This window comes from Erythrolamprus reginae, chromosome Z (genome assembly GCF_031021105.1).
Source record: "Erythrolamprus reginae isolate rEryReg1 chromosome Z, rEryReg1.hap1, whole genome shotgun sequence".
In the NCBI taxonomy this organism is placed as follows: domain Eukaryota; kingdom Metazoa; phylum Chordata; class Lepidosauria; order Squamata; family Dipsadidae; genus Erythrolamprus; species Erythrolamprus reginae.
Window position 1 is genome coordinate 127800978 of NC_091963.1, and position 72089 is coordinate 127873066.

General features: G+C 41.8%; 1 protein-coding gene across 2 annotated transcripts; it reads left to right on the forward strand.

Annotated features, from left to right (window-relative positions):
* The first annotated feature begins 11414 nt into the window (after positions 1-11414).
* On the forward strand, positions 11415-33654 carry LOC139175655 (phosphatidylinositol transfer protein beta isoform-like). 2 transcript variants are annotated; one of them, XM_070766838.1, is made up of 12 exons: positions 11441-11549; positions 15500-15530; positions 16183-16328; positions 16405-16496; positions 19773-19780; positions 20717-20791; positions 24104-24187; positions 24926-25003; positions 27147-27257; positions 28017-28139; positions 29294-29375; positions 32631-33648. In XM_070766838.1, the coding sequence occupies exons 1-11, from the start codon at positions 11530-11532 to the stop codon at positions 29339-29341; spliced, it is 816 nt and encodes a 271-aa protein (XP_070622939.1). In that variant the 5' UTR covers positions 11441-11529; the 3' UTR covers positions 29342-29375; positions 32631-33648. The 2 variants fall into 2 exon arrangements, with proteins under 2 accessions (XP_070622938.1, XP_070622939.1); XM_070766837.1 differs by lacking the exon at positions 19773-19780 and having other exon boundaries at positions 11415-11549; positions 32631-33654.
* The last annotated feature ends 38435 nt before the right edge of the window (positions 33655-72089 follow it).

Here is a 72089-nt window from a genome sequence, read left to right on the forward strand (position 1 = left end):
AATGATGTACAACACTATCCCTTGCTGTTACGTGATCTCATCTAGGTTGTATCAACAGGATGTTCTTAAGGATTGGTGAGGATAATTCACCAGTAAAAAAAAGCTGTTACTTTCTTCTACCTTTTGCTGCTTGGAAAACTGTATATAAAGCAATAAACACTGTGAAAACAGTCAGACATCTTAGCAACTTTATTATTTATTTGTTTGTTTGTTTGTTTGTTTATTTATTGTCCAATGTTTTTGTCGAATGATTTGTCTTCATCAGTCAATAAAACATAGATACAGTGGTACCTCGGTTTTCGAACGCTTCCCTTCTCGTACATTTCGGATATCGAACAAAATTTTCTGCAAAAATTTGCTTCAGTATCCGAACAAAAATTCGGATACCGAACAGCCAGAGAAAATTTTGTTCATTATCTGAAATGTAATCCCGGCAGCTTCAGGGCGCTGAGGAGCTCTCTAAGAGCTCCAAGCTGCAGGAAAGGTGGGGGCTGCTGCAATCCCGGCAGCTTTGGGGGGCTCCTTTCCTCATTGCTTTGTTTTATTACCTGTAAGGAGCTTCAAAAACTTTTTTCCTGTGGCTGCAACAGCGGCGATTTCCCTTCCAGTAGCAAGAGCCCCGGGAAGTCACGTAATGAAGAGAAGCTGCTGGAGCGGCAGCAATTGCTGAGATGGCTCCGCCGGCTTCCCTTCATCACGTGACGTTCCCGGCGCTCTTGCTACTGGAAGGGAAATCGCCGCTGTTGCAGCCACAGGAAAAAAGTTTTTGAAGCTCCTTACAGGTAATAAAACAAAGCAATGAGGAAAGGAGCCCCCCAAAGCTGCCGGGATTGCAGCAGCCCTCACCTTTCCTGCAGCTTGGAGTAGCGAATTTATTTATCCCATTGGAAATAAAGAAAATAGATTTAATTGGTTCCCAGCGAGTTAACAGGGGCTGGGAACCAATTAAATCCATTTCCATTATTTCCTATGGGATAAATAAATTCGGTACTCGACCAAATCGGTTCTCGACCACACTTCTGGAACGAATTGTGGTCGAGTACCGAGGTGCCACTGTATATAAAATTAAAAAATAAGAAAGTTTTAGAACAAAACACTTTAGTGGGGCTCTGTCATCTAAACATTTGTCAAATTAGATTCTGCGGAAGTTTAAGGCTCTACAAAGGCTTGAAGAGCTACAGTATAATGGGCTGCAAAATAGCCTCAAAGAACAGGATGAATAGTTGCAACCAAGACAACAATCAGACAAAAGATATTCATTCTCTAGTCCCAGAATGAAATGTACTTTGAGAAAATGTTTCAGATAAGACTCTCTGTATTACCATATTTTTCAGAGTATAAGACACATCTTAGTTTTTGTGCAGGAAAATAGGGAAAAGAATCTGCTTACCAGGTATTCATCTGGTCAACTTCAGCACATTATTTTATCCCTTGGTTAGAGTAGGGCTTTAAAAAAAACTTTATTTGGAGAGAATAACAACGAAAGAGCTTGCAAGCCATTAAGAGCTGGGAACATTGTTAGCACCTGGTTAGGGCTGGAAAGAAACATTCGGAGAAATTAGAGAATGAAAAAAACCCTATAAACACAGGGTTTGAAAAACATTTTTTGCAGACAGTAACAATGAAAGAGCAGGCAAGCCAGTAAGAGTTGGGAACATCATTAGCACCTGGTTAGGGCTGGAAAAAAACTTATTCAGAGCAAGAATCCCAGCGAATCCCAGCGACCGATTAGGTCCCACAGAGTGGGCCTCCTCCGGGTCCCGTCAACTAAACAATGTCGGTTGGCGGGCCCCAGGGGGAGAGCCTTCTCTGTGGCGGCACCGACTCTCTGGAACCAACTCCCCCCGGAGATCAGAACTGCCCCTACTCTTCCTGCCTTCCGTAAACTTCTCAAAACCCACCTTTGCCGTCAGGCATGGGGGAACTAAACATCTCCCCCTGGGCACATTTAATTTATACATGGTATGCCTGTGTGTGTGTCTGTTAGTATATGGGGTTTTTTAAATCTTTAAATATTTTAATTAATTGAATTATTTATGATTTGTTTTACACTTGTTGTGAGCCGCCCCGAGTCTTCGGAGAGGGGCGGCATACAAATCCAAATAATAAATAAATAAATAAATAAGTTAGAGCAATGAAAAATCCTGCAAAGACTTAGGGCTTGGAAAACATTCTTCAGAGAGAGAAATAATTTAAAAGCCTGCAAGGTAAGAGCTGAAAAGATCGTTAGCAGCTAGTTTGGGCTGGGGGATGGGGAAGCTACATTCAGAGTATAAGATGTACCCAAATTATCAGTCTCTTTTAGGGAGGAAAGAGGTGCATCTTATACACCAAAAAATACGGTACTATCAAAGGGAGGGAGGGGAGAAATAAATTCAGACTTGCAAGATTCCATTGCTGTAATTTTATAATAAAAACAGTAATAACATTCACAACTTGGCTGTCCTAGTTCAGTCCACTTTGAAAAGCTGAATTAGATTCTGTGACAAGGGGGGGAAGGGGGAGGATTCTAAGTAAAAAACAAAACTGTTTTCCCGCCTATTGCAGTGATAGCAAACCTATGGCACAGGTGCCACAAATGGCACGCGGAGCCATATCTGCTGGCACATGAGCCGTTGCCCTAGCTCAGCTCCAACATGCATGTATGTGCCGGCCAGCTGATTTTTGGCTCTCACAGAGGCTCTGGAAGGGCATTTGCAGCTTCCAGAGATCCTCCAGGAGGATGGGGAAGGGTGTTTTTACCTTCCCCCGGCTCCAGAGAAGCCTTTGGAGCCTGGAGAGTGTTCTGTCTGGGTTCCCCCAGACCTCAACACCAACTGGAAAAAACAGCCAGACACTCTGGTAAAAGCCAAAAGTATTTTATAACTGGAAAAAATAAGCACAGAGGAAAACCTGTTCTTCCCAACAGACAGGATATAATACGGTACAGCAGGGTCCTGATGTCCAGACAATACAGCAAGCTTCTTGCTGGCACCCCCCCCCCCCAAGGTTTCAATAGTCAAAGGCACAAACCAGGATTCCAAGACGCCAAAGTTCACAGTCAGGTCCCACGACTCTCAAAGATAAAACTCCACAAGCCAGGAAGGGTGGGTCTGCCTTTTAGCCTTTCCCAAGAGCACCACACCCAAACCCAGCTGTTGCCACTTTAATGCTGAAAGTATTTAGCCAATTGATTCCGTCTCTGAGTAGCTCTTCGTTGTCGCAGATCAATTATGGCTTGTGCACTTTCCTCTAAGGAATCCAGGCTGCTTGCTGGGGAGAGCTCCCCCTGGTGGGACTCTGGCTGTCCTCCCTCTTCTTCAGCCTGGGATTCCTCCTCCTCGTCTGTCTGCACCTCCTGTTCCTCAGCCTCTCCCTCTGAGCTGGAAACCGACAGAAGGTCAGCCGTTCCCGGAGGGGCCTCAGACGGAACCACAACAGAGAGGGTGAAACATGAGCCTATTGGGCCCACCAGAAGTTGGGAAACAGGCCATTTCCAGCCCCCAGAGGGCCTCCACAGGGGTGGGGGAAGCTGTTTTTGCCCTCCCCAGGCATTGAATTATGGTTATGGGCACTCATGTATGCATGATAGCGTGCATCTTCATTCTTTCGGCACCTGAGGATAAAAAGGTTCGCCATCACTGTCCTATAGTCATTGATGTACATCTGAAAGTTTATCAGCTGACACTCATAAGTCTTGTATCAGGTCGAAACCTTCATTTTCAGTTAGAGACTTTGGCCTGCCACAAGTAGAATAGACTGTGGTAATTGGGAGGGGTGGTTGCATGAAGAGGAAAGATAGTAGCCACAACAAATTCCTTCCAGAAGATTCAAGGTCGTCCGTGGTTCTGCAGCAGCAGAGGTCAAGGGGAGGACCGTGACCGTTCAGAGAACTGAAGTGGTGTATGCGATGAACTTGTAGGTATGGGCATGAGGGATGAACCTTAACGTGGGTGAAGAACTGCTTGGGAATTTAGTTTTGGTTTGACCACAGGTCGTATTCCCACATCGCTGGGGACATTAATAAATTGGAACTTGGAAGAAGGCCAAAGTTTGGATGTTATGGGACGCTGACATCTTGCTCCTCAATCGAGGATCCTTGGATATTTTTTAAAATAGAAGAATAGAATAGAATAGAATTTTATTGGCCAAGTGTGATTGGACACACAAGGAATTTGTCTTGGTGCATATGCTCTCAGCGTACATAAAAGAAAAAGATACATTTGTCAAGAATCATGTGGTACGACACTTAATGATTGTCATAGGGGTCAAATAAGCAATGAAGAAACAATATTAATAAAAATCTTAGGATACAAGCAACAAGTTACAGTCATACAGTCCTAAGTGGGAGGAAAAGGATGATAGGAATGAGAAAAACTAGTAGAATAAAAGTGCAGATTTAGTAAAAAGTCTGACAGTGTTGAAGGAATTATTTGTTTAGTAGAGTGATGGCTTTCGGGGAAAAACTGTTCTTGTGTCTAGTTGTCTTGGTCTAGTTGTCTATGGAAAACATTCCATAGCTAGGAAAAGTTTGACATTCATGAGCTAAAAGCGGGAACCAATATTAGATTCCAAATCCCATGGATGGGAAATATTGTCCAAGACCACATTTGGGTCCCCCAGGCTTAAGTATGGTATTCAAAGCTTGCTTGTTCAAACCTCTTGCCTCCTTGAGAATGTCATAAAAAGCACCAAGAGCTTTTTAGAGCAGATACAGTGGAACCCCGACATAAGAGCTGCTCGACTTAAGAGCTACTCGAGATAAGAGCTGGGAGAGGAGAGACATTTTTTTATTTTATTTTATTTATTACTTGGATTTGTATGCTGCCCCTCTCCGCGATACGAGCCGAGAAGAGCCGGGCTGGCTTACTTTCCTTCCTTCCCGCGCTGATGCAGAGCCACTCGAACAAAGCATCGCGCCCCTCTGATGCTTTCGGCGGCTTCCGAAGCGACGCTGGGCTCTTTTGCCGCCAAAAGCGTCAGGGGGGTGTGACGCTTTGTTCGAGTGGCTCTGCATCAGCGCGGGAAGGAAGGAAAGTAAGCCAGCCCGGCTCTTCTCGGCTCGTATCCCGGCACTTGGTGAGTGGAGAGGCGGTCGCCTCCCCTGCCGCCCCACTCTGGGGGTCCTTGGCTTCTGCTGGGGGTGGGGGGATCCGAACGCTGTTTTGAATTTCACATTCCGAGTGGCCCAAACGCCAAAGGCGAACTTCCGCACCTCAGGAGTTAGCTCGCAAACGGCGCGGCTGTTTTAAAACATCGCTGCCGGCCTGGGGGGGGAGAGGGAAAGGGGGGAGAGGGGGGAGAGAAAGAGAGAGGGAGGGAGAGAAAGAGAGAGGGAAAGGGGAGGAGAGGGGGGAGAGAAAGAGAGAGGGATAGAAAGAGAGAGAGAGAGAGTGAGAGATGCTCAGTGAGCCTTTCTTTGAAGTTGCCTTTCTTTCTCTCTCTCTCTCTTTCTTTTTCTCTCTTGCTCTCTTGCTCTTTCATTCTTTTTTCTTTCTCTTTCTTTCTTTCTTTCTCTTTCTTTCTTTCTTTCTCTTGCTTTCTTTCTTTCTCTTGCTTTCTCTCCTTCCTTCCCTCCTTCCATTTCTTTCATTCTCCCTCTCTATTTTTATTTCTCTTTCATTTTCTTTCTTTCTCTCTTGCTTGCTTTCTTTCTTGCTCTTTTTCTTTCTCTCTTTTACCTTCCCTTCCTCTATTTCTTGCTTTCCTTTTCCTTCCTCCCTTCTTTCCTCCCTCTACAGGATTGGGTGGCAGTGAAGTTACTCTCCCCTTTCATAAGTTTCCTTGCTTCCTTCCTCTGTTCCTGTCCCTTCACCCTTTCTTTCTTTCTTCCTTTCTTTCTTTCCTTCCTTCCTTCCTTTCCTCCCTCCATTTCTTGCTTTCCTTTTCCTTCCTCCCTTCTTTCCTCCCTCTACAGGATTGGGTGGCAGTGAAGTTGAATAAATAACTACAGTTTAATGAATAAAAATAAAAGTTTGCCATGTTGATTGTTTTGGGTAAAAAGAGGAAGGGAAGGAAAGCTCTCAGCTTATCATCTTATTAATAAGTAAAGTTACATTTATTCTTGCAATGTCTTTTTGCATAATTTAGACTAACTTTGTGAGTTTTTTGAGGGCTGGAACCAATTAAAATTATTTACATTAATTCCTATGGGGAAAAGTCGTTCAAGATAAGAGCTGCTCGACTTAAGAGCACAGGTCCAGAACGAATTAAACTCGTATCTCGAGGTACCACTGTATTGGCAAGGTAAGAGCCTTTTCAAGCTAGGTTTTCACTCCCAGTGCATACGGCTTGGAAGAAAGTCATAGTTACCCCTGAACTGAGTGGATTATAACCAGGAAAGGTTCAAATATCAACAGTTATTGATTGACCTCACCCAACACTCTTAATCTGATTAATCAACCAGTTTTTCACGCCCCTATAGTAGGCTGAAGAATTTATTCACCTGAAGGTAGGTTCACCCAAAGTACTAATCTAAGGGAACATTGCACAATCAGATGAAAAATGTATTCAGTGATACATTAAGCAATAATGAACACAGCTGCTATTTTTTGCATTACCTTTGCCTGGTTATGGGGCTCAAATGGGAGGAGGACCAAGCCATCAGGGGATTATGAATATCCTGAGGCTACAATGATCTAATTCAAAACAAAGACAACAGAACAAAACAACAGAATTGGAAGTGATCTTGGAGGTCTTCTAGTCCAGTCCCCTACTCAGGTAGGAAATCCTACATCAATTCAGACACTTGATCATCCCATATCTTCTTTAAAACTTCCAGAGTTGGATTTTTCATAAATTCTGGAGGCAAGTTGTTCCACTGATTAGAATAGAATGGCATAGAATAGATTTTTTATTGGTCAAGTGTTTGACCCTGGACTTAATGAAGCATAGTAGACCAACACCAGCAGATAACATGGTTCCCCAAACCAATACAGACTGCTCAGAGAGGAATATCATGTCGGGTGTGTGCCCCCCCTCGTGAGTTGGACCCTGTACTACATGGGTCAGGTCCATGGCTGTCATGGTGGCCATGAACTCCCATGCCAATCCTGAGGTTTCGCCAAGCGACGGCAGGTTAAAGTCCCCCAAGACAATAAATCTGGAGTACCCCACCGCCAACCCGGCTACCTCCTCGTGTAGCACAGGCAGGGCTTTTGACATGCAGCTGGGAGGCAGGTATGTGAGAAACAAGCCCACCTGAACCCCTAAGTCCAACTTCACCAAGAGGGACTCGCAACCCGCAATCTCTGGAGCAATGAATCTACGTAGGCAAAGGCTCTCCCTGTCTATAATAGCCACTCCACCCCCCCTTCCCCGGGGCCGAGGTTGATGCCATATCTGAAACTCGGCTGGCAAATTTCACAGAGAGGAACTTTTCCTTCCGAACCCAGCCAGGTTTCAATTACACATGCCAGGTCGGCCTCCTCATCCAGGATCAAATCCCGGATGAGGAGAGTTTTATTTACCACCCACCTGGCATTGAGTAGCAACAACCTGAACCCAGGGCCAGAATTTATTTATTTATTTATTTATTATTTAGATTTGTATGCCGCCCCTCTCCGAAGACTCGGGGCGGCTCACAACAAGATAGAACAAATCATAAATAATCCAAATAACATTAAAATATTTAAAGATTTAAAAGAACCCCATATACTAACAGACACACACACAAGCATACCATGTATAAATTGAACATGCCTGTGGGAGGTGTTTCAATTCCCACCAGTGCCCAGGGTTGAGCTCACGGAGCCAGAAAAGCAGCAATCCCTCGTTCCCCTGGAACAGCTAGCTCCATGGCTCCCGCCATATCTGCCTCTCCCCAGCAACACCGGGATATTCCGACCCTCTTCTACCCCAGAGATAGATGGTTTTAGGATGTTTAGTCTGCAAAGGAGAAGTCTGAGAAGAGACTTGATAGGTGTCTACAAATATCTGAAGGGCTGTCACAGAGCAGAGGGATCAGCATTGTTCTCATTAGCACATGGAAGGACTAGAAAAAATGGAATGGAACTGCAAGGGGGTAGATTTAGATTAGATATCAGAAAAAGCTTTCTAACAGTAAGAGTGATAAACCAGTGGAACACTTTGCCACAAGAGGTGGTAGGATCGCCTACACTGGAGGTCTTCAAACAGAGACTGGACAGTCATCTTTCTGGGATGGTTTAATGAATCCTGCATTGAATAGAGGGTTGGACCCAATGACCCTGGAGGTCCCTTCCAACTCTATGATTCTGATTCAGCTGAACTTTATGGCGATGCTGACTTCAATTTTCCAGCAGGACTTGGCATCTGCCCATACTGCCAAAAACACCAAAACCTGGTTCAATGACCATAGGATTACTGCGGTTGATTGGCCAGCAAACACACCTGACCTTAACACCATAGAGAATCTATGGGGCATTGCCAAAAGAAAGATGTGAGACCAAACAATGCAGAAGAACTGAAGGCCGCTATTGAAGCAACCTGGTCTTCCATAAAACTTTACACTGCATTGAGGCAGTAATTGCTATAGAAGGGGCCCAAATCAAGTATTGAGTACATATGTTTGGCATGGGCCCGACCCGGAATGGCGGGGAACATGGTTCCGGTGGCGGCAAAGGAGCGTGTAGCCTAGTTCTGTTGCCGCCACCGGGCATGCACACACTGTGTATATGCAACCAGTGCTTCCCCCGACCACCGTCTGCCCTGCTCTGCCGTGAGTGCTGCCTTCCCCCGACCTCCGCCTGCCCTGCTGTGAGCACTTCCCCCAACCAGGGTAGGGCAGGAGGTGGTTGGGGGAAGGCAGCGCTTGCGGCAGGGTAGGCCAGAGGAGGTCAGGGGAAGGCAGCTCTTGCAGCAGGGCAAGGCAATGTGTAGCCCGGGGGAAGGCAGCACTTGCAGCAGATCAGGCCAGGCAGCAGAGCTGGTTCCAGAGGGTCGGGGCCGCCACAGAGAAGGCTCTTCCCCTGGGTCCCACCAAACGACATTGTTTAGTTGACGGGACCCGGAGAAGGCCAACTCTGTGGGACCTAACCGGTTGCTGGGATTCGTGCGGCAGGAGGCAGTCCCGGAGATATTCTGGTCCAATGCCATGAAGGGCTTTATAGGTCATAACCAACACTTTGAATTGTGACCGGAAACTGATCGGCAACCAATGCAGACTGCGGAGTGTTGGTGTAACATGGGCATACTTAGGGAAGTCATGGTAAAGACCGATAAGCATCCTTCAGTGTTTTTGTAGCTGCTATAATAATAATAATAATAATAATAATAATAATAATAATAATAATAATTATTATTATTATTATTATTATTATTATTATTATTATTATTATTATTATTAATTAGATTTGTATGCCCCCCCTCTCCAAAGACTCGGAGCGGCTCACAACAGTAATAAACACTATATAAATCCAATGTACTTAAAAAACATCTAAAAGCCATATTATTAAAAACCATACAACTCAGTCATACTATTCATAAACCATAATAGCCTGGGGATAGCTCAATTACCCCATGTCTGGTGACATAGATGGGTCTTCAATAAAAGCTAAAGCTATGGTCTAAAGCCGTGATGGCAAACTTACGGCACTTGTGCCACAGGTGGCAGGTGGAGCTGTATTGGAGGGCACGTGAGATGGTGCCCTATGTCAGCTCCAGCATGCCTGGGTGTGCTGGCCAGCTGATTTTTGGCCTTGGAGAAAGACGTTTTGCTCTCCGGATGTTTCAGCCCCGGAGTGCAAAAAAATGCCCAACAGGCCTTGGGGAAAGACGTTTTGCCCTCCGGATGTTTCAGCCCCGGAGTGCAAAAAAATGCCCAACAGGCAAACCTGAAGTTCGGAAAACGTTTTGCCCATTGTGCTGTTTTCTGCACTCCAGAGGGTTCAAGGAAGCTTCCTGAAGCCACAGAGTGCAAAAAACAGCACAATGGGCAAACCAGAAGTCTGTTTTCTCTGAACTTCTGGTTTGCCCATTTGGCTGTTTTTCACCGTCCCAGGCTTCAGTGAGGCCTGTGCACATGCGCAGAGGGAGGGAATTGTGTGCATGCACAGGGATAACACGGGGTGGGGTTTGCACATGGGTGAGAGGGAAGTGGTGTGGGCAGGCACACGCATGCTAGCATACCCACAGAAACTCTTTTGGCACAAACCAAAAAAGGTTTGCCATCACTGATCGAAGTATTCTTGCCTCGTGGAACAACAGACATGCTGGAAGTATTTTGGTAGCTCTTTCCTTAAGTTTGCCTTGTTTAAATCTCCCAAAATAATGGCCAGTGAATCAGAGTATTTGGCTTCAGCCTCCATAATCTGATCAGTCATGTTCTTAAAGCCTTGTTTACACAGGCTTGTAGATGTATATGCACAGCAATTAGTTCTATTAATTGTTCTAACCGTCAGGAAATTTCTCCTTAGTTCTAAGTTACTTCTCTCCTTGTTTAGTTTCCACAAATTGCTTCTTGTTCTACCCTCAGGTGCTTTGGGGAATAGTTTGACTCCTTTGGGGCAACCCCTGAGATATTGGAACACTGCTATCATGTCTCCCCTGGTCCTTCTTTTTATTAAACTAGCCATGTCCAGTTCCTGCAACCGTTCTTCACATGTTTTAGTTTCCAGTCCTCTAATCATCTTTGTTACTCTTCTCTCTACTCTTTCTAGAACAGTGGTTCTCAACCTTTCTAGTACCACGACCCCTTGATACAGTTCCTCATGTTGTGGTGACCCCCAACCATAAGTCTAGAGCCAATTCTCCCAACAGAGCTTGAAGCTGATTGGCAGGAAGGTCAGAGGGAGACCCCTACTGTAAACACCTGATTGGTCAGATTGTAAAAATAGGTTCCAAGACGCCAGAATAGCAGCTTTAGTTCCTAACACCATGGGATATTTGTCTTTTCCCATGGTCTTAAGTGACCCCTGTGAAACGGTCGTTCGACCCCCAAAGGGATCCCGACCCTCAGGTTGAGAACCACTGTTCTAGAGTCTCAACATCCTTTTTACATTGTATTACATGGCTCAGTGTTTTCTAAAACACTGTCCCTCGGGAGTTTGGAGGAAGGGAGGGAGGGAGGGATGAAGGAAGGAAGGAAGGAAGGAAGGAAGGAAAAGTGGGAGGGATAGATAGATAGATAGATAGATAGATAGATAGATAGATAGATAGATAGATAGATATTACTAAATATTAAAGCAGCAGACTATGCTGTTTATCTATTTCAGGGTAAAATCTTCACATGCCCCAGCAATACTCTTCCGCAGCTCTCCTCGCGAGATGGACTATTGGATTCATTTTCCGGAATTGGCCGGCCTGTCAATCAACAGGCAATTGTATGTCCGACAGGAAGACCCACCCAATCCCCGTTCCATATCTCCCTAAAGCGGCAACCCATTCATTGCTTCTGCCGGAAAAAAAAAAGAAGGCGGCTGATTGAGGGCGGAAATGGCGTCGTCAGGGGCTGGTTTGGGCAAGTGGCAGCTGGAGTGAGGGCGGAAGTAGCGTCTATGGCCGAGGAGGGGGAGAACCAGGAAGAGAAGGCACGGTGCTTTGGGCGTGCGAGGCGCTGGAAGGGTGTGAGGGATGGTGCTCATTAAAGAGTTGTAAGTACTGGAGGGGCAGGGGTGGTTGAGAGGTGCGCGTGGGGAAGGGTTACTGGGAAGGTGGGAGTTGCTCATAAAAAAGGGGGCAGGCAACTGAGGGTCTCAGGAGCCGCTGTACACCATTACCCCTCCCCCCTCTTAATTTTACTTTTATGTAGCACCTAACGGTTATATAGCTCATAACTATTTTATGTTGTATTTTGGAAGCTGTGAACATGTTATCAACCTTAGTTTAGATTTGACATTTGGGTGCAGTGGGCTCTTGAACTACTTTGAATTTAAAGCAACATTCCCCTCCCCCTGTTTTTCGGAACAGCCTCAAACGGAGAGTTGGATTAAAACTTCTTCTTTCCCAGCCAGCAATGCCCCTTGTGTCTCACCACTTCTGAAGTTCTTCCAGCTTCTTTCCTGCTCACAGATGGCATCCAGTTGAAGAGACTAAGGATAAACATACTGCCACACAGCCAGTTGTCTGCAACTTAGAACTGACTCATTCCTTGTTTCCAGAGAAGATATTTTCTTAATTACCGCCCTCCTAACATCAATTTTTTTTAAACTAATCTTCAGTAAGAAATATAGGTTGTTAGGGAGTATCACAATAGTTTCTTGACTGTCATTTTTCAATCTAGAAACTGCTATACTTTAGGAATAGATTTAGCAGAACTTAATTAGAATAAATCCAGACATTTGCAAATGTAAACTTTCACCGCAAATCATGCTTAGACAGTAAGGGGAAATTTTGCAACAGATTTTCTTTGCTAACAAGTCAGGACAGATAAGAGCAGGAAATCTGAAGAGAAGAGGTGTTTGAGATAACAAAAATGAAGCACTACTTTTCTGTTTCATTTTAATTAAGCAATAGAATCTTGTAGGATTTTTATAAGGAAGATTGCAGACCTGGCATTTGTTGCATTTCACCCAATAATTTTGGTTCTGAACAATATATATCCAGTTGTATTTTACAATAGAAATTAGCAATTTGTGACTTCCAGATGATATTGAATTGTATATCCCAGCAAATCAGTTGCTGGCTATTTTGGTTGTGGGTTTATAAAAGTTGGAGTCTAATTTAGTGAGATTTGAGCCATAATTTCTGACTCCTGTTTTTATAATAATTAATATTCTTCAGCTTTTTCAGCCAGTGTGTATATATTGCACATTTCACTTAATAGACAGGTACAGTGAAGTGTGATTTAATAAACTGTGTGTAAATCATTAATTTAGATTTATTGGTTTTTATTTAGTATTGTATGAACTCAGCCATTGTTTATAGACTAGGATTTGATTTAGCATTTTGTGAGAATTCAGCAGATTCTACATTCGTCAATAGACCCTGGTTAAGCAAATAGTGTGATCTTAATCTGAAATGTTATGTTCTATTCTGGATAAATATATGTGTGCCGTCTAGATTAGGTTTTCTCAAAATGTGCTTCAAGAACCCCGGAGTGGACCATCTAATCCTCTCAGAGCTCTGCAAAATCAAAATTGTTGCCACAAAATACAAAATACAAATTAAAAGCCCATCAAACATGAGAAGCAATACTGGCAGCAAATATGTCAATTTTAATTTTTAATGTAATAAATATTGATAAATATAATCCATACAAACAGAACCTCGTTTGCTGTCCCCTATCATTTTTAAAAGTGGAAAAGAAAGGGAAAAAAGTAAGAAACTTTGCTCTAGTTGACATAACAATAGCCTTCAATATTCACTCCATAATCTTATGTTGATTCTAGGAACTACTGTCATATCTTCTTTGTGGAAAAAACAAGGCAGTTAATTACAAGAATACTGTATATTTATTTGTATTGCTTTCATGCTCAAAATTCTATCTAAGTTGACTCAGGCTACTGCATAGGAGAGCCAACAGAAAATATCAATATTTTGTAATAGATTAGATAATTAAATAGATAATTAATCCCAGAATAGTGCACCAGCGCCCACCTTTTTAACATGTCCAAGAAATCCACAGGAAAATAGTTATGAAACTACTAGGATTCAGATTGGACTCAGAGATCTTTCCTTTATTGTGTAGGCTCATTAAAGTTAAAAACTTTTTGGTAATAGCTTTGTTCCTGCCTGGTTGATAATGTGGATTGCTAAATTTGGGGCTTAGCTTGCTTGTGGATTTCTGTTGTGTTTTCTAAATGTTATTATTGCTATCTTGTCTGCATAGTTTTTGTTTTGTCTACATTTGATATTTTGCAAGCAGCCCAGACTCTTTTTGAGTGGGTGGCCTTAACACACATAGTAAATATTTAAACATTCATGCCTCAAATTGCAAAGTTTTCAATGATCTGTCCTGCTTCCTAGGTGTCAATGTTTGTGTTACCTTAGCAAAAGGGGGCACAATTTCTAGTCCACTAATACCTAGACATTTGTACTTTCAAAACTCTAAACAAGTGTATTATTTAGTACTATAAAATAAAAACCCTTGGGGCAACAAGTTTTCTTAGCTCACATGGAAGTAAAATGGGGATAATTTATTATTTCTGATATGTTATTGTTATTTGATATCTGTAAGTCAAATGCCAGTTAGATGGCCTTGCAAATTTAATCAGCTAAAGTAGTGGCTGCTGACACTTTAGTTTATGATAATTCTGCAAACAAGCCTCCTGTTCAGAGTATAATGAAAGCAACTACGCTCTGCATATATATTTATAATTGCTTTGAGATTTTTTTTTTAAATGGGAAGCAATGTGCAATAATAATGCCCACTAATTAAATTGCAGGACCCCTTATAAATTACTTTGTAACTGAATATACGGTAGTTATGGATTTTATCCATTCAACATAGTCACATCCTTCAAAATGTTTCCAGATGAATAGCTTGCAATCAAAATTGTACATAACTATTTGTATGTAGCAATTTAATATTTTCCTCATGACATTTTAATACAAAAAAGGGAGGGGGCTTAAAAGGGGGTTAATGATAAGAAAGGGTGGAAAGACTTTGTATGTGTAAAAATTCTGTGGCTGAAGCAAAATGATTTGAAAAGTCCTTATCTCAGGTCTCAGGAAAGATGAAAATAAATATTATTTATTTATTTATTGGATTTGTATGCCGCCCCTCTCCGGAGACTCGGGGCGGCTAACAGCAACAATAAAACAGTGTACAATAGTAATTTGGTATTAGAAATGATTAAAAATCCATTAATATAAAAACCAAACATATATACATATATATCATGCATAGAATTGTAAAGGCCTAGGGGGAAAGAGGATCTCAATTCCCCCATGCCTGGCGGCAGAGGTGGGTTTTAAGTTGTTTACGAAAGGCAAGGTGGGTGGGGGCAGTTCTAATCTCTGGGAGGAGTTGGTTCCAGAGGGCCGGGGCCGCCACAGAGAAGGCTCTTCCCCTGGGTCCCGCCAGGCGACATTGCTTAGTTGACGGGACCTGGAGAAGATCCACTCTGTGGGACCTAACTGGTCGCTGGGATTTGTGCAGCAGAAGGATCTGAAATATTCTACTGAATCAAAAGGATCATGTCCTTTTAAAAAAAAATTCTAGTGAGATTTATTAAAAACAAACCAGGAATAAAAATCTAATTTGAATATGTTTCTTCTGGTCTGGTAAGCAGCCTTGTGGAGAATCCTTCATAGCTCAAATAATTCGGTGTACTGTATTTTCTAAGTGATCACAATTGAGCTGTTGGCAAAATATAGCAATGGGACTTAGACTTAGATCCCACTTTATAGTACTTTATAGCAGTCTCTGAGCAGTTTGCAGAGTCAGCATATTACCTCTAATATCTGGGCCCTCATTTTACTGACTTCAGAAGGACGAACTTTGAGCCCGTCAGGATCAAACTCCTGGCTCTATTCTACCTAAATATTTTATTTGTATGAGTATGTTCATGTACGCTTTTTATGTAGTTAAAAAGTAGTGGTGGGAAATCTAACTATTTTCCTTCTCTTTCTCTTTCCTAACAACAACCACCAAATCCAGTCGGGTGGTACTACCTTGCTCCGTAGAAGAGGTAAGTTATAAATCTTGCTCTGAGGGAATTCCTTCCCACAACCTTCTTAGCCACACTGATAAAGATTGTGGGTACCGGTGGGCTCCTAAAGCATAGTCCAGAATTAGCTTTACTCTGGCTTGCTTTGCCTTCCACTCATGAATAGATATCAGTATTCTTTCCTTTTCCTCAGTGGGAAACATAATTTTCACTCACACACATTTTATTTATTATTTATTTTATTTATTGGATTTGTATGCCGCCCCTCTCCGTGGACTCGGGGCGGCTAGCAACAGTGATAAAAACAGAATGTAAAAATCCAATACTAAAACAGCTAAAAACCCTTGTTACAAAACCAATCATACATTACAAACATACCATGCATAAATTGTAGAAGCCTAGGGGGAAAAGAATATCTTAGTTCCCCCATGCCTGACGGCAGAGGTGGGTTTTGAGGAGCTTACAAAAGGCAAGGAGGGTGGGGGCTGTTCTAATCTCTGGGGGGAGTTGGTTCCAGAGGGTCGGGGCCGCCACAGAGAAGGCTCTTCCCCGGGCCCCGCCAAACGACATTGTTTAGTTGACGGGACCCGGAGAAGGCCCACTCTGTGGGACCTAACTGGTCGCTGGGATTTGTGCGGCAGATATACACCCAGTGTCTTTTTGTCATCTCCAGTATCAAGTGGGACAATTATTTTCCGTGGCTGAGGCTAGTAAGAATAACACCGGTGGTGGTGAAGGAATCGAGGTGCTGAAAAATGAACCCTACCAACACGAGGGGGAGCAGGGGCAGTACACCCACAAGATCTACCACCTTCAGAGGTAAGAACTATCCTGGGTGTGGACAGATGGTGGCCTTGCTTGACCTGAAGCCTTCCCTTGCTTCTTTCTCTTGCAGCAAAGTTCCAGGATTCATCAAGATGTTCGCCCCAGAGGGGTCCCTTGTTGTCCACGAAAGAGCCTGGAATGCCTATCCTTATTGTCGGACCGGTAAGCCTGCAGGGAGGGGAAAGAGACATCTTTAGTATTGGCAGGAATAATTATTGACCACCATCAAGCTCTGTAATTCAAATAAACATTTAGACTTCCACATTTCATTGAATAAGGCAAATTTTATTTTGAGTATGCAGGTAGTCCTAATAGTCCACAACTAAACCAAAATTTATGTTGCTAAGTGAGCCTTTTTCTTGTTGCCACATTTGTTAAATGTTTTGAGTATGCAGGTAGTCCTAATAGTCCACAACTAAACCAAAATTTATGTTGCTAAGTGAGCCTTTTTCTTGTTGCCACATTTGTTAAGTGGTAAATGTGGCAAGTTATCAAATTAGTTAACATGGTTGCTAATTGTATTAAATTGGTAACACAGGTTTCCCCATTGACTTTGCTTATCAGAAGGTTGCAAAAGGTAGATCCCATGATCCTGGAATAGTCCAACTGTCATAAATATGAGTCAGTTGTCAAGCATTTGAATACAGTGTTCCCTCGTTTTTTGCGGGTTCGAACTTCGCGAATAGCCTATACCACGGTTTTTCAAAAAATATTAATTAAAAAATACTTCACGGTTTTTTTCCCTATACCACGGTTTTTCCCATCTGATGACGTCATACTTCATCACCAAACTAATACTTTTTGCAAGTAAATAACAAAAAAAATAATTATTGTTAATAAATAATTATGTTTATAAATATTAGGATCACTAAGTGCCTTATTCAATGGTGAGTACCAGTAATAATGGTGAGTAAATGGCTGTTAAGGGAATGGGAAATGGTATGGTTTAAAGTGTTAAGGGATGGCTTGTGATACTGTCCATAGCAAAAAATGGTTTATTTACTTTTGCATCTCCACGGAAATTCGACTTTCGAGGGCGATCTCAGAACACATCCCCCGCGGAAATCGAGGGAACACTGTATAAGTCCAATAAATAAATAAAATAAAATAAACCAAATGACCATGGGGATTGTTAGGACTCTGTCCATAATGGTTGGGTTGACAATATATAAACCAACAATAAGTATTATAACTGAGCTATGTCTATTTAGCTGAGGTGTTGCAGACTGCCACAAGAGGGAGCTAGAGTTTATAGCTTTTTTCTCCAAGTCACCCTCTTTGTTTCTTTGTCTAGCTACCCACTGTTCATGGCTATTCACTGTATGTATGCTCTGCAATCTCTCTGCACTTAGTTATGTATTATACCTAAAGTGTGTTTAGGCTTGATATCTTTGTTTGCTGATTATGACAAAGACAACTGGTAAGAAAGACCATGTACAGTACTTGGTAATATTTCGATATTCAGAAATGTTATTTCTCAAAGTAAACTTTAATTCAAGTTAGTATATCTGTGTGTGACTGAGTAGTTATTCCCAGCTAATCTCAATCTAAACATTTCTTTGTGTTCACAACCTTGGTAAACAGGGATTACTCTGCTCATACATTAACAGGGATGCTTCAATAGTCATAAGTGTGAAAAATAATAATAAATAATAAAAATAAGTCACTTTTTTCAGTACCGTTGTAACTTTGAATGGTCACTAAATGAACTGTTATAAGTCGAGGACTATCTTTATATTCCCAATGGCAAATAGGCAGTGTCTTGGCAGAGGACTAAGGGAGCACCCATTCATTCACTTGCTTGCTTGTGGATGGAGCTTGGCATAATTTGCCAACAGATGTTTTATTATTATTATTATTATTATTATTATTGTTATTGTTATTATTATTATTATTGTCAGTACAACACAGCAAACGAGATCACTATGCTGGATTTCGTATTTCATCATCAGTCGGGCGCTTCCCAAGCACCTAGGACTGCGTGACATAGCGGCGAATTATGTTTGCCGAGCCCAGTAAAGCGGCCTTTTGCAATTGACAGATGGAGATTTTGTCAATTCCGATGGTTTTCAAATGTCCGCTGAGATCCTTTGGCACTGCGTCCAGCGTGCCAAGTACCACTGGGACCACTTTCACGGGCTTATGCCAGAGTCGTTGCAGCTCGATTTTTAGATCTTCGTATTTCACTAATTTCTCTAGCTGCTTCTCAATTCTGCTGTCTCCTGGGATTGCAATGTCGATGATCCATACTTTCTTTTTCTCCACGATCACAATGTCTGGTGTGTTATGCTTCAGAATTCGGTCAGTCTGAAGTCGGAAGTCCCACAGTAGTTTTGCTTGATCATCTTTGACCCTTTATTATTATTATTATTATTATTATTATTATTATTATTATTACTATTACTATTACTATTACTATTACTATTACTATTATTATTTCTACATGCAACCTGAAAATATCAAAGATCTACAAAATTGGTCTGAGGGCATTGGTGCATTTAGAAGGGCATGAGATCATTCCTGTTGTGTTCTCTGATTCACTTTCTGCAATGTTAGCATCATATGAATACAAGCCTGCTAATTCTCAATTGCTTGGATTGGCAACCTAAGGCCTTTTTCAGATGCACTTACCTTTAAAAAAAAATTAGCAACATGAATGAAATCCAAAATAAAACTTTTAGCATAGTTTTTTTTTAAAAAAGAAAAGGGAAGTGACTAAAAATTCTGGGATATGAACCACATAGCTTATTCTCTTGCCATTATCTTTCAGGCTACTGGGCCCTGAGCCCTTCCCCAAAAAGTTAAATAGAGTTCTTTGACACAAACACATTCTCCATTTCGACTTTCTCAGCTCTGATGCCTGTAGCATCTTGCTTACTGGATGCTGGATGCTTGAGTCATGCAACATTATTACTGTACTTTTATTGTTGGGACAGAATAATGAGATGTAATTATATACCTGTATTTGTATATATGTAGGTGTGTGTGTGTGTGTGTGTGTGTGTGTGTGTGTGTGTAGATTGTTCTGAGTTCGGGTTTCACCCCATGTAATATTTTGAGTGTCTATGCGACGTTTCAGTGAAATCACATTCACCATCATCAGGCTGAAGTTGTTAGCTTCGTGCTGCTTTGAATATAGTTTGATTGCAACTGTCATTTGTTCCTTTTAAATAGTTGTGGGGGTGGAGATTTGGTTGAATGTTGCAAATAGATTGGGTGGCTGTGTTTTAATGATTTGATTGGTTGTATATATATATATATTGTATATATACATACATACATATACACACACACACACACACACACACACACATATATATATATATATATATATATGATTAAATATAATAAGATATAATAATAAGATTTACTGTTTTGCTTTGCCACACTAATAAGTTTTTTTTATCTTTTCTCTTATTTTGGCCTTGTCTGCTGCAGTTATTACGGTAAGTGACTTCTGAAATGAGTGGCTCTAGGAGGGGGCATTGTCCCTGGTTATTCCTCCCCAGCCACAAAACATCCCTAGCCTTGTGAGCACATTTGTTTCCTCTGATACAGCCATCCCCAACTTTTCGGGCTGTGTGAACCGCTGATGGCCTTGTGTGTGTGTGGGGGGGGGGGGGTAGAGGGGGTAGAGGGGACAGTTTTACACACTATCTCATTGTTTATCCAAGTGGGGTTTCATGTGCTTGTTGCTCCTTGCTTAGCCCAGTCCCCAATAAGCCATTGGCCAAATCTGGCCCACAGCCTAGGGGCAGGAGTCTCCTGCTCTAATACCTTCCTATGGAGCTTATTGGTTCTATGAATTGAATTATAACAGTCAATTTGTAGTTGTACAAATTGACATAGAGGATTTCAAATATAACATATCCAGGGGTGGAATTCAGGTCATTCGGGCTGGTTCAAGTAAACCAGATATTAATTTTGTATGTGGTTCGCCGAACCAATAGTTGCAAGGACTGGCTGACCCAGTCCATCCCCTCCCAGGAATCTCCATGTGGCCCATTTTGGATGCCAGGTAAGTGCAGGGCCCATGCAGAGGCTCTGGGAGGGCGAAAAATGGGCCTACCAGAAGCCCGCAGACAGGCCCGTTTCCGGATTCTGGAGGGAGGCCGTTTTCACTCTCCCAGAGGCTCAAGGAAAACCTCCGGAACCTGCGAAGGGCAAAAACGACCACCCTCCTTTGGTGCAGGAGGCTGAGTAGACCACGCCCCCATGGCCACGCCCACCCAGCAACTGGATAGAGAACCGATTGCTACATTTTTTCAATCCCACCCGTGATTGACATATCTCTGGCAAGTGCTCTATGGCCTTAGTGTTTGCAGGTTGTATTGTCAGCACCAAGAATTCTTGTAACCTTGTTTCCTTCTCCTCCTCCGTAGAACGAATACATGAAGGATGACTTCTTTGTCAAAATTGAAACATGGCACAAACCGGATTTAGGTGAACAAGAAAATGTAAGTGGGAAGTCTGCAAATCTAACAGATTGTTTGTCCAAAGAATTGGGGTGCCTAAATCCTACTGAATTCTGTTCTTTACAAGAAGTCCTGGACTTACAAACCATTCGTTTGGTGACTGTTCAAAGTTATAGAGGCACTGAAAATAGTTGACTTACAACCGTTTTTCACACATACAACCATTGCAACATCCCAATGGTTATATGATCAAACTTTGGACTTTTGGCAGCTGGCAACCATTTATGATGGTTGTAATGTCCCAGGGTCATGTGATCACTTTTTGCAATCTTTTGACAAACAAAGACAATGGGGAAAGCAGATTCACTAAATCAGTGTTTCCCAACCTTGGCAACTTGAAGATATCTGGACTTCAACTCCCAGAATTCCCCAGCCAGCGAATGCTGGCTGGGGAATTCTGGGAGTTGAAGTCCAGATATCTTCAAGTTGCCAAGGTTGGGAAACACTGCACTAAATGACCATGTTACTAAGTTTTAACAATTGCAGTGATTCACTTAACAACTTCAGCAAGAGAGGTCGTAAAATGGAGCAAAACTCTTTCTTGCTTAGCGATAGAAATAGTGGGCTCAATTGAAGTTGCATATCAACGACTACTTGTATAGACAATTAGATCTTGTATTGCTGGCCTCAAGTTTTATTACCTAGAAATATAATTATGGTTAATCAGTGATTAGGGAACATTCAGAACATCACAGACAAGTTCTGGGTTTTACTGTTAGCTTCCAGGAAACATATGGAACAGTTGAATCATTGCAGTTCAGCTTTACGTATCCCTATCAGCATTTATTTTCACATCTGACTAATTATGTAGAGATTTTGAATTGCTAAGATTATGTTCTTATTTGGGCTTACTTTGACATGGGAAACTGAGCTATGCTTTATTTCCTTGGGGCTTGTCATATTGTTCAAATTCAGCCATTAAGGTTTATATTTAACATTTAACAAATACACTTTATGTAATAAGTCCACTTTAATTACGATTAAATCCTGGGTTATTATAATAGGGATATTTTAAACTCAACATTCAAGGCATACAACATACCAGTGTTCTCTTTGGGAGTTGGAAAAGACTGATTTGATTATTTAGAGAATGACTCTGGTTTTCCAGAAATAAATATCTCTCCCGAACTGGCTTGTATTGTCTAGGCGTGGGGGCAACAATAAGATTTTCATATAGCGTGTGACACCTTTAATAGGGAATATAGCACTTAGAGCAAAGAGATTATTATTATTTTTTAAAAGCAAAGCTGCAGCAAGTGCTTCCTTGACGCAGGAGCTCTAAATCAAAATAATTATGTTTAATCATGATGTTTAAAGTAACAAATTGAAACAAGATTCTACAAGACAATATACAAAAGGAAGTACTGTAATACAAAATCTAAATAGGTTAGCATTCAAAATATCAATTGTTTAAAAGTCAAACAAATGCAAAAGACTTTAGCTTAATGACAATATGTCATAGAAAAAAATTGGAAAAAATCTTGGACAGAATTTTCCAAAAGTTGATAGAAATCTCCAAGAAGATAGCATTCCCATATGCCACCCACCTGTTCCTTAAATGAAGGCAGCTACATTTCACAGGGGTCTTTGAGGATCCCAACACATTAAAAGAAAGCTGGAAGAAATTTTAGATACTGGCTGCATTCCCACATGCTAGTCATATTTCTTTTGCTAAAGAAGCCAGGATATAAATCAGTCTTTTAGACAAAAGAAAAATCCCATGGCTCATTTAAAATTTCCTAGATAATGCATTTTTAAAAAAAACAGCTCTTTACTTACCATAACTATGTCTTGGTAATGCATAATAATAATAATAATAATAATAATAATAATTATTATTATTATTATTATTATTATTATTATTATTAATTAGATTTGTATGCTGCCCCTCTCCGAGGACTCGGAGCGGCTCACAATATCAAACTATGATTGAATTTTAAAAATCACGAATACTTGCCCCTGTACACACATCATATTATGTCTAATATTAATATACTACACATTAATCCAGAGCATAATACCATAGTACCATGGTCTTTCGAGACTGAAGGATGCCAATGCAAATATACTACAGTACGTTTAGAATCAGTAAGCCAACAAAAGCATTGTTTCAGATTGGTTGGATGTTCTGAAACCATGATTATCTGATCTATATATAGCCATTAACCTGAGCAAAAGCCCACCAAAATAATTTGCTGGTGCTTCATAAATGGCCACAGGGTGATCCATATCTAGACCTTATCAAACTGTAAATTATGGAAATGGGAATTTATTTCATTTTTCATTTAAAATATATAATGATTATTTCTTAAACTTTTCAATTAATGAACACAAAGCAATCATATCTACGGAGTCTATGGAGAGGGGCGGCATACAAATCTAATAAATTGAATTGAATATCATTTTAATTATAATTAACATTCAATAGCAACAGTACTTATTTATTTATTAGTTAGGTTTGTATAATAGTACTTAGGCTTATAAATTGCTTCATAGTGCTTTACAGCCCTCTCTATGTTGCCCCCAACAATCTGAGTCCTCCTTTTACCCACCAGGGAGGGTTGCCTGCAATTTGTAGTCTGCAGAATTAGCCTGCAGTCCCACCCACTTCTTTTCAGAATTCAATTCTAGCCCGCCTACGCCAAAGCCCTTCAGTAAAAGTTACCTTGCCTTATTATTTATTTATTTATTTTATTTATTCAATTTTTATGCCGTCCTTCTCCTTAGACTCAGGGCGACTTACAACATGTTAGCAATAGCACTTTTGAACAGAGCCAGCATATTGCCCCCACAATCTGGGTCTTCATTTTACCCACCTTGGAAGGATGGAAGGCTGAGTCAACCTTGAGCCGGTGATGAGATTTGAACCGCTGACCTTCAGATCTACAGTCAGTTTCAGTGGCTTGCAGAACAGCACTCTACCTGCTGCGCCACCCCGATTTGTGAAGTGTGAACTCAGTCTCTATCTAAAACAGTGATGGCAAACCTTTTTTGAGGCTTTCCGCAAGAGCGCCCTCCCCCATCCCCCGGAGACACTTTGGAAGCCAAAAATGCCCTCCAAGAGCCTCCATGCGAGCCGAAAATCAGCTGGCCGATGCATTCATGTGTGCTGGAGCTGAGCTAGGGCAACGGCAGATATGGCTCCGCGTTCCACCTGTGGCACCCACGCCATAGGTTCGCCATCACTGGTCTAAAATATCATCTGTACAGTATGCATAAAAAGTAGAGGTCCCCCAGAATCATTTGTATTTGATACTGTTAGAAACATCTGAAATTGTAATTTCTCCTCTGCAGGTCCATGGGCTGGAGGCAGATACCTGGAAAGATGTGGAAGTTGTTCACATAGACATTGGTGATCGGACACAAGTATCAGATGATGTAAGAAGAAACCATCTAGGCCTGTGGTTCTCAACCTGCGGGTTGAATGACCGTTTCACAGGGGTCGCCTAAGACAAATTTCCCATGGTGTTAAGAACTACAGCTTCTATTCTGGCACCTTGGAACATATTTTTACAATCCGACCAATCAGGCTTTTACAGTGGGGGTGTCCCTCTGACCTTCCTGCCAATCAGCTTAAAGCTCTGTTGGGAGAATTGACACTAGACTTGTGGTTGGGGGTCACCACAACACAAGGAACTGTATTAAGGGGTCATGGCATAAGAAAGGTTGACAACCACTGGTCTAGTCTGTCCTTTGGCAATTGTCATGGTAGGTGACCTGAAATGAAGGCAGGGCAGTTTTGGGTCATGAAAAGAGGACTAGGAAACACTAGTGTGCTACAGATAATTCATTTCTGGTGGCAACAGTGATAATGACTTACATCAATTCCACTAATTGCTTTGCTAAAGTTCTGGTATCATCCTCAGTCTCTTGTTTTTTGCTGGCTTTTGAGAGTTAAGCATTGCCTATTTTCAACCTTCCTTTATAGCTAAGTTAGTTGTTTCAACTCAGCTGCTACAGCAGGAGAGGTGCTGAATTGTTCTGGCTATTTTTTTAAAAAATTCTCATCTACCGGATGGAGGAAAGAATAGATATCTGGATTCTTTCTTACACCACTACTTGCTAGGATTTATGTCCTGCATGCTGCCATTTTTTCTCAACTCTTTTCTCTTTCAGGATTACAAAATAGATGAAGATCCAGCTCTTTTCAAATCTCAGAAGACGGACAGAGGCCCTCTTGGCCCTGACTGGAAGGTAATATTTACCTCGGGAAAAGAATAAAACTGGCCTTTTAGTACATCTTTGATAGATTGACTGCCTACTTCTCTCCCCCCCCCCCATTCTTCTCCCTCCTCCCAGCTTTCAGACATTCTGTATTTCAAGATAGGCTTGGTGGGAAGCAAGCTCATTATAGAGTCCCCCAAATTTGGTTTGACCAACCAGGTGTTTGTGGTTGTCAAGTTGTTTCTCATCCAAAACAGGAGATCAATCCTGCTTTTTTTCTTTAAGACTTGCTCACACACTGTATCCTCCCTGCTTAAATTTCCCCTTACATTTTAGGTGTTATTGTGCCACATAATTAATTTGCTTTGCTATAGACTAGCAGAGCCTTTCACAATTTGACAGCCTCTGAGAATATTGCTGGTCAATTCCCAGCATCCCCAGCTAACATCTGTAAAGTATCCAGATGGAGATGACAGATTAATAGCGTGAAGAGCTAGATTGATTAGATTAGATTAGATTAGATTTATTGGATTTATATGCCGCCCCTCTACGCAAACTCGGGGCGGCTTGAGTTCCTTGTCCTTAAAATATAACTGATGGTTCCAGACCAGCCACTGCATTCTCAGCTTAACATGAACTCCTTAAAGAAAAGTAACATTGCTTTTGTCTGTTTGAAGGGTTGGAAGAATAAAGAATAAAGGGTTTTTTTCCTCCAATATATTATTTGTTGAGCAATGCAAACTGGATAAGAAACATTCACGTGGGAAAAAGTTTGATTTACTATTACCATATCTACTCTTTCTGCCTACCTCAAGTTCCTCTCAGGTGTTTCACCCACGAGAAATATTATTTTAAATTTCCAGGATGCGAGGTGAGGAAGAGGGTAATGTCCTCTCCAAACCTTGAGTGATGTTGCAATTTTTAAAATAAATCCTTTCCAATTTATCACAATGATGGAAATGTGGGATTATGTAAAGTGACTTGTAATTCAAGTCCACCTGTCTGTCATCAGAAAACACTCTGAATAGAACTGGGCCAAATTTGGTATATGGGACAAACCACTGTGAGTTCAAAATAGGGCCCAGTCCAGCCAAGAGCTATAGAGAACAGAAAAATCCCCCCCATATCTTACTATGATGGGGAAGTCCATTGAGTTCAGATGGTACTACATGCTCCATCTAAGGCAGGGGTGTACAATCTTGGCAACTTTAAGGCGGACTTCAATTCCCAGAATTCCACAGCCAGCAAAGCTGATTGGGGAATTCTGGGAGTTGAAGTCCCCCAGGCTTAGAGTCACCAAGATTGGAGACTTGTGATATAAGGCCCCTTCCTTTCCCAGTCCACAAATTCCATGTGCTCTGCATGCTTTCCTGTGTCAGAAGGAGAATCCCATATGTGATTGCAATGAGGTGTTAGTACAGGTAGTCCTCGCTTACTGACTGCCTCATTTGGTAACCATTAGAGCTATGATGATTTTTTTTTAAATGGCTTTGTGACCAAGACCCACAATTACAACCATCTCCCACAATCACATAACTGCCATTTATGTGCTTCACAGTAAGGTCTGACAGGTAGAGCGAATGCAGAATACAATCACAGATTGTGGTTGACATGATGTCTCAATGACTGGTGGTTTGCTTAACAACTGGCAAGTGACATTCAGACTCAATCAATATGTACTACTTTAATAATAATAACAACAAAGTTGGAAGGGACTTTGGAGGTCTTCTAGTCCAACCCCCTGCTTGGGCAGGAAACCCTCTACTATTTCAGACAAATGATTATCCGGCAACTTCTTTAAAACTTCCAGTGTTGGAGCATTCACAACTTCTAGAGGCAAGCTGTTCCATTGATCAATTGTTCTAACTGTCAGGAATTACTCCTTTGTAATGAGGTGATTTTTTTTGCTTAGCAATGGAGTGCCGTGCCCCCATCGTAGTTATTAAACAAGGATTGCCTGTAACTGTATTTAATTACAAACCAAATCCATGAAATAGAATTTCATTTGTATTCTGGCCCATCCATTTGGAGGAGTGTGATTTCAGGCATGCCTTATGAAAAGGTCATATGCACTCTGTCTGTAGGAAGCAGTGAAGCCTGATCCTGCCCTAACTCTTCTGATTTTAGTCTCTCTCCCCCCTTTCCCCTCCTCCCCTTTTTTTGTTCCTGTTAGCGGGAACTAGCCAACAACGAAGATTGTCCCCACATGTGTGCCTACAAACTTGTGACTGTGAAGTTCCGCTGGTGGGGCCTTCAGGGAAGGGTGGAAAAGTTTATCCAAAAGGTGAGTTCCGGGAAAGTTGGAAAAGTTTACCCCAAAGGTGAGTTCAAAGTGGACCGTTGCTTGCTCCGTTTTGAGAAAATTTGCTGGTTTGAACAGAAGTAGAGTCCAAAACTCTGAGGGGAAAAGCTCCTTCCCATCAGTAAAATCTAGCTGATGTAGCTTTTTATGGCATAATAAGATAGAGAGGTTGCATCTGGTAAAGATCGGGCCATTTTCTCAGGAGAAGCATAGAATTAACTATATAAATACTCCTCGACTTACAACCCATTTGTTTAGTGACTGTTCGAAGTTACGACACTGAAAAAAGTGACATGATTGTTCTTCACACATACAACCATTGCAGTGTTCCCCCATAGTCACATGATTAACATTCAGACCCTTGGCAGCTGGCATGCATTTACGATGGTTGCGGTGTCTGGGTAGTCATGTGGTCTCTTTTTGCGGAAAAGTCAGATTCACTTAACAACCATGTTACTAATTTAATGACTGCAGTGATTTACTTAACGGGTCAAAACTCACTTAGCAATTGTCTTGCCTAGCAACAAAAATTTTGGGCTCAATTGTTGGTCGTAAGTCGAGGACTATCCGGGGTTCAAAATGGCTGCCTGTCTTACTTTTCTGTCTGAAGAACCTAGCCTAGATTTATTGCTGTGACTTAGATATCTAAAGGCTTAGAAAACTTAATTTGGTTCCCAATTTGGGCCGTCTTGTGTTCCCAGGATCTCAGTTTCTTAAAAGCTTCTCTTTCCTCTTGGACAGCAAGAAAGACGCCTCTTTACCAACTTCCATAGGCAGCTGTTTTGCTGGTTAGATAAGTGGGTGGATTTAAGCATGGCTGACATCCGGCGGATGGAGGACGAGACACAGAAAGAGCTTGATGAGGTACTAAGGATGGTTACCAGTTTGGGAGTAGAGTATGTACTGGATGGGATAGTAGAATAGCTTTCTTTCCCCAAGAAAGTCTCTGCTAAAACAAGAGACAAAACCTTTATTCTTCTGTAGAAGGAAATGAATATAAGGATATTTTATAAAATGAAGTATTCTAGATAAATATGAAACAAGCACTTTTTCCCTTCAAAATCATGTTTTATTTTTAAAAGAGTGCAAATAATAATGTTTTTTTTAAAAAGACTTTTTATTTGTAAGATGTAAAAATGTTACATTAATTGAAAATGTAAAATTAAAAGAAGATGTAAAAATATTACATTAATAATCTATCAGGTGGTAGGGGTATATGTGATCCATACACAATCTCTTCCCATCCTTTTTGTGTCTGCTATTTTTTTTTCTCCAAGATATTGTTGCTGAAATTAGGATTAAAAACATTATTTTTCAGCTTTTGGGCTAAAAGCAAGCCTAGTAACAGCATTAAAACCACCATATTTTAATAATACTATATCGTAAAAGGCTTAAATAATCTATTTCGAATTAGAAAGATTTCAACCCCCTATACCAAAAGTATTTTCAAATATATTTTTAAAAATTGGCCCAGTTATTATTTTGTGTTTTTGATGCCAATTAATTAAAAAGATAGTGTCTTGTTTATGTAGCAGTATTTCTCAATCTTGGCAACTTGAAAATATGTGAGGATTTTAACTCCCAGAGTTCCCTAGCCCAGGGGGGTAGACAAAGTTGGCTCTTCTATGACATGTGGACTTCAACTCCCAGAATTCTTGAGCTAGCATGATTGGCATGATCCACAAGTCATAGAAGAGCCAACTTTGCCTTCCCCCTGCACTAACTAACCACGCTGGCTGGAGAATTCTGGAAGTTGAAATCTAAATGGTCAAGATTGAAAAACACTGTTCTGCATATTTGTCTGTTTTGTGGTATATTAATAAACAGCCGTCTATGATTAAAATATGGAAATATGTAAATACAATTGAATTCAGTTGTACTTGATTACTGCTAGGAAACCCAAAATTGTTTAGATTTCACAAGTGGAATCAATGCTAGGAGAATTCGAAATGGGCCAGACCTATTAGGAAATTATTCCCGCAAGAAAGAATAACCAGAAATTCTATATTTTATTGCAGATCCGCCAGAAGGGCTCAGTGAGAGGCATGACTGTCGGGGATGAATGAGTGCCCCCTATTGCCTAGGGGAAGAAATGACAAGGTTGGAAAAAACAAGAGTGGAATAAATAGCATGCTGGAAAAAAATGTAGGGAGTTTATTCAAAAGCTCACGTTTCATCTTAATGCAATAGAAATGCAAGATGTTTGCTACACGTAGCCTTTGCTCCTGCCACCACAGTGCAAATAAACTACAAAAAGGACTATAATAAGCCATAAAGAGCCATTTTGGTATGATAGTTATGGCATCAGTCTAGAAACCAGGAGACTATGAGCTCTAGTTCCAGTAGTGCACAAAGCCAGCTGGGTGACCCTGAGCCAGTCATTCTCTCTAGCCCCCAAAAAGAAAACAATGGCAAACGCTTAGGAAAATCCTTGCCAAGTACAGTACGTAACCTCATCTTACGAATGCCTCTTCTAACGAACTTTTCAAGATACGAACCCGGTGTTTAAGATTTTTTTGCCTCTTCTTCCGAACTGTTTTCACCTTACGAACCCAAGCCGCTGCTGCTGGGATGAAGGGGTTTCTTTTTTTTCCTTTTTTGAAGAAAGAAAAGGGAGGGGCAGCTTGGAGGGGGAAAGACTTTGCATTAACAAAAATAGGAGAACAGCGTGCTTGCAGAGGCAATGAAAGGGTGTCTTTTGAAGAAAGAAAAGGGAGGGGTGCCCCCCTTGCCTTTCTTCCTTCCCACTCACCCTTTAGCCTAGCCTTGCTTCTTCCACCCGCCCCCTTTAGCTGCTCCTCCCTGCCCTCTGTTCGCCTCCCTTCTAAAGTTTGGGATTTTCCTGACGGATTTGCACGCATTATTTGCTTTTACATTGATTCCTATGGGAAACATTGTTTCGTCTTGCAAACCTTTCACCATACGAACCTCCTCCTGGAACCAATTAAGTTCGTATCATGAGGTACCACTGTACCTTACAAGGTAGTCCAGGCAGTTACCAGGAGTCAACGCTTACTTAAAGGCACAAAACAAAATACTGTGTCTGCTTTGGTTCAAGCTAGGATATTAATTCATGTTTGAAAATTTGGCTGGGATTAAACAGCTAATTATTGATTTCCTGGCTTACTTGAATCAACTGTGAGATGGCTGCATACACAGGAAAAGATTTGTCATACTTATCTGCTGTGCAGATGTGGTAAATATATCATGAAAAATGAGCGTATAAAGCTAAAGTTAGTAGGGATATTTTAAGGCCACTTTGTAATTTGCATTGCATTACTTTTGAAACCTTATCATTAGAGCTACACATTCAAATAAAGAATAGGATTTGCAGACTCATACTAGATTTATTTTTTAGTCAACGAAGTGTAAATGTAACTTCCTCACTTTGTTATCTTTCATATGTATTCTTTCAGATGTGTTGAGTTCAAACTCTTTTTGTTCTTGGCCAGCCTATGATTAATAATCTGAAACATCTGAACAGCATCCGATGGAGGAAAGCTGGTTTAAATATTTCAGTTAGCATTTATCTTAAACTTAAATAATGTCTAAATTGATTTATGCAATTATAAAATAGTCCATATTTTTTTTTAAATGCTAAATTAAATTGTACTACAAATTCCATTTTAAAATGTAGAATGCAAGCACAGATACAATAAGCAAACTAGCCATAAGCAATCTGCTTTTAAAAAGTAGAATGGCAGACATTTTATTTTATTATTTATTTATTTAATTTATTTATTTATTGGATTTGTATGCCGCCCCTCTCCCTTTGAAGATTATAGCCTGGCGCCCCAAAGAACATGTTTGGGGCCTAGGAATATCTTCCATACGAGTAAGGTTAAAAAATCCTTACTTTGGGGGCTTACTATATATTAGCAATAACAATAGCACTTCATAGTAGCACTCTAAACCAGGGGCCTCAAAGTCGTGGCATTACATGATGTACCAGAAGTTTTTTCTCCTTGGGGGCAGTTTTTTCCCCTTGGGGGCATGGCCCTTGGGCCATGAATTTGACACCCTTGCTCTAAGCTGTTTACAGACTCAGCATATTGCCCCTAACAATCTGGGTCCTCGTGTTATCAACCTTGGAAGGATGAATCAACCTTGAGTCTTATCAGGATTGAACTCCAGACTGTGGGCAGAATTAACCTGAAGTACTGCATTCTAACCGCTGCGCCACCAGCTAGTTGAAGACTCAAAGCAAGGCCTCGGAGTTTTAAAGTAGTTCTTTCATTCAAGTGGAAAAATAGTGTTTGGTAATCAGGAATAGCTTGTGTTTATTAATACGCACCTTCCACTCATCTTCATCATCTAAGACCACAAATCTTACAGATAGATCTAAACTGGGCAGAAGTTTCATAAGGATTGCAGAGGACACCTTGATGATTTTAATAGAGAAGCAAAGATTTTTAACATCCTATTGTTTTACCGAAGCAAAAACAATATTCTTATTTTTTTTAAAAATGCCATCGTTTAAAGTTTGCTCAAAGTGTATATTTTGGAAGCAGTATTTAATTCCTGTTTTAGGGATGCCAACAAGGCCTTTTCCTTGAGTTCAACTAGGTGTTTTGTGTTGGAATTCCTGATCTATGCCAAATACAATGTGAATTGGTAGTATTATCATGTGCAGTTCAGGGAAAGCAGGGGCTGATTTTCCAAGCTTCCTTCAATTATTTTGATTCTGATCAATGGAACACAAGAGCCTAGTTCAGTGTTTTTCAACCTTGGCAACTTTAAACGGGTCTAGGACAACTCATCATGGCCAATTTATCTTGGTCAACTCACTGCAGGACAAGAATTATACTAATATCAAATAAATGATGGAATAGAATCTTTAGAGAAAGAAAGGTGCAAGAGGAAGGACAAAATGAAATGCGATTGACAAATATTAAAATATTTTCTTAATTGTATTAAATATTCAAATTGTTGAATTGTCCCACAGTGAGTTGTTTTGTGGCGACTTGGCCTGCATCAAAGTGTCCCGTTCTGACTTTCAAGCATGCTAACTGGGCAGTTCTTGAATTGGAGTCCATGTATCTTAAAGTTACCAAGGTCCAAGAAATATTTTTCTGGTTAAATGGGTAGATTCCACAGGCTGCAGAGGCTGTCGGTCCTTTGTTTCTTAGATGTGGAGTTTTGAATGCACCATCCAAGCATCCAAAAATAGAAGGCAGGGCATGCAAGCAGTTTGACACCCAAGGCAACTGGGTGTGAACATCCCTGGTGGTTTATGCAAAGTGGGAGTCAAAGAAAGCTGAATTCCACTAAGCCTGTTCGGGTTTAGACTCAAGTTTTCTGCATAGAGAAAATATTACATTTTGCTCATTCCTCCCTGTTTCTTTTCTGCCCTAGATGCAGTGCCAGTTCTGACCTGAGATTGGACCTATATCCTTGTGGGACTTTGCCTTCTCCCTCTTCCTCCCTCTCGTCAACTAGGAAGGGGGGAGATGAGCTCTTTCTTTCATTCCATCTACTTGGTCTTAAGATATTCCAAGCTGTCCCTGATTTTACCAACCTGGGAAGCCCCATGAAACTGCTGCATATTATTTACTGATCATGGATTAATAGGTGTCCTTACCGCATGAATGGGATATCAAAAGGGGCCAAGGACTTTTCAGGGACTGGGGGGGCATTACCTTTTTCACACTGCAGAGTCAGCAATGCATGAATATTAATAACATTAATCTGAATATTCTTTAGAATCATACGTCAGCGGGTGGGTGGGGAATTTATAGGAAGTGGGGAAAACTGGGGGCGGGGGTTGAATTGGGAGGAGGGAAATTTAAAGTTAGGAATATAGTTAGTTTCTCTTTCATGGTGGAGAGTTTTAAGCTGCCCATGAAATCTGTTTCTCCCTTTTGGAAACCATTCAGCTTCCAAAGCTGTTGGGGGGTTAAAATGAAGTTTCTACTCCAGGAATTTTGCTATGCATGCTACATGTTGGAGTCAAACATGCCACTAGGCAGGGCCAGTTACAGGCAGAAATATGTCTCCCATTTGATCTTATTTTTCAGACATGGCATAAATTGCACCATGGATATTTGGCAGGAGAGTTTTCCTGCTATATTTTTTCTGCTTTGGAGCAGTACCGGGACGTTTTTCTTTAATTCAGGGTCCTTTTCCTTGCTTCCCCCTCGCCTCCACCTCCTGTTCCAGTGAAGCTGGGAATGCAAATGGTTTTCCATTGGGAGAAGAGGTGAACAGAAGTATTTCAAGCCTTCTGGGAATTAAGGAGAAAGAAACAGACACGGAGTCCCTGGGCTGTAGTTCAAGGACCTGCAACAGTATTTTTTTTTAAAAAAAGAAAACACTGAAAATCTTTTTTTAAAAAGTAAAACAGTAAATAAACTTGAAACTTGAGTTTGTTCAATTCTTATATTGGGTGAGCGTTATTTCAAGTATTTTCTGGAATTTGTGTTCTCTTAATGCACTAGACCCCACGTGTAAAAGTGCGCTTTTCTGATGGGTTGGCTTTATACCCTAGAACAGTGATTTTCAACCTTTTTTGAGCCGTGGCACATTTTTTATATTTACAAAATCCTGGGGCACACCACCAACCAAAATGACACAAAATGACACCCTAAGACACTCTCCTCTCTTTTTCCATCCCTGTCTCCTCCCCACCCTTGTGTGTGTGTGTGTGTGTGTACACACTCTTGAACCATTTCCAAAAACAGGTGAAGGTTTTTTTCTCTCTTATTCTTTGGGTGCTTTTTATCATATGCTTTAAATCAAGAGTCACTTCTCTCTCTCTTTTGTTTCTCTCTCTTTCCTCTCATTCTCTGTCTCAATCATTTTCTCATTTCTCTTTTTTCCTCCCCTTTTTGCTCATCTCTCTCTCTCTCTCCCTTTCTCTCCTTTTCTCTCTCTCTCTCTCACTTTCTTTCTCTCTCTCTCTTGCCTTCTTTCTCTCACACTCTTGCTTTCTCTCTTTTCTTTCTCTCTTGCTTTCTTTCTCTCTCACACTCTTTCTCTCTCTTTCTCTCTCTCTTGCTTTCTTTCTCTCTTTCTCTCTTTCTTTCTCTCTTTCTCACTCTCACTCTCTCAGCAAAAAGTTGCGAGACCGGAACTTGAGCTTCCTTCTTCGCGGCACACCTGACCATGTCTCGCGGCACACTAGTGTGCCTCGGCACACTGGTTGAAAAACACTGCCCTAGAACAGTGATGGCAAACCATTTTTCCCTTGGCTGTCAAAAGTGTGCTATTGTATGTGCGTGTGTGCCCATCATTTAATGTGTCCTTGGCCTTTCCCCCATATCCCGACTTTCGGTGGGCTCAGTAGGCCTGTTTTTCGCCCACCCCAGGCTCCAGAGGCTTCCCTGGAGCATGGGGAGGGTGAAAAGTGCCTCCCCACCACCTGGAGGCCCTCAGGAGGCCAAAAATGCCCTCCCAGAGCCTCTGCATGAACCTAAATCAGCTGGCTGGTGCACACGTGTGCTGGAGCTGAGCTAGGGCAACAGCTTGCATGCCGACAGGCTACGCGGGCCACAGGTTTGCTATCACGGCCATATAAATTCTGGGTTTTTTCTTGGAAAACAAGCAGAGAGCAGAACTGCCCAGGTGCTCTTTGGTTGTTTCCTGGGCAATGATTCCAAAGAAGTGAGGTTTGAAAAGCATGATTGCAAGAAATTGAAAGGCAAAGCTACACCAATGGTATTTGTGCTCTGTCATAAGCTTTTTAAAATTAGTGCTGTCTAATTAAAGATCATCTAAATGGTGATCTTTTTTTCCCCTCGGGTGCCAAAAGACCGTGGGCGTGCGCTATAGGGCATGTGAGAGTGCCCACAGCCATAATTCAATGCCTGGGCAGGGCGAAAACAGCTTCCCCTGAGGCCCTCTGGAGGCCAGAAATAACCTGTTTCCCAATTTCGGCTTGGCCCAGTAGGCTCGTGTCTCGCTCTCCCCAGGCGCCAAAGAGGTGGGAGCAAGGTAAAAACGCCTCCCCCATTCCCCTGGAGGCTCTCTAGAAGCCAAAAACACCCTCCCAAGGCCTCTACGTGAGCCAGAAATCAGCTGGCCTGCACACATATGCACATTGAAGCTGAGCTAGGACAACGGCTTGCTTGTCAGCAGATATGGCTCCATGTGCCACCTGTGGCACCGATGCCGTAGGTTCGCCATCACTGATATAGGTGATTAACTTGGTAACTTTACTATTACAAACATTGGCATACTGCCAAAACAATATTTGCATATACAGTAATACCTCATGATACAAACTTAATTGGTGCAAGGAGGAGGTTCGTAAGTCGAAAGGTTCGTAAGATGAAACATTGTTTCCCATAGGAAACAATGTAAAGTCAATTAATCCGTGCAACCAAAAAAACCCCCGCAAAAAAACGGCATTCCGCGACTGCTGGGAAGCCGCGCGGCTGTTTTAAAAGTTGACAGCCGGCCTGGGGTCTTCCCAGCAACCTCCCGAACCCGGAAGTTCGGCAAAAGTTCGGGGTTCGGGGGGGTGCTGGGAAGCCCCCCAGGCCAGCTGTGACCTTTTAAAACAGCCGTGCTGCTTCCCAGCTGTCTCCCGAAGCCGAACGCGGAAGTTCGGCTTTGGCGTTCGGCTTCGGGAGACAGCTGGGAAGCGGCGCGGTTGTTTTAAAAGGTCACAGCCGGCCTGGGGGGCTTCCCAGCACAACCCCGAACCCGGAAGTTCGGCACAAATTCGGGGTTCGGGGGTGCTGGGAAGCCCCCCAGGCCGGCTGTGACCTTTTAAAACAACCGCGCCGCTTCCCAGCTGTCTCCCGAAGCCGAACGCCAAAGCCGAACTTCCACGTTCGGCTTCGGGAGACAGCTGGGAAGCAGCGCGGCTGTTTTAAAAGGTCACAGCCGGCCTGGGGGGCTTCCCAGCAACCTCCCGAACCCGGGGTTCAGAAAAATTTTGCCTCTTCTTACGAACGTTTTTCGAGTTACGAACCGGCGTTCGGGAGGCTTCTGGGAAGCCCCGCCGCCCGGCTGTCACCTTTTAAAACAGCCGCGCGGCTTCCCAGCAGTCTCCAAACGCCGGTTCGTAACTCGAAAAAAGTTCGTAAGAAGAGGCAAAAATTTTCTGAACCCCGGGTTCGTATCATGAGTTGTTCGTAAGACGAGGGGTTCGTATCTTGAGGTATCACTGTATCCCCCTATCGGTGAAATCAGCTGCTACATTTTGTTTATCTCTGCAAGTTTTCTAATTGCACACAGGTGCTTAAAACCATCCCCAATGATGGAGTCATTGGTGCTCTCTGAACTTAGTTGTTTGCTCACAGATGTTTCACTATCCAGTTACGCAACACCAATAATGTGGATCAGTGTGGAGTTTGTTCCTTGTTTATATTGATTAGGGAAATGATGGCGAATGTTTTTTTCCTCAGGTGCCAAAAAAGTACACATGCACCCGATGGTGTGCCCCTGTGTGCCCACACTCATAATGCAATGTCCTCCCCTGCATATGTGCACACACACACCCTGAGCTACTACTTCCACCCTTCATGCATGCGTGCAGGTCTCACTGAAGCCTCCGGACTCCTGTTGGACTGTTTTTCCCTGCCCTGTCTTCAGGAGAGTCTCTGGAGCCTGTGGATGGCGAAAAACCGGCCCAAGAGGCCTACTAGAAGTTCATTTCTCAACTTCCAGTAGGCCTGTTGGGCCTTTTTCCTCCCTCCCCAGGCTTTCCTGAAGCCTGGGGAGGGCGAAAACAGGCTCCCCCCTGCCTTCTGGCAGGCTGAAAACCAGCTGGTTAGTGCGCATATGCGAGCTGGAGCTGAAATAGGACAATGCCTTGTGTGTCCTCAGATATGGCTCCGCTTCGCCTTCATGGGATTAGGGTATTGCTTTCAGCTTGATTATTTGCTGGTGACAATCCGTGCTTCTCTGAAAGTGGGAACTATCAGGAAAACCACACCTTGGGAAGTCAAACTATTATCTTGAAATGGAGCAGATCCCAAGCTAACCTACCTCGTGTTACTTGATGATGTTCATCTTTTTTGAAGAGGGCCTTGACATCTAATGGGTTGTGGGCTGTCCAAGGTGTGTCTGCAGGTGGCTGGTAAGGCCTACATGGGCATGGAATGTTCTGCCACATGTCGGGCAGAAGTGTGGGCACCACTCTTGCAGCATTTGCAACTCTGGCTTTGCGGAATGCTCACTTCTGTTGTGCTATGGTTGTCTTCAAATGTCTGTCAGGCCTGGTGGATCAACGTGCACCATGTTGATCGATCCTGTGCCAGGGTTTCCCAGGAGGTCAATATCCAGGGACTTGAGAGAGGCTTTCAGCATGTCTTTATATATCTTCCTTTGTCCCCCGTGCGATCCCTTTCCTTGAGACAGCTTTCCATACAGGAGCTGTCTGGGGAAGCAATGGTCTGGCAGCCTTGCAACATGGTCTGTCCAGTGTTTCTGGGCTTTAATCAGCAGGGTGTGCAGTGTTCTCTCATTTATCGCAGGTGTTGCATTCCAGGACCACCCATGATAAATGAAAGTCTGTGAAATAGGGACACTATATTTATTTAGGTATTTAATTTAATAATAATAATAATAATAATTTATTAGATTTGTATCACAACAATAATAATAACAGTGTTACAATGTAAACAAATTTAATATTAAAAAACATCTTAAAAACCCATCATTTAAGAACCATGCAACACATGCATACCATACCTAAAACTGTAAAAGCCTGGGGGAGATGTCTCAATTCCCCCATGCCTGGCGATACAGGTGGGTCTTAAGTAATTTGCGAAAGACGAGGGTGGAGGCAGTTCTAATCTCTGGGGGGAGTTGATTTCAGAGGGCCGGGGCTGCCACAGAGAAGGCTTTTCCCCTGGGGCCCGCTAAATGACATTGTTTAGTCGACGGAACCCGGAGAAGGCCAACTCTGTGGGACCTTATCGGCCGCTGGGATTCGTGCGGCAGAAGACGGTTCCGGAGGTATTCTGTTCCAATGCCATGTAGGGCATTTATACACTATAAACCCTCCTCTACACTTTTATGCTACATAAACCTTTCCCATTCCCTTAATAACCATTCCCACACTGTTCTGTGCATGTATTGTACCTTTACACTTACTGTAAAATGTTTTGAATTCCTAAGCCTACGTGATGAAATGATGCTCCACATAAAATGGCCAAGTGTAGGAGCAGATTCAGAGATGGAGAAGCTGCACACAAATGAAAGGTAAACAAGACGTTACTGTACTGAGCCAATCAGGCTCTGGGATACAAAGCAGCACTCTGGTTGGTCACTTCATCAATCAATCAATCTTGTGTTGTTTACAATCTCATGTAGGCAAGTAGTGTTTTAGGTGGGCAAGTCCCACAGAAAACCTGTGAAGCATAGTTCCCTCTAAGCTGAGCAGTGAGCACTCGCTCACTTAAAAATCATCATCAACTCAGAGTTTTTCAAACCTGCCCAGAAGCCGAGAGGGAAAGAGTGAGAGGGAGGGAGAGAGAGGAAGAGAGAGAAACAGATAGAAAAAAGAGAGGAAGGAAAAGAGAAAGAAAAAGAATGGGAGTAAGGAAGAGAGAAAGAAAATCAAAATCTAGTTTGAAACTAGCTCAACTATTTAAGTGGCATTTTGATATTGAGTTGCCCTATTATGAGCTCACTATTATAGACACACAGTACAGTATTTTATTTTGAAATTCTCTGAGGCAAAACAGGGTGGGTTTTTTGTTTGTTTGTTTGTTTGTTTGTTTGTTTGTTTATTATTTCTGTGCCGCCCAGTCCCGAAGGGACTGCCGCTCAGACACTATACTTTTCCGCCCACCCCCCCAAAAAATTAGAGGGAACACTGCTGTGAAGTAGCGAAAATCCGCAATATATTTTTTTCCATTAATATTTTATAAAAACCTGCAATGCACCGACTTCGTGAAAGGTAAACCATGAAGTGGTGAGGGAATACTGTAAACCGATGGCAAGCCTGCTCGGGAGAGGACTTTTGTTGGTATTTATTTGAGTAATGAAACCTGTGCAGGCAAACACCCAAGCTCAGAAAACACTGAGTTTTGCATTGGCAGTTCTGTGTTAGCAAAAACTTCAGAAGAGAAGGATTTAGGGGTAGTGATTTCTGACAGTCTCAAACTGGGTGAGCAGTGAGGTCAGGCAGTAGGAAAAGCAAGTAGGATGCTTGGCTGCATAGCTAGAGGTATAACAAGCAGGAAGAGGGAGATTGTGATCCCCTTATATAGAGCGCTGGTGAGACCACATTTGGAATACTGTGTTCAGTTCTGGAGACCTCACCTACAAAAAGATATTGACAAAATTGAACGGGTCCAAAGACGGGCTACAAGAATGGTGGAAGGTCTTAAGCATAAAACGTATCAGGAAAGACTTAATGAACTCAATCTGTATAGTCTGGAGGACAGAAGGAAAAGGGGGACATGATCGAAACATTTAAATATGTTAAAGGGTTAAATAAGGTTCAGGAGGGAAATGTTTTTAATAGGAAAGTGAACGCAAGAACAAAGGGACACAATCTGAAGTTAGTTGGGGGAAAGATCAAAAGCAACGTGAGGAAATATTATTTCACTGAAAGAGTAGTAGATCCTTGGAACAAACTTCCAGCAGACGTGGTTGATAAATCCACAGTAACTGAATTTAACCATGCCTGGGATAAACATATATCCATCCTAAGATAAAATACAGGAAATAGTATAAGGGCAGACTAGATGGACCATGAGGTCTTTTTCTGCTGTCAGTCTTCTATGTTTCTATGTTTCTAACACCAAGAACTCCCCAGCTCATCACTGAGCTACAAGTATTTTGTTCTATTGGAGCCATCCGTAATTAATATTGTAGGCATTTTGCTCCCGCATTTATTTCTTGGCATTCAGGTTCTGACTGAATGTGCACTTGCTCTTTTTTCCTGCTGTTGTGAACAATTAAGACATCTGAGAAAATAAATGAACTTCCAGATCTTATTTCTTAAGCGTAGGGTCATATTTATTAACAGAGCCAAATTAGATTCAACATGCTTCGTTCCAACTTAAGGTCCCTTAAGATTACATCCAGGTCAAAAGCTCATCTCCCATCCCTGAAATGAAGGAGACTCAGACAAGAAGTACAAGATGGTTCCGTTTATTCAGCTCTTTCGCAAGTGACTCCAGCAAGGAACGCATCTGAGCTGTCAGTGTCAAAACAGCCCTATTTATACTTTAAAGGCTCGCGCCTAAAAGAAACGGCCGTGCGTCTTAGCCAATCAGACGCGGCCAAGGTTTATTCATAGTTAGAGACAGTATTTACAAAATCTTTCTTTTACAGAGTTTTACATTGGTTATACAGACTTAACACCCCTCCCTCATTAGTTGAGTCAAACTGTCAATCAGTGAGCCAAGTGACGTAGTCCTCCAATCGATCGGGCCGGCGTGACGTGCGCTCAGACCTGCGCAGATCATTACCGGCTGGTATGTCTATGGTGGAGGTTGGCTCGCTGTTGTCTCCTGTCCGCGGCTGGGCCCAAGTTGGGGCTCTGGCCTGCGGAGATGAGTATGCTGGTGGCACACCGTGCCCTGAAGAGGAGGAAGGCTCGGCGTCGCTGGAGGATGCATCTAGCCGTGGTAAGTCCTTTTGTAATTCCAAAAGTTCGAGTTGCGAATTAGTGTCTGCTTGGGGGGAAGAATTTCCGTTAGCGGCCGGCTCTTCATTTGGTGTTATGCGCCCTCTTAAATGATCGATGTGCCGCCTCCATGTGCGGCCATCTTCCAATTGTACCACATAAGATTTTGGGGCTGTTTGTTGCATTATTTTTCCTTTCAGCCAACTCAACCCCCCGTCAAAATTTCTAGCAAAAACAAGTTGCCCTAGGTACATACTTCTTTCAGGTGCTATACATGTTTCATCATTTACATTTTGAGTACAATAACGAGGGTGCAACCTGTCCAGGGGGGACCTTATTTTTCGACCCATTAAAATCTCTGCTGGGCTTTTATTTGTTATGGAATTTGGGGTGATATGCTGCATTAATAAGAATTGATCTAATTTGTGTTGTATTTCCCCTGGGCCTGCCCTGCGCAAGGCTTCTTTGGCCACACGTACGTAACATTCTGCAAGGCCATTAACCCATGGTGAGTAAGGGGATGTGAGTGCGTGTCTGACCCCTAAGTTGCTTAAAAAACACTCAAATTGTCTGGCAGTCAATTGTGGCCCATTATCTGAAACTAGGATGTCTGGGCACCCATGTGTGGCAAACAAGTGATATAATGCCTTAATGGTGGCACAAGTAGTAATGTTTTGCATAGCAATGATTTCCACCCATCTGGAGAAAGCGTCTACCACAATTAAAAAGTTTTGAGTTCCAATAGGCCCTGCGAAGTCAATGTGAATGCGGGACCATGGCCCAGTGGGTCTTTCCCATTCCAGAGGTGTTGTTTTCGGGGGATTGGGTCGTGACTCCTGGCAAGGGTCACAGTTTGCTACCCATTGCTCAATGTCCCTATCTAAACCTGGCCACCACAAGTAACCCCTGGCCAAACCCTTCATTCTAACAATGCCTGGGTGGCCTGCATGCAACATACTTAGTACCTTCTGTTTTAAGGTATTGGGGATGACCACCCTGTCACCCCATAACACGCATCCCCTCAAGTAGGATAATTCCAACCTCTTTGATTTAAAATCTGACAGTCCAGTTTCCTCAGAGTCTCCCAACCATCCTTTTTGAATACAATTGATTACTCTTAATAATAGTGAATCCTTCTTAGTGTGCTCAGCCACCTCTTTGGCAGTGGTCAGGCAGTTTTCCTCAAGGTCTATTAGTAAAACATCCTCTGTGGGGGTTGGATCTGAGACTAACTCGGGCATGGGGCATCTGCTTAGGCCGTCAGCATGGTTTATTGATTTCCCCCCCTTATGTGTTAGTTGATATTGATATCCTGACAGGAATAGAGCCCATCTTATTAATCTAGGGGACATGAAAGGAGGAGTTGGTTTGTTGGAAGCTAGAAGACCAAGCAGGGGTTTGTGATCTGTTATTAGTTCAAAACTCCTCCCACACAGATAGTAGTGAAATTTCTTAACGCTAGAGACTAGGGCCAATGCCTCTTTGTCTAATTGGCTGTAATTTCTCTCGGCCATGGACAATGTTTTAGAAAAGAAGGCGATGGGGGCCTCTGTATTGTTTGGCATTATGTGAGCTAATACTCCGCCAACCCCATACGCCGAAGCGTCGCACGTGAGCCTTATGGGCAAAGTTGAGCTATATTGAACCACTACGCTTTTAGAGGTCAATAACTGTTTTATTTTATGAAAAGCTTCGCGCTCCATTGTGCCCCAGGTCCAGGGAATTCCCTTCTGCAGCAGTCGGTGTAGCGGTTCTGCTGCCGTTGCCTTCTGTTTCAGAAAGACAGAATAAAAATTAAGAAGGCCCAGAAATGCTTGGAGTTCCGTCTTATTATTTGGCTCGGGTGCTTTGGTTATGGCCTCTAATTTATCTGCTGTGGGGTGTATTCCCTCACTGTCTATTCTATAGCCCAGAAATTCTATGCTATTGGCTCCCCACACACATTTGTCTGGTTTTACTTTTAACCCCTTAGCTTGAAGTCTAGCCAACACTTCTCTGATGCGCATGTTTAATTCTGCTTGGTTTTTTCCTGATATAAATATATCGTCAAAATATGGGGTGGTTCCTTTTATACCTGCTAATAATCGTTCCATGAAACTTTGGAAAATGCCTGGGGCGGTACTGACCCCAAATTGCAGGCGGGTGCACCTGAAAGCACCCCTGTGGGTCACTATGGTCTGGGCCAGGGATGTGGCCTCATCGACCGGAAGCTGTTGGTACGCTTGCGCCAGGTCGATTTTTGAAAAGACTCTCCCTTCCCCCAGGGAATGTAGCAACTGTTGGACTACTGGGATTGGGTATGGATGGTGTTGAAGGGCTTTATTGATAGTGGCTTTGTAGTCTGCACAGACCCTTAAGGAGCCATCAGGTTTAACTGGAGTGACTATGGGGGTTTCCCATGGCCCTTGTTCTACAGGGACTAAGATGCCCTGGGCAATAAGTTTGTCCAATTGGATGTCTAATTTAGGTAATAGCGGTAGGGGTACCCTGCGAGGCTTAAGTCTGACTGGGGGTACCTTGGGATCTAGAGAGAAGGAGATAGGGGCCCCATTATAGGTGCCCAAAGTAGGGCTGAAAACCTCAGGAAATTCTTGGATAAAGTTAGGAATATCAGATTCAGCATTTATATGACAAAGACCCAGTATTTCAATACCCAAAGGAGACATCCATGTTAGCCCCAGGAGGGAGTGTTTGGCTCCCTCAACCACGATCAGAGGAAGAGAATATTCACAATTTTTAAATTTTACAGGCACATCTACTTTCCCCAAAACAGGTATGACATTACCTTGAAAATCCCTTATTACTAAAGTTGAGTTAGCAAAGTCAGTTTTAAGAAAATTTGGCATATACATTTTGAATTTGTCCCAAGGCATAATAGAATGCTTAGACCCTGTGTCTAATTCTAGGTTACAGGGTTTGTTATTTAAAAGTAGCGAGATGATAATCTTGTTCCCTCCTTTAGTAGTTGCGCAATTTACGTAAGTTTGTGCTTTACCTCGTGCGTAGTCACGGTTAGCGGTGGAGTCGTTTCTGCGATTGAAGCCTCTGGAAAATTTGTTGTCCCGCGGTTGTTGTGCCTGGTTGTTGAAACGTTGTTGGCGGGGTGTAGAGAAGGACTCCTCTGGTAGGGGCGCTCTGCAAGCCTCGGCGATGTGCCCGCGTCGATTGCAGCGGCGGCAAATGGCGTCCCTGAAGGGGCAGCGCTGTCGTGGGTGATTTCCTCGGCAACCGGGGCATGGGTTGGATGGACGTTGGTATCTGGGTTGTCTGGCGTGCTCGGACGGCAGCAGGAGACAGGTGTCGTCGTCCGTGGCAGCTGGGCTGAGGTCATCTGGGGTTTCGGCGCGGGAAACAGCAACGGAGATTTTGGAGACGATTTCCTTCTTTTCGTGTTCTTTTAGTTCTTTGGCGGCCGCGTCAGCTACTTCGGCTGTTTGAGCCAACTTGATAACCGACTGAAGCGTTGGGTCGTCTTCTGTCAGGATTTTATTTCGTACCGTCGCATTCTTCATTCCAAAAATTAGAGCGTCTGTGAGGCGAGCTTCTGGGCTGTCAAATTTGCACTTTGACAGTACTGTGCGAAGTCGCGTGGCAAACTGATTGATTGTCTCTGACTCACGCTGGGTCATCCTAGAAAATTGATGTCTGTAGACTACGGCAGGCTTCGTTGGTTTGAAGTGGTTGGCGAGTCTTGCTTGGAGGTCGTCCCATGGAACGGATTTAACCGGGAGCGGGTCGGTGAGCGTTTGGACGAGGTCAAAGATTTCCGTCCCGCAATAATTTAAGAAAATCGCCCGCTTTCTGTCGTCTTCGGCTTCTCCCATTCCTGCCGCTTCTAGGAAGATTTCAAATTTAGCCATATAGGCGTCCCAGGACGACTTCTCGGGGTCGAAGTAGTCGGGAGCCCGGCCGATCTGGAGGTGATTCATGCTTGACTCGTGGATTCTTCGTTCTCTCATCGCCAGTGAAATGAAGGAGACTCAGACAAGAAGTACAAGATGGTTCCGTTTATTCAGCTCTTTCGCAAGTGACTCCAGCAAGGAACGCATCTGAGCTGTCAGTGTCAAAACAGCCCTATTTATACTTTAAAGGCTCGCGCCTAAAAGAAACGGCCGTGCGTCTTAGCCAATCAGACGCGGCCAAGGTTTATTCATAGTTAGAGACAGTATTTACAAAATCTTTCTTTTACAGAGTTTTACATTGGTTATACAGACTTAACAATCCCCACACCCACAAGGGCAAATCATGTGGACAAATCCAATGCAGGGATTTCTAATTCCTTCCTGTGTTCAGTTACTTTGGATTCTGCGTGAAGGAATGTGTGCTATGTGGCATATCTCTCACTCCCCTGTGTGTGTGGTTTTTTTCTCTACCATACTGTGTCAGAGCAGCCTTTGAATTCACATATTAACCTGGGGCCTGACACACGGCCAGTTCCTCTGGTATCAGATGGATGAGCTGGATCCACCGGAGCATCAGAAACCTGTGTGGCTGTTGGAGGTTTCAGACTGAGGGGGAAGGGGAGATGGAAGCTGAAAGTGCTGGAGCAGTAGAGGTTGAGGCCCCTGCAGTGCCTATGGAACCCCCAGTTAGAGCCTCATCTGGGTCAGATGAGGAGGGGGTAATTAATGACCCCATTCTTAAGGTGCCGGTGCAAAGGATGATAGGACAACCAGAGCAGCTGCACAGACGCAGAAGAAGATCCTGATCACAGCTGGGAATAATTAGGGAATGCTGCAGCAGGCTTAAAGGGAGGTTTTGTGGGAGGTTCTTTGCCGGAGTTATCGTTCATGGTTAACAGGAACAAGAAACAGACCTGGAGTTTCGTCACTAAACCAACATCTTGCATCTTTGGAAACAACACAGTTTTTGGACACTTGTGTTTCGAAATACTGTAGTTCTTGAACAGTAGAGTGAGTAGCTTTGCTGCAGCCCAGTTTGGAGGCATTCTGTACAAAACTTGGGGTGTGAAAGAGATTTTTTACCGGCTTGGCAGTTAACCCTGACCTTTTGGTCATACACATTCTTCTGCCATCATTGTGGCTCTCAGCAAATTTGTAAAGAAATATATTTTGTGTTTTGGAAGCCTCCAGTCTGTGTGTGTGTTTTGTATTTCCTTGCTGCTCAACCGGCCCCATCAGATAGAACACATCATAGAAGTTAGAAGAGTGTTTCTCAACCAACTGGCTGGGGAATTCTATGAGTTGATGTCTACACATCTTAAGTCTCCAAAGCCGAGCAATACAGGCTCATGTGAGGATGATCAACTTATTAAAGAGTATGATTAATTGTTAAGCCACTTCTGTTCAGTTGCAAACCATACACTGTTTTTTTTACTAATTTCTCAGAACCATTGAGTTGCAGTAAACAGGAAGGGGGACACAGAATAATGGTGCTGGAAATGGATGAAAATAAAGATATTTCCTACAACTAGTAATCCTTGGGGAAAGGGGAAGTTATACAAGCCCTGAGATTATAGACTACCTTGGGTGAATGTGACTCATGTAAGTCAGGCCCTATAAGCTAGTTGCAATTTTTTTTTTGAATAAAATGTTACTATAGGGATATTTAAAAATCACACATCAAACAAATGATTATAAGAAAATGGCAATCAATTAGAACATTTAAGTTATATAATACATTTTCTATGAAGCCAAAGTTTGGGTACAATAATGTCTTAATGGATTATGTGCAAGAGAGCACAGCTATAGTAATAGACTTCTACATTGCTTCACAATGCTTACAACCCTCTCTGAGCAGTTTACAGAATCGGCATATTGCCCCCAACAACCTGGGTTCTCATTTTACCGATTTCCGAAGGTTGGAAGGCTGAGTCATCCTTAAGCCATGTTAGGACCAAACTCCAGATAAAAAATTGTGGGCAGAGTTTTCCAGCAATGTTGCATTCTGACCACTCCACTATCTTAACCGTAGGCTTTATTTTGCATGTGTGTTTCTATTCCTTAATTACTAGATTGAAGACGGAAAGTGATACTGCTTTTGCAATAATGTGGCCTTATGATAGGCAATAGCTTTACAGAACATTTTTTGCTGTTAAACAGATTATTATGAAATGAATAAATGCAAGAAAGTTGGTAGAGGAGTATAGGCAATGCCTAGGTTAAGAACATCAACTTACAACTTGTGCTTAGGAATGGACTGCTGTAAAGCCTATTACATGTCTAAAAATGAGTTAAATGCAATGTTTCATAATAACAAACACACTACAGTGGTACCTCTACTTACGAATTTAATTCATTCCGTGACCAGGTTCATAGGTAGAAAAGTTTGGAAGTAGAAGCATAGGAATCAATGTAAAAGCAAATAATGCATGCAAACCCATTAGGAAAATCCAAACTTTAAGTCTTAAAAAAAAAGCGGCGGACGGACAAAGTGAAGGTTAACATAGTGGAGATGTACAGTGAGAAGAAACGAGGAATGGAGGTCTTAACAAAGGCTAACGCTGCCCCAAATCACTCCCAAAATCACCCTCCAAAAGTTTCCTACACCACCCCAAATCGTCTCCAAAATCACCCCTCCAGATGCTTCCTATGCCACCCCAAATCACCTCCAAAATCACCCCTTCAATTGCTTCCTATGCCACCCCAAATCGAGGTCCTAACGAAGGCAAATGGATTGAAGAAAGGCAACAAGGAGAAACGAGGAAAACACTTCCTATGCCACCCCAAATCGAGGTCCTAACGAAGGCAAATGGAGTAGAGAAATGCAACAAGGAGAAACGAGGAAAACACTTCCTATGCCACCCCAAATTGAGGTCCTAATGAAGGCAAATGGAGTGAAGAAAGGCAGCATAGGAGAAACGAGGCATTTTGAAAGGAGAGGTGATTTTGGAAGACTTTGGAAGCGATTTGAGGTGGCATAGGGAGCATCTGGAGGGGTGATTTTGGAGGCAATTTGGGGCAGCGTAGGAAGTTTTTGGAGGGGTGAATTTGGAGGTGATTTGGGGTAGCATAGGAAGTGTCTGGAAGGGTGATTTTGGGAGCAAGATGGGGTGAAGGAAGTGGTAGGGTAGGGGGGATTTTGGCAGTGGGATAGGGTGGCTGCGGGGAGCGAAGGAAGCGGAGGGCTAGAGGGGAAAGTGGTTGGGAAATGTGGCGGCTGCAGAGAGCTCCTCCAACGAGCCGAGAGAAAGGCGAGGGTTTGTAAGTAGAAAATGGTTTGTGAGTAGAGGCAAAAGAATCTTGAATACATGGTTCGTATCTCGGAAAGTAGAGGCATTCTTAAGAAGAGGTACCACTGTATTTTGTACCCATGAAAACACTGTGTGGCTTCAACAGAAGAAGAAGAACACAGTCTGCCATTTTAAGTTGAAGAGAGTAGATTCAGGAAAGAAGCTAGAGTTTGGCAGTATTTATTAGTTTTTCAAAAGGAGATCAGTTTAAAGAAGAAAAGTCAAGGTATACACAAAAGGTATACACAAAGAAACAAGGATGATTTGACGTGATAAAAATGAAACACGGAATAGTATAACTATATATGAGATTCAACTAAATTTTTGTTTCCTTACCTCACGCCTTTAATTTCTTTGGCTTATTTCTATAAACTTCTTTTCTGCACTGTAATATTGCTTGAAGGAAATAGCCTGGTGGGTGTTCTGTCTAGCCTGGATAATTAAGCTCCAATGAAGACTCAAAAACAAAGTCACTATGTATATTTACAAAAAAAACTTGCTGGAAAGAGCAATGAAATCAGAAAACATTAGTTCGACTGCCAAAAGTCCAGCATTATCAGCACTGCTGATAACAAGTGTCCAAAAGAAAGTCATAAATTCATGTCATTAATTCTCGGCATGGACAGGTACTCACAAATGCCTTCCAAAACTAGGATTGCAGGGTTGTAGAAGGATTTAAGGCTGCTAGTTCTTTTCCTCCATATAGGAACATTGAACCTCTGTGAACCTCTATGCATAGAAGTATTCAATGCCTAGATCTACGTTGCTGGAGATACTCTTGTCTCCCTCGCATTCTTCTTACTCTAGCATCTAATATTGAGTCCATAATATCCCCCTCATCATCTGACTCCGATATTACCATAGCTGGGGGGTCTGCAGCCTCGAGAGGGTCCCCAGACCCTAACTGTCCCTCACTCTCACTTTCCAATTCCTCTGATAAGCACAATGACTTATGATACCCAGATGGACCCAATTCATTCTCAAAATCTAGGATCAAAGGAGCCAGATGCAAGCCAACCACACCACAATGGCTATATATACATACATAAATCTTTGCTCTGCTTTACCCTGGTGTATTGTTGTTCTCCACCAAATCTATATTGCCCTAAACACTGTACTTTTCCACTGTCATCCATTCAGCCAAAAGGTGAAAACATTAGCTGAATTGATAGGTCTTGTTCAATGATGAGCTACCACAATTTTTACTACCACACTGTGGGCGTGGCTTATGAATTTTGTTTCAACATCTTTCAATGAAAATTAGGTGCTCTGGGGTGGAGCTCCATTTTCGCTACCCCATTGCATTCTCCCACATCTGGGCAGTAGCCCACCCCTAATTATCTACTATATAAAGTGTATGTGCACACATGCACGCACAGTTCTTCTAAAATTATACACATTCAACCTCATTTACTGTGATATGAAAAACATGCCCAGAGCCCAAAAGGGAAAAAAAGAAAAAAAAATCAAAATTTTGCTATCGGTACTGTGTACCTGAACATACCCGTATGAGCCCATCACTGGTCTTTTATTTTTTATTTTTTATTTATTTATTTTATTATTTATTATTTGGATTTGTATGCTGCCCCTCTCCGAAGACTCATTTGTCCAATACACAATACATATGGAAGAGAATAGACATGAAGTAATATATAGTAATACCTCATGATACGAACTTAATTGGTGCAAGGAGGAGGTTCGTAAGACGAAAAGTTCGTAAGACGAAACATTGTTTCCCATAGGAAACAATGTAAAGTCAATTAATCCGTGCAACCAAAAACCCCCCCCCCCCCCGCAAAAAAACGGCGTTCGGCGACTGCTGGGAAGCCGTGCAGCTGTTTTAAAAGGTGACAGCCGGCCTGGGGGGCTTCCCAGCAACCTCCCGAACCCCGAACCCGGAAGTTCGGCAAAAGTTCGGGGTTCAGGGGGTGCTGGAAAGCCCCCCAGCCCTGTTGTGACCTTTTAAAACAGCCGCGCGGCTTCCCAGCTGTCTTCCGAAGCCGAACGCCAAACCCGAACTTCCGCGTTCGGCGTTTGGAGACAGCTGGGAAACCGCACGGCTGTTTTAAAAGGTGACAGCCGCGCTGGGGGGCTTCCCAGCACCCCCCGAACCCCGAACCCAGAAGTTCAGCAAAAGTTTGGGGTTCGGGGGGGTGCTGGGAAGCCCCCCAGCGCGGCTGTCACCTTTTAAAACAGCCGCGCGGCTTCCCAGCTGTCTGCCGAAGCCGAACGCCAAACCCAAACTTCCACGTTCGGCATTCGGAGACAGCTGGGAAGCCGCGCGGCTGTTTTAAAAGGTGACAGCCGCGCTGGGGGCTTCCCAGCAACCTCCCGAACCGAACCCGGGGTTCAGAAAAATTTTGCCTCTTCTTACGAACTTTTTTCAAGTTACGAACCGGCGTTCGGGAGGCTTCTGGGAAGCCCCGCCGCCCGGCTGTCACCTTTTAAAACAGCCGCGCGGCTTCCCAGCAGTCTCTGAACGCCGGTTCGTAACTCGAAAAAAGTTCGTAAGAAGAGGCAAAATTTTTCTGAACCCCGGGTTCATATCACGAGTTGTTCGTAAGACGAGGGGTTCGTATCTTGAGGTACCACTGTATATAAAGATAATATGTAAAAATAGAGGATAAGATATATGAAAGGAAGAAAATATATATGATATATGAGATAAAGGAAAGACAATTGGACAGGGGATGAAAGGCACACTAGTGCACTTATGTATGCCCCTTACTGACCTCTTAGGAACCTGGAGAGGTCAATCATGGATAGTTTAAGGGAGAAATGTTGGGGGTTAGGGGTTGACACTATTGGGTCCGGTAATGAGTTCCATGCTTCAACAACTCGATTGTTAAAGTCATATTTTTTACAGTCAAGTTTGGAGCGGTTAATATTAAGTTTGAATCTGTTGCGTGCTCTTGTGTTGTTGCGGTTGAAGCTGAAGTAGTCATTGACCGGTAGGATGTTGCAGCATATGATCTTGTGGGCAATACTTAAATCGTGTTTTAGGCACCGTAGTTCTAAGCTTTGTTGACCCAGGATTGTTAGTCTAATTTCGTAGGGCATTCTGTTTCGAGTGGAGGAGTGAAGGGCTCTTCTGTTGAAATATCTTTGGACGTTTTCAAGGGTGTTGATGTCCGAGATGTGGTATGGGTTCCAGACAGATGAGCTGTATTCAAGGATGGGTCTGGCAAAAGTTTTGTAGGCTCTTGTGAGTAGTGTGAGATTGCCGGAGCAGAAGCTACGTAGGATCAGGTTAACAACTCTAGAAGCCTTTTTGGCGATATTGTTGCAGTGGGCTTTAGCACTTAGGTCATTCAATATTAGTATTCCAAGGTCTTTTACAGAATGTGGGTTGGCTGTTCCTGTTCCTCTGACCGGGACTGCATTCAACCACAATATTCTTCCCCCACTGTAGCCTATTGATTAAGTTTTCCACTAGGTTTGCAGAACTGGAAGCCTGCAAGCTGACTGCACCCCCTCTTCCAAATGCAGTACTGTATTGTGCAATTTTTAAAAAGCTCTAATTCTTTTAGAAAAAAAATTCCCTGCTTGACGACTACATCCACCACAACACTGTTAGAACTACCAGGGAGAACCCAAACCGTTCAATTCCCACTCGGGCTCTGTTGACGGTAAGCTCTGTGGGTGGCCTGCTAGGGACTCTTCCCACTCCTGCTGAGAAACCCAGGCTGCTCTAGGAAATGGGTTAATGATTGCTAAAGGTTTTACTTTCTCTTCTTCTGCTTGCAAAACAACCACCACCACCACAAAAACAAAGAGATATCAGGGGAACTGGCTTAGTGCATAGTGGCATGAGTGTCGCCTGAAATACGATGGTGAGTGTATTTAAGCTTCAACCCACCTGTTTCCCCAGACTCAGCCACAACTAGGGCCAGTGAAGAGATTGCCTGCTGTAAGATCCTAGAAAAACCACAACAACACAAGAGCACACAACAGATTTAAACTTAATATTAACCGCTCCAAACTTGACTGTAAAAAATATGACTTCAGTAACCGAGTTGTCGAAGCGTGGAACTCATTACCGGACTCCATAGTGTCATCCCCAAACCCCCAACACTTTACCCTTGGATTACCTACGGTTGACCTATCCAGATTCCTAAGAGGTCAGTAAGGGGCAAGTACAAGTGCACTAGAGTGCCTTCCGTCCCCTGTCCTATTGCTCTCCTATATCTCCTATACCTTTCTTCTATTCCTATATCTCTTCTTCTATTCTTTCATTGATATGTTTTATTCCTATATCTTCTCTTCTTTCTTAGATATATTTTACTATGAGTATCTCCTCTATAACCTTCATCATGTATTTTATTATGTGTATATGGATATATACCCACTAAAACCCTCATTGTGTATTGGACTAAGTAAGTAAGTAAGTAAGTAAGTAAGTAAGTAAGTAAGTAAGTAAGTAAGTAAGTAAGTAAGTAAGTAAATAAATAAATAAATAAATAAATAAATAAAATAAATACAGCTCACCTGTATGGAACCCACATTGCATATCTGACATCAACACAATTTGGGGTAATTTTTATTTTATTTTTCTCCATACAAACTTCAATACATTTTAGAATATTTTCATATTGTAATAAAAACAGTATTGAGCTAGTACATTATTTATAATTAATCTCCCCAAAAATTATTAATTCCCAATTAATTACTTCCGGTGTCAATCAAACACCACCACCAACAACAACCTTGATCTCTAATTTGTCATCTAGATATCCAATTTTCGTCTAATTGAATTCAAGATTAATTTCCTTTAAACCTTATTAAATTAATGTCCTTATCCTTTAGTACTTCAGATATGCTACAGTGCCTACTCCTCCTTCTTATGTATTCTCCAAAACCCTTATAAGAAAAAAAGACTTTATTAACTACAAACAATTAAAAAAGGAGAAATTGTAATAAAAAAAGAAGGGAAAGAAAAGAGAAAAGAAAAAAAGAGAAAGAAAAAGCAAAATAAACAAAAAGAAAATCAAAATCTATTATTATAACAATATAAAAATTAACCAAACAATTATTCTAAATCTTCAATTAATAACCACCTTAATATTATAATCATATTTCATTCCAAATCATAATAAATTATTATTCAAATGTTTATCACTTCATTGTCATTATCTTGCCCAATAATTTCAATAATCCAATGATCTAAGTATTTCTATCTATTTGTATATAATTCTATACTTCAATAAAATTTAATAACTTGAAATGCATCTTAAAAACAACCCCTAGTAAATCTAACTACTTCATTTCATGATTAATGCATATTTAATAATCCATCATCCTTCCTCAAAACACCATCTTTGTCAATCCTTGGGGCTTTCATTTTTTATCATTTTAAACCCATATATTTTCTCCTTTTTTCCAAAATATAGAATCTTTTTCATTTCCATTCTGACCTCTTTCTTACTCTGCCATTTCCGGGGTATCAGGTCATATCTATTCTTCATTTTCTTAATGCTTAAAGTAGTACTTAAATCATCAAGAATATGGCCATCAACCCCTTCTTCAATCAAACCATTTTCTAATTCATTTCTAAAAACTGCTATTTCATTAATGTTGCGACATCAGCACAATTGAGAGAGTCCAGAAATATTTCACAAGAGTCCTTCATTCTTCTTCTCATAACAAAATACCTTATTCCGATAGACTTGAAATTCTTTGATTAGACAACTTACAACTCCGTCGTCTCCGTTCTGACTTAACTATAGTTCATAAAATCATATACCAAAATGTCCTACCTATTAGCGACCACCTTCAGTCGCAATAACACACGAGCACGTAATAGATTTAAACTAAATGTCAACTACTCCAAACTTGATTGCAAAAGATACAACTTCAGCAATAAAGTAATCAACGCCTGGAATGCACTAACTGACTCTGTGGTTTTTACTCCTAACCCCAAAACCTTTAACCTTAAATTATCTACAATTGACCTCCTCCCTTAAGAGATCTGTAAGGGGCATGTGTAATCGCACCATTGTGCCTACTGTCCCTGTCCTACTGTTCTATTGTCTCTTATCATTACTTTTTATCATTACTTATCAAATGTTTTATTTGCACAAATTAGCATCCCATAATTTTTGTGTGTGTATGATGACTGTATGTATGTTTTTTTATATTGGGGTTTCTTGTTTTTTAGACTTTTAAAATGTATTATTGTTATTTTAGATTCCAACTATTAGATTTGTTATTATATATTGTTTTTATCATTGCTGTAAGCCGCCCCAAGTCTACGGAGAGGGGCGGCATACAAATCTAATAAAAATTATTATTATTATTATTATTATTATTATTATTATTATTATTATTATTTGACAAATAAGTAAGTAAGTAAACAAACAAACAAACAAACAAGCAGATGAATGAATGAATGAATGAATGAATGAATGAATGAATGAATGAATGAATGAATGATGTTGCAAAGCTAAGCTTTTTTAAAAAAATAGGGCAGCTATCTTGTGGATGCTGGAAGGTGAGTGGGTGGGAATGACATACAGAATGATAGAATAATGAGCAGAGAATCACTCAGGGATGAGCTGAGCTAAAGTTGCCCATGAATTAGTAATACTTAAACAGCAATGGATGCTGCTTTTGGTTTCTGCTGTCTATTTTTGGGATTTTCCTTTGGATTACTTAACTAAAATCCCCTAAATTCTCCTGGCCTTTCATACCTTTCATGATTTATTCACTGGAAATATCTCTTCAGTCTCTAGACCGCAATGTCAAAGTTCTCTTTCAGTGGGTATAATTATTTTGGTTTTGCATCTCTTTTCTGATTCTTCTCAACTGAGCTTTCTCCCGAAACAATGATGCTAGAATTTTCAGAAAATCACTGATACCAATCCCTCCACTGGTAGAATATAAATGAGTTTATTTACTTGAGCATCTATTCGTCAAAAACATATTAATTGCTGTTGGGTGTGGAGGGGCTAGTTGTGAAAATGCAGTTAAGTCCTTAATTTTTTTTTAAAATCTATCATTTCTATGTGCTCATTGATTTGATTAAATTTTGACAAAACAATAGGAAATACAGTGTTCCCTCGATTTCAACGGGGAATGCGTTCCGAGACTGCCCGCGAAAGTCGAATTTCCACGAAGTAGAGATACGGAAGTAAATACACCATTTTTGGCTATGGACAGTATCACAAGCCTTCCCTTAACACTTTAAACCCCTAAATTACCATTTCCCATTCCCTTAACAACCATTTACTCACCATTATTACTGGTACTCACCATTGAATAAGACACTTAGTGATCCTGATATTTATAAACATAATTATTTACTAACAATAATTATTTTTTTTGTTATTTATTTGCAAAAATTATTAGTTTGGCGATGGCATATGACGTCATAGGGTGGGAAAAACTGTGGTATAGGGAAAAAACCACGAAGCATTTTTTAATTAATATTTTTTGAAAAACCGTGGTATAGGCTATTCGCGAAGTTCGAACCCGCGAAAATCGAAGGAACACTGTATACCATTTTTTGGGTCTAACTCGTTGCCTTGCATGCAACCAGCACTGAATCCTATCCTCAATAACAGCTAGGTTCAATGGTGTAATTTGTATTTGCTTTGGTTTTAAAGCTTTATGGAAACTCTGTGGTTCTGTTGCTTAACATGCTGAGCCACATTCGATTAGTGTACAGTGATCCCTCGGTTAGCGCGGGGGTTACGTTCCAAGACCTCCCGCGCTAACCGATTTCCGCGTTATACTGGATGCGGAAGTAAAAACACCATCTGCGCATGCGCGCCCTTTGTTCCATGGCCGCACATGCGCAGAAGGTGGAGCGACGCAAGTTCGGAGGCTGGCAATGCAATGGTGATTTTTCCGGGCTCCTCGACGCTACCCACAGGGCAGCGCTGGCGGCAATGGCAATGGCAACCCTCCCTCCTTCCCTCCTTCCCTTCTCTCCCTCCCTCCTTCCCTCCTTCCTTCCTCTCACCGGCTTTCTTGGGGCAGCGCTGGCGGCAATGGCAATGGCAACCCTCCCTCCTTCCCTCCTTCCCTTCTCTCCCTCCCTCCTTCCCTCCTTCCTTCCTCTCACCGGCTTTCTTGGGGCAGCGCTGGCGGCAATGGCAATGGCAACCCTCCCTCCTTCCCTTCTCTCCCTCCCTCCTTCCTTCCCTCCTTCCCTTCTCTCCCTCCCTCCCTCTTTAATTGTGAGTATCCTCCTGGTCTTTTTAGCGTCGCCGCCTCCACTCCGTGTGCAACATTTAGGAGGCATCTTCCAACAAGTCTGAACAAGTTCCAACAGTTGCAAAGCTTTTTTTTGCGTTTGCAACGATTGGTAGAGATTTTGGCCAATCAGCAATCAGTATGACGTCATCGGGCGGGAAAAACCGTGGTGTAGGAAAAAAAACGCGGACTTATTTTTTAATTAATATTTTTTGAAAAACCGCGTTGCAGCGTTTCGCGCTAATCGAGAACGCGCAAATCGAGGGATCACTGTATTATGCAAACCTATCCCATGTAGTTAGTTTATTATTCAATGTGCTTACAAATCATAAAAATTACTTAATTTTCTAAACACATTTAAATAAACCATGAATAAGTGGCTTATGCAAAAGGATTTTTTGGCATAGCTCATGGTCAGTATAATTAATAATGGAGCTTCATATGACGTTTTGGTTTTGTGAGTAAACCACGCGTATACAACATTATTTACAGTCATCTGCTTTGTAGCAGTTTTACAGCTCTGTTGCTGAAAATGTCTAGCAGCATAGATGCTAGTGGGATAATGAAACATGCACAATCATCACACACACTGTAATTTGCTTGCATACATTACAATGCAATTATGAAAGAGTAGAATTTGTACTGTGATGTCACAGAGCAAGTTCTATCATTTTGGCATCATTGTGGTTAGGAACAGAGAAAAAAAATGTAACAACTGAACTTTCTGTAAAATTCCAGGGATGTGGCAGACTCATCTAATGTGAAAATCAGCTGCCAAATTTCCTTTAAAGAATGGATTTGATCTCCTTGCTTCCCAACATGGAGCCCTTAAGATCAGTTGGGTAGAAACTCAGCCAGCCTAACTCAATAGTCTAAGAACTAAGACCATGCTGATTTAAAATTATGAGAAATATTTGGAAGAGCACTAGTTATGACCTCTGAAGTGGCCTAACTGCCTTGATATTTTGCATTTCAGATTACAAAGCTGCCGGCATTTGTGAGCAACCATGCTGATGTCTGAAATTCTGCAAACATATTTATTTTTCATCAAATGAAAAAAGAGGGGAAATTCACAGCCAACGCAACAACCTGTTTTCTGAAACTGTGATAATATGGTTTCTCCATGTATTTATTTATTTATTAGTAGCATTTATATGCCGCCCAATTCCAAATGGACCCTGGGTGGCTGAAGTAATAAAAATAATATAGATTATAGCTGCAGTCATAAGCAAAAGTAAAAACACTATAAAAATACACTAATACCCCTTCAATTCTATACATACTCTCAATCATTCATGGCCATATCGACCTGACAACTTAATGGCCCCAGGTCTACTTGAAAAGCTAGGTTTTAATGGCCCTCCAGAAGGCTGGCAGGTTGGGGATAGTATGAGTCTCCAACGGCAGTTCCTTCCAAAGCATTTGAGCTGCTATAAAAAAGGCCCTTCTGTTGAATATAGAAACATAGAAACATAGAAGACTGATGGCAGAAAAAGACCTCCTGGTCCATCTAGTCTGCCCTTATACTATTTTTTGTATTTTATCTTAGGATGGATCTATGTTTATCCCAGGCATGTTTAAATTCAGTTACTGTGGATTTACCAAACATGTCTCCTGGAAGTTTGTTCCAAGCATCTACTACTCTTTCAGTAAAATAATATTTTCTCATGTTGCTTTTCATCTTTCCCCCAACTAACTTCAGATTGTGTCCCCTTGTTCTTGTGTTCACTTTCCTATTAAAAACAATTCCCTCCTGAACCTTATTTAACCCTTTGATATATTTAAATATTTCGATCATGTCCCCCCTTTTCCTTCTGTCGTCCAGATTATACAGATTGAGTTCATTAAGTCTTTCCTGATATGTTTTATGCTTAAGACCTTCCACCATTCTTGTAGCCCGTCTTTGGACCCGTTCAATTTTGTCAATATCTTTTTGTAGGTGAGGTCTCCAGAACTGAACACAGTATTCCAAATGTGGTCTCACCAGCACTCTATATAGCGGGATCACAATCTCCTTAGTCAATATGCATTAACTAAATGTAAATAGTTGGACTATTGATGTTTAAAGCTGATTGGTTGTTTTGTCGAGCGTGACTTTTAAGCTACCATCAGTTACTCTGGGCTGGAAAAAGAAGGGCATAAAAACTGTAACCCAACACCGTTTGCCATTCATGCCTATGGTTATTGCAGCAGCTAGAGCGACAATGTTATCCCTGCCTTCCAGAGAATAAAAAGTATCAGATTTCGAGCGCCTGTCTCATTTATTTAACTGGTGATGAAGGAGGTCTTACCCGCATTCTTGTTAAACATGGAAAAACAGTCCGTAGCAAGAGCGCCCAAACTTTTCGATCCCGAGAAGTCTACATAGGACGAATATATGGGAAAGTTTGCCATATTCCTAGAGGCAGCAGGTATGAAGAACTCTGACAGCGGATGGAAGAGAGCCATTTTAAAAAAATTATTGTGGATCACAACTCTACGACTTGGCTCAAACCTTGACCGACCCACAAACTTGGTACCTTGGGACACCTTAACTGCCAAGCTAGTGGCTCATTTCAAGCCTACAGGCATCAATTCTCTCGAATGGAACAAGCCAAGGGAGAATCTATAAACCAATACACAAACTGGCTGTGAACCGTGTTATTGAAGTGCAAATTCGACAACCCAGAAGCAAGACTCATCGACACTTTAATTTTTGGCATGAAGAACGTAACTGAAATAAGCTTCTCACAAAAACGAACCATCACTACAACGTGTTATTAAGACTGCCCAAACCGTGGAAGTCTCAGAAGCCGCAGCCACTGAGTTAAAACAGAACAACAAAGTAGCAATTGTTTGCAAAATATAGAGTCCTCCAACTGTAGCTGACACCGAAGAAGTGCCTACTCAACTACTGGACTCAGAAGACACCTGCCTCCAACTTAGAACTACCCAAGGCAGACCACAAAGACCACCTCAACAATTTATCTCTTGTACCTGATGCAGAGCGAACCATCCATGTCCGACGTGCCCTTTCAGGGAGTCCATCTGCCACCGCTGCGACCGCAGGGGTCACATTGCCGAAGCGTGCAGAGCCATCTTCTCTGACAAATTTCCTCTAACCCAGTGACCCCCCTGCCAACAAACCTCTATCTGGCAACCAAGAGAAAGCTGCCCTTTCGCTTTCCTGCTAGGAGCTACACCAGAAACACCAGGAACACAAACCGGGAGTACATCCAAGGTAACTTTGGCCATACAATTAACTGTACCGCCACGTGTGGCTCAAATAAGATCACCGTAGCTGTGCACATTAACAACTAGCCGTGCCAAATGGAATTAGACACGGGATCTAAATATTCCATTATGCTGTGGGAAAAGCTTAAACTGTATATGCCTGCTGTACAAAAGGCTCAATTCGAGACTTTCAAGGGGGGGGGGGGGTCATTCCAATACTGGTAAAACCATGGTGCCTGTTTCTTTTTAAAGATGTGCAATGTAATAGTGGTGTCAGCAGCTAGACACACACTCTTGGGGTTGCAGTGGATGACACCTTTGGGTATTGAAGTGACTGGAGTTAACAAATTGTCAGAAATTGCTTATTCAGATTTTGTTTGGGAATTTCCTGAAGTATTTAACCCCACATTAGGATCGTATAAGGAACCACCTATTTCATTTTCTTTAGAACCAAAAATACCTCCATTGAGACTTAAACCTCGTAGAGTTCCATTACCCTTATTACCTACCTTTATTACCTAACCTAGACCAACAAATTGAAAAACTAATTGCCCAAGGCATTTTAGTTCCTGTTGATGATGCCCCTTGGGAAACTCCCATAGTCACACCTTTAAAACCAGATGGATCATTGAGAGTCTGTGCAGACTACAAATTGACCTTAAATAAGGCCTTACAACACCATTCCTATCCAATTCCTGTAGTACAGCAGTTGCTTCATTCTCTTGGGGAAGGGAGAGTATTTGCCAAGCTAGATTTGGCACAGGCATATCAGCAACTGTCAGTGGATGAAAAAACTGCACTAGTGCAAACGATAGTGACACACAGGGGTGCCTTTAAGTGCACAAGATTACAATTTGGAGTTAGTGTAGCCCAGGGAATATTCCAGAGCCTGATGGAGAGGTTACTCTCTGGCCTTAAAGGAACCATACCATATTTTGATGACATATTAATTTCAGGAGAAAACCAAAATCAATTGAATCAAAGGATACGAGAGGTATTAAAAAGACTCCAACAGAAAGGCCTTAAAATCAAAGCAGACAAATGTGTATGGGGAACTGAAAGTGTAGAATTCCTTGGTTATCGAATTGACAGTGAGGGGATACACCCCACCCAGGAAAAGATAAAAGCAATAAAAGAAGCCCCTGAGCCTCAGAATAAAACAGAGCTCCAAGCATTTTTAGGGCTCCTAAACTTTTACAGCACATTAAACATTTAAGGAGGTGCCTGGAACTGGCGACCCTCTGGCAACAACAACCAAATGTAGACATTAACCAGGACTGTACCCATTCACTCCCCACAGGGATCTCAAACTGACAGACAAATCAACAAAACTACAATGAATCGGACAATATAGACATAGACTTATACTTACCGAGCCCCCAGCGATTTTCCAGCGTTGCTGGAGCGGCTCCCGAGGAGGCCGGTGAAATGTCTGTGGACTCAACACATGGATCTGTCCCACTGGTAAGGCCAGGGACAGTCCGTGAAGCCACTGATGAGCCGACCTCCTCTTCCTTCGATCTCCATGACTCGACTGATCTGCACAGGTCCAAGAGAGAGGCGCACAGACCCAGTCAATTGGATGATTTTGTCACATGACTCACTGATTAACCTTTCACTGAACTAAGAAGGTAGGGGTGTTGAATATGCATTAACTAAATGTAAATAGTTGGATTATTGATGTTAAAACTAATTGGTTGTTTTTTCGGGCGGGAGTTTTGAGTTACCGTCAGTTACTCTGGGCGGGAAAAAGAAGGGTATAAAAACTGTAACCCAGCGCCATTTGCCATTTGCGCCTATGGTTATTGTAGCGGCTAGAGAGACAATGTTATTCCTGCCTTCCAGAGAATAAAAAGTATCAGATTCCAAGCGCCTAAGCCTTGTTTATTTTATCTTCCCCATGGCCATTGTTTGATAGACAGGACCTAGAGAAGGCCAACTCTGTGGGTTCTTATCGGTCACAGGGAAGTCTGAAGTAGCAGGCAGTCCTGAGCCATACAGGGCTTTAAAGGTAATAACTGTTGGTTTGTCTCGGTATAGCTAGGCTATGAAACCTTCGACATCACCGAGCAGATAATTTTAACAGAGCGTGGATGTGTGATAAAGCCAAGACACAGACTTAGTTAAATAAGTATTATTTACATATAAACAAAATATAGAAACAATCCAGAATAAGCATGAAGCTAATACAAAATAATAAGCACTGAGCAATTTCAAGATTAGAAGCACAAAGCAAAATACAATATAGATAATAAGCACGAAGCTTATACAAGAAGATACGCACGAAGCGTAAACACAACTCCCCCTCTCTCAGGCAAAGTGAAAAGGAAATGACTGAGCAGAATAATAAGCTTTTATAGCTTCAATGAGGAAGTGACGAAACAGCCTTGAATATTAACTCTTCAAGTACAAGTTCACTCTTTAAGTGCACATTAACTCTTTGAGTACAAGTTTGGTACAAGTGTACAATATGCAGTTTACAATGGCAATCCCTAACAACCATGTACCCTGTACTAACGATAACCAACACCTCAAATTGCATCCGGAGCCCCATTGGTAGCCAATGAAGCTTGCAGAGAGTTGGAGTAATATGTGTATACCTTGGTATACCCATAATGGCTCGCGTGGATACATTTTGAACCAACTTTTCAAGGGTAGCCCCATGTAGAGCACGTTGCAATAGTTAAGGCATGAGGTGATGAAGGCATGAGTGACTATGCGAAGCGCCTCCTGATATAGGTAGGGTTGCAAGAGGTGCACAAGATGGACTTGTACAAAGGTCTCCCTAGACACAGCTGAGAGATGTTGATCTAGTCTCAACTATGGATCTAGGAGGATGCCCAAATTGCAAACCCTATCCGAGGGGGTTATTTCTTCCCCACCCCAACACCAGAGAGGAACAGATGGTATGGTCCTTAGAAGGCAGACCGCACAGTCACTTGGTCTTGTCAGGGTTGAGCCTGAGCCTGTTAACTCCCATCCAGACCTTCACGAATTCCAGCACATCACCAGCACATCACACCTCGATCCACAGCTGACATTGGAACATCATCTTTCGGCTGTGGTGAGGAGGGCGTTTGCCCAGGTTCGCCTGGTGCACCAGTTGCAGCCCTATTTGGACAGGGAGTCATTGCTCACAGTCACTCATGCCCTTATCACCTCGAGGTTCGATTACTGCAACACTCTCTACATGGGGCTACCTTTGAAAAGTGTTTGGAAACTCGAGATTGTGCAGAACGTGGCCGCGAGGGCCATCGTGGGGCTTCCCAGATTCGCCCACGTATCTACAACACTCCGTGGCCTGCATTGGCTGCCGATCAGTTTCCGGTCACAATTCAAAGTGTTGGTCATGACCTTTAAAGCCCTACATGGCATTGGACCAGAGTACCTCCGGAACCGCCTGCTACCGCACAAATCCCAGCAGCCAATAAGGTCCCACAGAGTTGGCCTTCTCCGGGTCCCGTCAACTAAACAATGTCGTCTGGCGGGCCCCAGGGGAAGAGCCTTCTCTGTGGCGGCCCCTGCCCTCTGGAATCAACTCCCCTCGGAGATTAGAACTGCTCCCACCCTCCTTGTCTTCCGTAAACTACTTAAGACACATCCATACCGCCAGGCATGGGGGATTTGAGACACCTTTCCCCCAGGCTTTTATAATTTATGTCTGGTATGTATGTGCTGCTTGGTTTTTAATTATGATAGGGATTTTAGGTTTTTTTTTTAATATTAGATTTGTGCCAGTATAATATTGTTTTTATCGTTGTTGTGAGCCGCCCCGAGTCTTCGGAGAGGGGCGGCATACAAATCTAATAAATTATTATTATTATTATTATTATTATTATTATTATTATTATTATTATTATTATTATCTACCGCTTCACTCAACTGACACTGTATTGCTGCAGTGAAATCTATTTACCTTCCCTAATGTTCAAAAGCAAGCACGCACGCCACTGTCACACACACTTTTTTACCTACAGAATGCTTTGTGGGTGTGTAGAGGGTTAAAAACAAGAAATTGGTGATGTCCAGTTGGATGGGCTGAGCCTCACACTGCTGCCACCACCGGTTCTTCAAACCACCAGCTTCTGTCACTACCGGTACAGCTGGACTGGCCTAAACTAGTAGCATTTCACTCCTGATGTGTTGTATATTGTTCATCTACCCTTCCTCATTACCAACTATGTTTAATCTCGCTGAGAAAGTGAAGAAAATTCAAAACTGCCTTTAGTGAACCGAGTAACTTTGGACTAGTCATTCATTCTCAACCCAATGAATATTACAATCTTGTAGTTATGGGGGGAGGGGGGGAATGCCAAAGAAGGATTAGATTTATTGGATTTATATGCTTCCCCTCTCCGCAAACTCGGGGCGGCTCACAACAATAATAAAAAACAGTACATAATAACAAATCCAATGCCCACCAATCTAATTACAATTTAAAATTAGTAATTTCATAAAACAATCCCAATATATATAAAAAAACAGGCACACAGTCAATCAATCAAACGGAACATTATGTGCACCACTTAATATTGTTGCTGGAGGGCAGCATGTAGACCTAAAAATAAAATAATAAATGCATTATGAAAATAGTTATGTAGCCTTCATAAATTCATAAAAGCAGCAATAAAACACTCAAGATAATTTAAAAGTCCAAGTTATATGAAACTTGTTATTTTAATTCCGAGCACATAGATTGAAAGCAATTGTAACTCTGAAGGATATACATTTTGCGGGGGAAAGTCCTTTCCTCATTAATTTCTGCAAATGCTAATATTAGGGCTACTGCATTTGATTCCCAAAAGGATACCAGAAAGTCAACATTTTATGAACACACTGTTTCAACTCCTACCCTCAAAATGTCGCTACAGAGCACTGCACACCAAGACAACTAGAATAAGAACAGTTTTTTCCCAAATGCCATCACTCGACTAAACAAATAATTCCCTCAACACTGTCAGACTTTTTACTAAATCTGCACTTCAATTTCTATTATTTTTTCTCATCATTCCTATCATCCTTTTCCTCCCACTTAGGACTGTATGATTTTAACTTGTTGCTTGTATCCTAAGGTTTTTATTAATATTGATTGTTTCTCATTGCTTATTTGACCCCTATGACAACCATTAAGTGTTGTACCACATGATTCTTGACAAATGTATATTTTTCTTTTATGTACACTGAGAGCATATGCACCAAGACAAATTCCTTATGTGTCCAATCACACTTGGCCAATAAAATGTTGTTGTTGTTGTTGTTGTTGTTGTTGTTGTTGTTGTTGTTGTTGTTGTTGTTGTTCTTCTTCTTCTTCTTCTTCTTCTTCTTCTTCTTCTTCTTCTTCTCCTCCTCCTCCTCCTCCTCCTGCTTCTGCTTCTCCTTGTTCTTTTTCTTTTTCTTCTTCTTCTTCAGATTTTTCAATGGAGGTATGGCAGCCCTAGTGGGCACACATGATATGTGATCTCTAGCTCCTAGAATTTCCTATTGGTGAAAATTCTGGGAGTTGATGTCCCCATACAGAGATGGGCTTCTCTTACCTTGCTACTGGTGCACTCCACACACATCACCATGTTTCCCCATGCATGCACGCATGCTTGCTACATGCGCATATGCACGCATGTCCTTTTGCATGATTTTGCTTCTTGTGCATGTGCAGAAACAAAACCCCACGAGGGGACATTTGTGTGCATGACATTTCGATGATTTTTTGCTTCCGTGCATGCACAGAAACAAAAATTTGCCAAAATCATGTGCACATGAGCATCTGAGTCGCCTGAATCGCCTCGAGAAGGATAGCATAGAAATCTAATTAATAATAATGATGATGATGATGATGATGATGATAATAATAATAATAGTAATAATGATAATAATAATCCCCTTCTGCACATGCGCAGTAAGCAAAAATAAAGCAAAAAAAATGAAAAAAAGGATGGTGCACACAACGGTCTGGCAAAGATGGTACCAGAGTCGTCGTGTGCAAATTAGGCAATCAGCAGGCCACTACAGGAATGGTAGAATAGACCGTACTGGTAGGAACCTATCCTGTCTCCACATCTGGAAACTACCCAGGTTGGAAAAGGCTGTCCTGGGCAGTTTCCTTGAAGAGCTTTGCTGTAAAACGTGATAAGTTTTCACTTATTTAACTTAACATGATCACACAATAGATTCAAACTCAATGTAAACTGCTCAAAATTCAACTGCAGATAATACGACTTCAGCAACAGAGGCATGAAGTTCCATAATGCAGATAGTTCTCATTTAGTGACAATTGTGACTCAACTCATTCGTTAAATGAAGCAGTCGCTAAGTGAAAAGTCACACAACTGCAACTGTTCTTATGATCTTACTTCAACTTCCCCCTTTGCTTTACAGATTTGAGAAGGTCGCAAATGATGGCATCTGTCACAAGGCAACTTTTCATCATCATTGCAACTGCAAATAGTCCACTGTCCAAGGGAATTACTAAATGATGACTTCTGTAGACCAACATGATATGGATGAAATGAGCCGTTTGCTTTCTAGTCTTTACAACAGTGGAAAGTTCTGGGTGTAGACTGCCATTATAAAAGTGTAAATATGATGTAATCAGGGCATCGGTTATTGTAGATAGGTTGGACCATTTGAATAAAACCTATATTGGAGAGAGTTATGTAAACATACACTTTGTCTCCACCTTCGTTGAAAATTTGAAGGCAGAAAAGGATCAAAGAGCACTCCCATTGCAGCAATGGAGAGGGAAATACACCTTGGGATGAAAAAGCACATGACAACATGTTATAACATTTCATCAATGAGCAAAAAATACATGGAGACTTCTCGAAAATGGAGTTGATAAACAAGAAATCAGATGTCCAAAGATATAGAGAAAGAAAGAAAGAGAAACTAAAATCGGTGCTTTTGGGGACTGTGCCAAGGTCCACGGTAAGATTATTGAATTTCTTAGTACCGTACTTGAGGTGCTAGTGTTCTGAGAATACAGCAAAGTTCTGGATCTGAACCTTCAATTAATTGTATTATGGATGGATTATACCTTTTATCTTCTCTTCTGTATGCTGGAAGATGCCTTAGCCATCGGTGCCAAAAAAAGCATTATTAAAAATATGAAGGTGTCTTTATCACAGGGCATGCAGTATAGTAAGTAATAAGCTATTATTTATTATTTTATTTTTTAAAATTTATGTATGCCCATCTCACTCTTAAACGTAAACTCATTACTTATACATTTTGTGTCATTGGTAGAAAAAAGGAAAGGAAAGTTTAGAGCCTTGAACCAAGACAGTGATGTGACACAATGCTCTTAGGAATAACTGGGTAATAAGGTATTTTTTTAAAAAAAAGGTTAAGTGTTTTCCCAAGTTTCTCCTTCAATTAAACTGAATATTATTATAATATGCAGGTTGATATGTACAGAAAATAAATAATTGGATGAAGACTTTGTATTTTATGAAAATGTTGCAGTACTTTTTTCTAAATTGTTTTAATTCAGTTCAGGCTGCTTTCAGTATAATCTTCCTTGTGCAGAGTAATCATTCTGGTTTTAAGTAGCTTGTTTTTCTCTCAGCTGGAAGAATCTCTTAGGGAGAAAGAACAGAAACATAAATCTTTGAATTCATGGTTACAGATAGAGTGGTGAGGGAATGCCAAGCAATTCATGTCTAAATCATTATTCTGTTAGGATAATTCCATTCTACCCTAATGTGCCTTAACTGTTCTTATGAATCTTGCCATTGTAAATGACTTATAGTATTTTTCAGAGTATAAGACTCACTGGAAGATGCACCTAGGTTTTGAGTAGGAAAATAGGTGGAAAAAAATCTGCCTACCAGGTAGTCATCTGGCTTCAGTACATTATTTCCCCCCCCCCCCCCGGTTAGGGCTTTAAAAAACTTATTTGGAGAGAGTAACACTGAAAGAACCTGCAAACCGGTTAGAACTGGGAAGATTGTTAGCAACTCATTAGAGCTGGAAAAAAACTTATTTGGAGCAAGTAGAGCAATGAAAAAAAAAGCCTGCAAAGACTTAGGGCTGGAAAACATTTTTCAGAGAGAGTAACAATGAAAAAGCCTGCAAAGTAAGAGATGGGAAGATCATTAGCATCTTGTTAGGGCTGGAAAGCACAAAAAAAATTCTTATCATCCCCCAAAAAAGTACAATATATCATATACTCCAAAAAAGTATGTCCCCATTAAAAAAACAAAGAATTCCTGATATTACGCTTTTGTGGCTTATCAAAAAGCATAAGTGAGAAAGATTCTATAATTATAGTGCTGAAAATTTAAAATGTGGTCCACAAATGTGGATGTCTATGGAGATTCTCAGTCATCTAGATCCTAGTTGTCCCAAAGGTGATTTTTCAAGAAGCAACTGGTTTTCCTTTGAACATGTTTCGTTTCTCATCCAAGAAGTTTCTTCCGTGCCCATTTGCACTATTCAGGTGACTATTTGGACAGGGAGACTCTATTCACAGTCACTCATGCCCTTATAACCTCAAGGTTCAACTACTGCAATGCTCTCTACATGGGGCTGCGTTTGAAGAGTGTTCTGAAACTGCAAATTGTGCAAAATGCAGCCACACAAGCAGTCATGGCCTTCCAAGGCTTGCCCATATTTCTCCAGCAGTCGTTGGATTGCATTGGTTGCTGATTGGTTTCTGGACACAATTCAAAGTGTTGGTTATGACCTATAAAGCCCTACAGGGCATCGGGCTACATTACTTGAGGGACCGCCTTCTGTGGCATGAGTCCCAGCAACCAGTTAGGTCCCACAGAGTTGGCCTTCTCCAGGTCCTGTCAACTAGACAATGTCACTTGGTGGGACTTGCCCTCTGGAATCAGCTACCCCCAAGAGATTCATATTGTCTCACCCTCCTCGCCTTCCGTAAGAGTCTGAAGACTCATTTATGCCAGCAAGCTTGGGAGTATTAGACTCTAGCTCCCTGGCCCACGAGTGTAGGTATGTCTGTTGTTTGATTGGGAATGAGTGATTTTTAAATGTTTTTAGGGTTTTTAGAGCAATTCGTTAAATTAATTGGATTTTTAAATATTTATATTATATTTTGATATGTTGTAAGCTGCTCCGAGTCCTCAGAGAGGGGCGGCATAGAAATCAAATCAAATCAAATCAAATCAAATCAAATCAAATCAAAACACAATCCAATCCAATCATACTAGCATTAGAAAGACCTTGAGTTTAGGCAGCAGTTTCCAGACATTTGTAATTTTTGGAAAAATGATTTTAAAGAAATGAGCTTAAGGATGACATAGATATTGATTGATCTCTCAGGTGCAGATTGATTCAAACGTTTTGGTAAATTCATTGATATGGTAGATTACTATCTGATTCATACTGTTTTTCAGCTCCAGGACTTTGCAACAGTGGGCCATTCTGATCTGGCTTTTGTTTTTAAAAGTGGGAGTCATAATAATTGAAGCGGGGAGGGGTATTGTTTTTTTATTTATGACATTTTTATGTGAAAGATTCTGGATGATGCCCGATCAAAAAATTTGAGCTAAGATATAATTGAAAATGAACAAGTATTTCTTACGTATACAATAATAATGCCATTCTCCTTTGAAAAGTAATAGTTGCATGCCCAGCGAAATGTTCTGATGTTTTGATGGAATGAGTCATTTGAAATCATGACTAAGTTGCCAGCTTGAGTCTGAAAAGAAACTGAAAATTAGCTTGCAATCTTCCTTAATTAAATAAATATAAGGGAGTTTCATGACCACATACATCTCCTGAATCATAGATTCAGGGAAGATTTTATAAGCAGGACCTTTATTAAAGGTCAAACCAAGATTTATTTGAAATTAATAGCAGTTAGCTATGCTGCTATGTTTAGGACATCCTTTCCTAACCAGCTTAGGTATATTTATTTATTTATTTATTTATTTTTATTTATTCTTTGTCCAATATACAATACATATGAAGGAGAATAGGCATTAAGTAATATATATAATGATAGAAAGTAAGAAAGAAGAGAGGTTGGAGGAAAGGAGAGAAAATGTATGATATATGAGATAAGGAAAGAAGATTGGACAGGAGACGATAGGCACATCAGTGCACTTATGTACGCCCCTTACTGGCCTCTTAGGAACTTGGAGAGGTCAATCGTGGAGAGTCTTAGGGAGAAATGTTTGGGGCTTGGGGCTGACACCACTGAGTCTGGCAATGAGTTCCACGCTTCGACAACTCGATTGTTAAAGTCATATTTTTTACAGTCAAGTTCGGAGCGGTTGATGTTAAGTTTGAATCTGTTGCGTGCTCTTGTGTTGTTGCTGTTGAAGCTGAAGTAGTCATTGACCAGAAGGACGTTGCAGCATATGATCTTGTGGGCAATACTTAATATTATATTGAATCATTGGTTATGTTGTCTGGGATATGATCCTGACCAAAACTAGACCTTCAATTGTATTTCAGTGATTAATATCTTCAAAAGGATAGCTTTTATTGAGACATTAGATGAAAAGAGGGGGGGGGTATTAACACTTTTTCTCATGCATACTGGTCCTTTGTTCTGTCCGGCTCTCTGGTAGAATCCTCCCCAAAATTCACAGGTACAAATTTCAGACACACACACACGTTTGAAAATTCAAAACAATGTTCTTTATAATGAAAATTCACTTAACCTAAGCCCTCTTTTGGTATAGCAAAGAGCACTCGGCTCCAAACAAACTGGTAATTTATACAAGTCCCTTATCAGTTCTGTGATACTTAGCTTGCAGCTGTGAGGCAATTCACAGTCCTTCTTCTTTCACAAAGTGACGCACACTTTGCTCTGGTTTAGTTTCAAAGCGGGGAAAAATCAGCACACAAAAAGTCAAAGTCAGTAAAGCAGTCAGGAAACACAACGATCAGATAATCCTCCACAATGGCCAAACCCACAGGCTGCTATTCATAGCAGCCTCACTAATTACCACAGCCCCACCCAACCACAGGTGGCCTCATTTTCTTTGATAATAATCTCTCAGTTGTTGTTGCCTATGCATCGCTCTCCGCATGCATGGCTGTATCATTAACTCATGTTCTGAATCCAAGGAGGAGCTAGATAATTGATCTCCTTCTGAGCTGTCTGCCACACTCTCCTCCTCCCTGTCACTCATGTCTTCTTGGTCAGAGGAGCCTTCATCAGCAGATTCCACCGGGGGCAAAACAGGCCTGCAGCATGTGGATGTCTCCCCCACATCCACAGTCCTTGGGGCAGGAGCAGGGCCAGAGCTAACCACAACATCCTTCTGAAAAAATTCATGCTGCAGACCTCTATCCACTAAATCCACATTGAGCCCAACCAATGTTGGGCAGCAGCTGGTGCTTTCAGGTGCTCCGTCCCGATATGAATTTCCAGGATGCACGTGCCGATGCGCGTCTCCAATCCACCCCTGCACAAGATTTGGCCCTTGCACATGCGCAGCAAGTGAAATCTTGCATGAGAATGGACGCATGAGTGAGATTTTGGCAATTTTCGCCGATATTTTTGCTTCCATGCACAGAAGCAAAATATTGGCGAAAATCACCTAAATCTCACTCACGTGAGCACCTTCACATGAGATTTCACTTGCTGCCTATGCACAGAAACCAAATCTCGTGCCGATATGCTTCTCATGCATGCTTGTGCCCACGACAACCTCGGAGGCCGCATTGGTAGGAGGAACGGCCCTTCGCTGAGCCCAACTGCTTTACTTTCATGTACGAACATCACAGTTATTTAAAAACAAAGCAAAACCATTAAGAGATGCAATAGGCAGTTTCTTCTCTGGCCCCCTTTTGCTACTGGACTGATTTAACTCATGGTTTCAGGTCATAGTTCTTGTAAACATTATTTTTAGTAACAGGTTCCTGAAATGATCTGTAGAAATTTCTCTAAGTCAGAGTTCTGCTTCTAACTTTCTTGTTAGGTTTGCAGTGATCACTTATTTATCTACAATGGCAAGCAGAGGTTTTCGCGTGTAAGTGGGAAACCCAGTTCCAGTTCCAGTTGTGGCCTGACTCATCATGAAACCCAAAGATCATTCCACTGAGATAACCACCGCTAAATTTTTGCACAGCTAAGAGAAATCTATTAATAAACAATATGTCATACAGTTCAATCCTCTCCTTCCTCCAGATAGAGTCACGTGGGAGTAAATCTACATATTCCTTTTGTTAGATTTGTACGGAAATGAAAAGGCGAGATGCAGAACAGTTCATCACCTTTATTGTAGTGAGAACTGCCAGACAAAATAAAGTAGTCCAAGTGGCAGGGAAACTGCGTTTAAGGGCTTCCCTGCAACCCAGCCAGCTAGTGGCAGTCACTTAAATCTGATGCCACTATACTGGGCAATCAGTGGAGACTGTGTAAATTTACTCTGTATGTTTACACAACACTCCTTGCCTCTCAGTTCCTGGAACATCCAGTCTGGAGTGAATGTAAGTAATGTAGTTCCATAAGTACGCAGGATGCCAAATAGTCCTACTGGGCTTGTACAATTCAATTCTTAGAGAGTTGTTGACTGAAGAGGACATGTTGCTCCTCCTCTGAATTAGCCTCCAGTGTGGCAACTGAAGCTTGTTTATTGTTGACCCGAGCTCCAGTTTGCCTCCATGGTATTCCAGCAGTGGTCAATAGGTGCTCGTCCCCCCTCTCTTGGCTTGAGTTAGGACCTCTTGATCATCTCTCAGCTACGGCCTGGTTACTTTC

Bases quoted from the DNA above. Each gene is read 5' to 3' on its own strand.
- LOC139175655 (XM_070766838.1), top strand. From the start codon at position 11,530: ATGGTGCTCATTAAAGAGTT. The intron at 27,258-28,016 runs GTGAGTTCCGGG...CCTCTTGGACAG, and splicing joins TGGAAAAGTTTATCCAAAAG to CAAGAAAGACGCCTCTTTAC. The intron at 28,140-29,293 runs GTACTAAGGATG...ATTTTATTGCAG, and splicing joins CACAGAAAGAGCTTGATGAG to ATCCGCCAGAAGGGCTCAGT.